At 43.8% G+C, this 57,500-nt stretch overlaps 2 protein-coding genes across 2 annotated transcripts; both read left to right on the top strand.

Annotated features, from left to right (window-relative positions):
- Positions 1-22,134: 22,134 nt before the first annotated feature.
- Positions 22,135-50,973, top strand: LOC121866565 (the record flags this gene model as incomplete). The annotated part of the gene is made up of 5 exons (XM_042366332.1): positions 22,135-22,609; positions 42,273-42,418; positions 43,706-43,917; positions 45,137-45,272; positions 50,957-50,973. Coding segments are annotated over exons 2-5 (492 nt in total), but the record flags the coding sequence as incomplete, so codon positions are not given.
- A 3,131-nt stretch (positions 50,974-54,104) lies between these two features.
- LOC121866564 (proline-rich receptor-like protein kinase PERK14) lies at positions 54,105-56,037 on the top strand (the record flags this gene model as incomplete). Its single annotated transcript, XM_042366331.1, is given in 3 exon segments — positions 54,105-54,123; positions 54,126-54,163; positions 55,990-56,037. Coding segments are annotated over 3 exon segments (105 nt in total), but the record flags the coding sequence as incomplete, so codon positions are not given.
- Between the last annotated feature and the right edge of the window lie 1,463 nt (positions 56,038-57,500).

Raw genomic sequence — 57,500 nt, 5'->3', positions numbered from 1 at the left:
CACAAACATTAAGACATCCACATACCACACCAAGACACCCACAGTACCACACCAAGAACCCACAGTACCACACCAAGACACTCACAGCACACCAAGACACCCACAGTACCACACCAAGACACCACAGTACCACACCAAGACACCCACAGATGCTAAGACACCAAGAGACCACACCAAGAAAATACACAAAGACACCCACAGTACCACACTCAAGACACCCACAGACACGAAGACATCCACAGTACCACACCAAGACACCCAGTAGTACATACTAAGACATCACAGTACCACAAAGACACCCACAGTACCACACTAGACACCCACGTACCACACCAAGACACCCACAGTACCATACTAAGACACCCAAGACACCAAATAGTAATACACCAAGACATCCATACAACTACTAAGACATCCACAGTAACACCAAGACACCCACAGTACCATACTAAGACACCCACAGTACCACACCAAGACACCACAGTACAGACACACACCACAGTACACACCACATACCACAGTACCAACAACACAGTAACACCAAGACAAAGTACACACCAAGACACCGTACCAAACCAAGACACCCACAGTACCACACCAAGACACTCACAGAACACCAACAACCAAGCAACAACCCAAGACACTACAGTACACCAAGACACACAGTACCACACCAAGACACCCACAGTACCACACCAAGACACCCACAGTACCACACCAAGACACCCACAGTACCACACCAAGACACTCACAGTACCACACCAAGACACCCTACAGTACCACACCAAGACACCCACAGTACCACACCAAGACACCTCACAGTACCACACCAAGACACCCACAGTACCACACCAAGACACCCACAGTACCACACCAAGACACCCACAGTACCACCAAGACACCCACAGTACCACACCAAGACACTCACAGTACCACACCAAGACACCCACAGTACCACACAAAGACACCCACAGTACCACACCAAGACACCCACAGTACCACACCAAGACACCCACAGTACCACACCAAGACACCCACAGTACCACACCAAGACACCCACAGTACCACACCAAGACACTCACAGTACCACACCAAGACACCCACAGTACCACACCAAGACACCCACAGTACCACACCAAGACACCCACAGTACCACACCAAGACACCCACAGTACCACACCAAGACACCCACAGTACCCAGCAGCCGCGCAAGACAACCCTTGAAAGGTAGATTATTTCAGTTGGTATCATGGACCAACATCGGGCCGCCAAGTTCCCGTGAAATTAGTTACAGAACTTTGAGTGTTTCCTCGTGGGAATTAATGGCGCCAATTACATAACTTCGTCGTAATACAAAAATTTATGGTGTTTAGGTCTAATGCAATTATTCCATTATATGTATTTGAACCACATGATCGTTTATGGGCAGTCAGAGGTTAGCTTAGGTTAGGTTAGATAGGTTGGGTTGGATTGGGTTAGGTTAGGTTAGGTTAGGTTAGGTTAGGCTAGGGTTGGGTTGGATTAGAAGTTAGGTTGGGTTAGGCTAGGTTGCTGATTGGTAGGTTAGGTTAAAAGAATATAAATACATAGAGGTTTTCGCTAATCAGTAAGTGTCCTTATTTAGTGTGTGTTGTTATCTAGATTAAGTGACAACAGTAACGCTTCTCAACATGTGACCGAAAGATAAGACAAACAACTTTTATGAGACACGATCAAAGGGAAGAGATAATTAAGAGAAATGAGAAAAGGGAAGAATACCAGTAGATGGAGGAGAAGGAGGATACTGGGAGATAAGGAAAGGGCGAGATGATGATTTTTTTAGAAAGGAGGAAGAGAAGGAGGGGATGGAGAGAGAGAGAGAGAGAGAGATAAGAGCAGAGATCTAACAGGTATGCAAACAGACAAACAGAGAGATTAATTTCTAACATATAACCTGGGACTGTTCTCAGGCTGTCTCGCGGGGCTGTCCCTCAGGCTATCTCGCGGGCTGTCCTCATGGGGCTGTCCTCGCGGGCTGTCCTCACGGGGCTATCCTTGCGGGGCTGTCCCCGCGGGGCTGTCCTCAGGCTGTCCTCATGGGGCTGTCCTCATGGGGCTGTCCTCACGGGGCTGTCCTCACGGGGCTATCCACGGGCTGTCCTCACGGGGCTGTCTCACGGGGCTGTCCTCGCGGGGTCCTCACGGGCTGTCTCGCGGGCTGTCCTCGCGGGGCTGTCCTCGGGGCTGTCCTCACGGGGCTATCCTCATCGTCAATATGCCACTACAACCACAACATTGTTCTCCCGTGAACGTTCTTCCTCAGTCTCTTTAGTTTCCACTTTTCTGTTCAGTAGCAAATTGGGGGGGGGTTAGTTCTGGATGGTTCTGGGTAGTTTTGGATGGTTGTGGACTGTTCTCGATGGTTCTGGGTAGTTCTGGATGGTTGTAGACTGTTCTGGATGGTTCTGGGTAGTTCTGGATGGTTGTAGACTGTTCTGGATGGTTCTGGATGGTTGTGGATAGATCGGGGTAGTTCTGGATGGTTTACTATTGCCTCTGTTCTCTTAACTATTGCTCTACCAATGACGAAGGGCCTTAGGACTATATAATTGGACTAACTATCTTATCACACACTAATGATCTTTCAGTAACAAAAACCTTTCTTTATTCCCACTACAGATAACCCAACCAGTCATAGGTCTTCCCAATCGGTCCCTTACAGTTTTTTAAGGTAAAATCTTCACTATCAGACGTACGATCACCTGCACTAACGCACGAATGATCAATTAACCTAACCCAACAATACCTAACGCATGTATGATCAATTAACCTAACCCAACAATACCTAACGCACGAATGATCAATTAACCTAACCCAACAATACCTAACGCACGTATGATCAATTAACCTAACCCAACAATACCTAACGCACCTATGATCAATTAACTAACCCAACAATACCTAACGCACCTATGATCAATTAACCTAACCCAACAATACCTAACGCATGTATGATCAATAATCAACCCAACAATACCTAACGCACGTATGATCAATTAACCTAACCCAACAATACCTAACGCACGTATGATCAATTAACCTAACCCAACAATACCTAACGCACCTATGATCAATTAACCTAACCCAACAATACCTAACGCACCTATGATCAATTAACCTAACCCAACAATACCTAACGCACCTATGATCAATTAACCACCCAACAATACCTAACGCATGTAGATCAATTAACCTAACCCAACAATACCTAACGCACGTATGATCAATTAACCTAACCCAACAATACCTAACGCACTTATGATCAATTAACTTAACCAACAATACCTAATGCACGTATGATCAATTAACCTAACCCAACAATACCTAACGCACGTATGATCAATTAACCTAACCCAACAATACCTAACGCACCTATGATCAATTAACCTAACCCAACAATACCTAACGCACGTATGATCAATTAACCTAACCCAACAATACCTAACGCACCTTGATCAATTAACCTAACCCAATACCTAACGCACCTATGATCAATTAACCTAACCCAACAATACCTAACGCACGAATGATCAATTAACCTAACCCAACAATACCTAACGCATGTATGATCATTTTCAACTAACCTTATATTAAGAGGAATGACTGAAATAGTGTCTCAGAGATTTCCAGATATTCTTACATATCAAGACGCTAAACTGGGAAGGAGGCAGTGGTTGTTGGGTAATGAGACGCCCCCTGGCACGTTGTAGGTTCATTATTTACGGTACATAGTTAAATTATCACGGTACATTGTTAATTTGTCACGGTACATTGTTAATTTGTCACGGTACATTGTTAATTCATCACGGTACATAACTAATCATTGGCCTCGTCTAATAATAAGGCCCCACAAAGTCTAGTTGAATCCTGTAAAGTCCTATAAAGTTCCTGTGAAATCCTTGTAAAGTCCTATAACGTCCTATAAAGTTCCTATAAAGCTCCTGTAAAGTCCAATAAAGTTCCTGTAAAGTCATATAAAGTTCTGTAAAGTCCTATAGTTTCTGTAAAGTCCAATAAAGTTCCTGTAAAGTCCATAAAGTTCCGTAAAGTCCTATAGTTTCTGTAAAGTCTATAAAGTTCCTGTAAAGACCTATAAAGTCCCTTATCTACTACACGTTCTTAAGACACTCCCTCCTCCCCTTGACGACATTAAATGTATAGTCCTTTCTCACGGATACGTCCTGAGCATAGCCAATCCTCTCTTGAAGTCCTAAGTATTTTTTGTCGTTTTGCACATTACCTGCATCTTAAAGTATATTCTGCACGTTTCCTCTTTAAAACCAAAACACGATGGCCTTCTTCCCCAGACAGCTACAAATTCAGGCGATAATTCTTACAAGTTCGTGGGCTGAAAACTCCCATAAACGTGTCAAAGGAGCGTTTTATACCCGGACCATTATACCGAGGAACCATTCACATTTCCTCACTCTCGGTGTTCACATTTTCACACTTTGGGTCCTTTAGCGGCTTCAACGCACCGTCACTTTCCTGATGGGACCAATTCTTCATTGGCAGGAGATTTATAGCCACCAAAAAGGTTTATACAGTACAGAAGGCTCCAAGGAGGCCACGAGGATATTTTGTTGACGAGCTGTGGAAAAACGAGTAAATTATAATCGAGTGTTGGGCGATACATTAAAAGGAAGTTAGCCACATAAACGTTCCTTATAAGACGTGTTGAGCGTCTTGGTCATTACTAGTGGCGTCATTATGTATTTGGGTTATGTGGCTTACGTATATGTAGACAGGTGTTTGGTCTGTGTATGTCTGAGTATCTGTCATTCTGCATGTTTGTCATTATATATGTCTATCTATCATTCTGTCTGTCTGCTTATCTGTCTATCTGTCTGTCTGTCTGTTTGTCTTTTCCTTTCTCCCTCCATGAGTAGTAAGTTTCATCTCTCTCAAAACTCACACACCTGCCAGGTTCATCCATGTTCCTGGTCTATCTAAGTTAGCTTCCATTTCCTCTGATTGAACGGCACCATTCCTACCTGAACCACACACACACACACACACACACACACACACACACACACACACACACACACACACACACACACACAAATGTAAGTCTGTATATTTTCAGCCACCGGCTGCAACTCTATTAATAAACCGTTTATTATTATTATTATTATTATTATTATTATTATTATTATTATTATTATTATTATTATTATTATTACACCTGACGTCAATTCTAATGAGCTATTATCATTGTTCAGGTGTTTTATTGGTGTGTCTGTTTCACACCACACCTGTTGGCTATATATATATATATATATATATATATATATATATATATATATATATATATATATATATATATATATATAATGACGTAGTGTCTTGTGTGTCATCTGAGAGGTTCAATAGTTTGTGTTAACTGTCCGTAACAATGAATCGAGTGTGATTTGTTGTTGTTAGTAATGATTATTATTATTATTATTATTATTATTATTATTATTTATTATTATTAGTCCATTCTTAATGGCTGCCAGGCTACCCTTTCCATCACCATCACCCACCACCCCACCACCATCGTCAGACCTCATCATTCACCACCACCCCCACCACCATCGTCAGACCTCATCATTCACCACCACCCACACCATCACCCCTACCATCGTCAGACCTCATCATTCACCACCACCCACATCGTCAGACCTCTCATTCACCACACCCCACCACCCCACCACCATCGTCAGACCTCATCATTCACCACACCATCACCCACCACCATCGTCAGACCTCATCATTCACCAACCCATCACCACCACGTCAGACCTCATCATTCACCACCACCCCCACCATCACACCATCGTCAGACCTCATCATTCCACCACCACACATCACCCACCACCATCGTCAGACCTCATCATTCACCACCACCCCACCACCCACCATCGTCAGACCTCATCATTCACCACCACCCACCACCACCACCACCATCGTCAGACCTCATCATTCACCACCACCCACACACCCATCGTCAGACCTCATCATTCACCACCACCCACACCACCATCACCCCACCACCATCGTCAGACCTCATCATTCACCACCACACCACCATCGTCAGACCTCATCATTCACCACCACCCCCACCACCCCCACCACCATCGTCAGACCTCATCATTCACCACCATCACCCCACCACCATCATCAGACCTCATCATTCACCACCACCCCCACCACCTCGTCAGACCTCATCATTCACCACCACCACCCATCACCCCACCATCGTCAGACCTCATCATTCCCACCACACCATCACCCACCACCATCGTCAGACCTCATCATTCACCACCACCATCACCCACCACCATCGTCAGACCTCATCATTCACCACCACCCCACCATCACCCACCATCGTCAGACCTCATCATTCACCACCACCCCCACCATCACCCCATCGTCACCACCATCACCACCACCATCGTCAGACCTCATCATTCAACCACCCCCATCACCCACCACCATCGTCAGACCTCATCATTCACCACCACCCCCACCATCACCCACCACCATCGTCAGACCTCATCATTCACCACCACCCCACCATCACCATCGTCAGACCTCATCATTCACCACCCCCACCATCACCCACCACCATCGTCAGACCTCATCATTCACCACCCCACCATCACCCACCACCATTCAGACCTCATCATTCACCACCACCCCACCATCACCCACCACCATCGTCAGACCTCATCATTCACCACCACCCCCACCATCACCCACCACCATCGTCGCCATCATTCCCACCCCCCCACCATCGTCCAGACCTCATCATTCACCACCCACACCATCACCAAAACCATCGTCAGACCTCATCATTCACCACCACCCACACCTTCATCCACCACCATCGTCAGACCTCATCATTCACCATCACCCACACCACCATCATCACCACCATCGTCAGACCTCATCATTCACCACCACCCACACCACCATCACCCAAAACCATCGTCAGACCTCATCATTCACCACCACCACACCACCATCATCCACCACCATCGTCAGACCTCATCTTCACCACCACCCACACCACCATCATCACCACCATCGTCAGACCTCATCATTCACCATCACCCCCAACACCATCGTCGAACCTCATCATTCACCACCACCACCACCATCATCCACCTCGTCAGACCTCATCATTCACCACCACCCACCACCATCATCCACCACCATCGTCCAGACCTCATCATTCACCATCACCCACCACCATCGTCAGACCTCATCATTCCCACCCACACACCACCATCATCCACCACCATCGTCAGACCTCATCATTCACCACCCCTTATCGTCAGACCTCATCATTCACCACACACCACCATCGTCAGCTCATCATTCACCACCACCCACACCACCATCACCCCACCATCGTCAGACCTCTCATTCACCACCACCCACCACCACCATCGTCAGACCTCATCATTCACCACCCCCCACCACCATCGTCAGACCTCATCATTCACCACCATCCCACCACCATCGTCAGACCTCATCATTCACCAACCCACACCACCATCACCCACCATCGTCAGACCTCATCATTCACCAACCCACACCACCATCGTCAGACATCATCACCACCACCCACACCACACCATCGTCAGACCTCATCATTCACCATCACCCAACACCATCGTCAGACCTCATCATTCACCACCCCCCACCACCATCGTCAGACCTCATCTCACCACCACTTCACACATCGATCATCATTCACCACCACCCACCACCCATCGTCAGACCTCATCATTCACCACCACCCACCACCATCGTCAGACCTCATCATTCTACCACCACACCACCATCGTCAGACTCATCATTCACCATCACCCCCAACACCATCGCAGACTCATCATTCACCACCACCCACACCATCATCACCACCATCGTCCAGACCTCATCATTCACCACCCACCACCATCATCCACCACCATCGTCAGACCTCATCATTCACCCCCACCATCACCCCCACCACCATCGTCAGACCTCATCATTCACCACCACCCCACCACCATCGTCAGACCTCATCATTCACCACCCACCACCATCGTCCAGACCTCATCATTCACCACCACCCCACCACCCAACCACCATCATCAGACCTCATCATTCACCACCACCCCCCACCACCATCGTCAGACCTCATCATTCACCACCACCCACCATCGTCAGACCTCATCATTCACCACCACCCCCACCACCATCGTCAGACCTCATCATTCACCACCACCACACCACCATCGTCAGACCTCATCATTCACCCACCACCATCACCCACCACCATCGTCAGACCTCATCATTCACCACCACCCACACCACCATCGTCAGACCTCATCATTCACCACCACCCACACACCACCATCGTCAGACCTCATCATTCACCATCACCCCCCAACACCATCGTCAGACCTCATCATTCACACCACCCAACACCATCACCCACCATCATCTATAACCTCATCATTCACCCACCACCCCCAACACCATCACCCACCACCATCGTCAGACCTCATCATTCACCACCACCCACACCACCATCGTCAGACCTCATCATTCACCACCACCCACACCACCATCGTCAGACCTCATCATTCACCACCACCCACACCACCATCGTCAGACCTCATCATTCACCACCACCCACACCACCATCGTCAGACCTCATCATTCACCACCACCCCAACACCATCACCCACCATCATCACCATAACCTCACACTGACCCCCTACGTCACCATCACCCGTCGCTCCAACAAGACTCCCAGTTCCCAATTTTTATACTGGACGTTCGGGAGGTGTTACTGGGAGCCAATTGGTCCTTTTAGAGGTGACAAAGCCCCGTAAGAGCTCAGGGGGGAGACCTCGGGAATACCAAGCGGTCTCCAGATATCGTTCACTTCTGCCTCTTGTTCTTGTTCTTCTACTTGTTGTTATTGTTATTGTTGTTCTTCGTTAGTCTCCAGTCATTCCCCCGTTTGTTGTGTTTGGCCGTTCTAATCCACTTTCTTTTGTCAATCCTACATTATTCTCTCTCTCTCTCTCTCTCTCTCTCTCTCTCTCTCTCTCTCACACCGCCTCTAATAGCTACTAATGGTCATTGGTCGTAAGTGTAAGCATAAGGAGAGCCACTTTCCTCCCTGAGTGATCATAACTCTTAGATAATCCAGTAAGGCGGTGATAAAGACGCTGGCAGCTGCATACTTCACCACAACCTGTCTCTTGACGTACATCTTGCTTACACATTTATTAATATTATTATTATTTTATTATTATTATTTATCATTATTTTGGTTATTGTTGATATTTATTATTATTATGGTTATTTTCGTTATTATTATTATTATTATTTGTATTTTTTGTTATTATTATCTATTATTATTTTGATTATTATTATCACTGTTATTGTTATTACTTCTGATCTTATTACCTTTATCATGAACTTTATCTTGCTTGAAATAACGTGACTCAGGTAGCGTCGTCACCTTGGCTATCCCAACATCACGCTTCGAGAACCAATAGGATGAGCTAAAATCAACTCCACATACACACACACACACACACACACACTGTACACCAGCTGACATTCCTTCGCCACCCAGGACAGACACAGAGACTCTATCCATCGTAAAGCATTTACTGTGTGTCTTCTGTCAACACTTGGTTAATAGAGAGTCCTGAGTCCATATTACTGCTTCTCCGCCAGCATGATCCGCTCTGGGGGAGGTGGGTCCTTCATCTGTGTGTCGTGTTGTGGGTTGTAGTTTGTTTCCCAGCGGCGGGGACATTCAGATTCCGCTGCACCGAGTGGCATTGAAAGCTAAGATGCTGTTATTACAGAGAAGAAGGATGTGTGGTTTAACAATTCGAGTGTTATGTGTTGTTCAGTGCAGCTCAACATCCGACTGATTCTTAACTTCAGTACTGGAATACATGTCCTTCGTCACCTCTAATGATGTCATCTGTTGTCCCTGTATGAAGTGTTTCAGTGACACCATCTAGGGTCTTGTTTGATATCAGGATATTCGACCCCATGGTCGCATGTCACCGTGACTTGTCTCTCGAGGCTGCACACAGTAGGAACGAAAATACAGAATATGGATTAAGGTAACTTCATTTCTTTGGTGTTCACAACATCTGGCGGGGTGGGACCTATGTACAAGATGCTTCTACGCCAGACTGGCTGAGGTGTTATTTGAGCAGAAGCAGCAGCCCAGAAGCTACGTTGCAGCCTGGTTGAGATGTCGCCTGTCCTTCTCTCTACTTAAGTCTGCATTGTTTTGCCTCAGAAGACCGAGATCATCGGCCCCTAAGCTAGCAACAGTCGCAGACATTGACTATGAGACAACAGTCACTGAAAGTCGCATAGATCTGCGGTTAACTAACTCAGCGAGGGTAGATCCTTTTGTATTCGCATAGTTAGGTGATAAAATGGTGGAGAACGTGTGGCTATAAGGGGAGATTGTAGTAGTAGTAGTAGTATCGTTGGTAAAATCAACACTATTCATATTACTTTCGATAACAAGACCACGAACGCCACAGCCTCAGAGTGGAGTCCGTCTGTTTTTAATCAGACTAACAAACATACCCCTCAAGCTGGGCAAACACGGCGGGTCGCATCCGAGTCAACTGAAGTAGATATAAGATGAAGTTAATAGCCCAAGGGATGAGGGTATTCTGGGAGAGGGATTCGAACCCCCATTTTAAGAAGAAGAACATTGGCAACACAACCACACCTGAGACTCTCGTTCATCGTCAGAAAAATTGTCGTTTCATGGGATGTGTCACCTTGTTGACCACGATGAAGAGGGTTTATGTAGACACGTGAATAATAGAACTGGAATGTGTGTACCTGGTGTTAAAGTGATATCTCTTGGTGGTTTCCTATCCTCCCCGCCCCCTCCTGCCCCTCCCCCGCCCCTCCCCGCCTCCCCCCCGTCCCCCTCCCCCCCCCTCCCCCTCCCCCCTCCCGTCCCCCCCCCCTCCCCGTCCCCTCCCGCCCCTCCCCGTCCCCTCCCTGCCCCTTTCTTCACCTTTCTGTTTTCCTTTGATTCACAACCCATACAAGGAGGAGAGGGTTATAGCAGTGTAGTGTTTATGCTTTCTCTCTCTCTCTCTCTCTCTTTGTCTACCCACTCGTGAGAACATGGAAGACCCCCACCTCCCAAATTATGTGAGTGAGCTCCATTATATTACCCGCTGAATTTGGGTATTAGGCAGGAGAGAGAGGCCTTATGTCTCCTCCTCCGCTTGTTGGAATGCAAATCTAGGCATAAATTTGCATTAGTTACCCATAAATCTTCTGAACTTAGAACCTATCTGAATTGGCGCCTTATAGATGCAATTGAAGGGAATTATCACCTAAGGGTATAATAGGTTTAGCTTTCTGACTCTCTCTCTCTCTTGGTAATTCATACACAGTGTAGTACTTGGTCATATCTGAAGTAGTTACTCCGTCAAAAGATAAGTTCTCAGGTTGTAGAACACGGATATTACAGCAGCCTTGGTTTTATCCTAATTATAATCACTCAGTATTCGTCATTTGAGAGGTTGATGGGTAAAATTTTATGTAATGCTTAATAAATCGTAGTAATTTATACGCATTGTATTGTCTTAATAAATAAAATTACAACACATGTCATTTGCCATCTCATGTTTGAAAGAGTTTCCCCTAATATCCACTTTCTTTCAAGTCATAGAAAAACGAAAAATAAGCTCTGGATCTTATTATTCTCGTTTCTTATTTACAGAAATAATAAGAGTCGTCCGTATTGCAGGAATCTTTCATCTTCTACTTCGGTATTTTGCTTTAGTTAAGTAATGAAGAAATAGTGACGCTACAGTTCTTCATATACGAATTATTATAGACTTTTTTACCAGACGAAATTACCATGTAAATTATTCATCCATCTCTCACTGACACATTCTATCTCTCAAGGCGAGCCTCTGGAAGCTAACAAAAACTACGATCTGATAAAACTATCGTGAAATACAATTCTTGAATTTACTTATCTTACCAAATGATTTATCCAGAGTGACTTTATGTTGACTATGAGTGTAGAGAGTTGCCATAATACACAGTTGTCATAGTATAGAGTTGCTTTAGTATAGAGTTGCCATAGTACACAGTTGTCATAGTATAGAGTTGCCTTAGTATAGAGTTGCCATAGTACACAGTTGTCATAGTATAGAGTTGCCTTAGTATAGAGTTGCCATAATACACAGTTGCCTTAGTATAGAGTTGCCATAGTACACAGTTTTCATAGTATAGGGTTACCATAGTAAAGACTTTCCATAGTTAATAGTTGCCATAGTAATTAGTTGCCATAGTATAGGGCTGCAATAGTAGACTTGCCATATTATATAGGATGAGCTACACACATACACTCAGACAAAATTATCAAGGACATAACAAACGGGACACTGAAGGCTGCTCCACGATTTCTCTCTCCTGTCAGAACCACAATTCATGAGGTCTTTTGGGAGTCTCCTCTCTCTCACATTATGAAAATCGTATGCAAATTGGCCTGATGGGCTTTGTGTCATGCGTTTAGGAACATAAAGTAAGCGGTAGATGATTAGGGGAAAAAAGTGTTTATACACCTCCCCATGACATACATTAAACAAATTATTAGTAAAAAAGTAAAATTATAAACTTTGTTCACACATCACTTGGTCATTATTGTGACCAAATTTCAGATTCATAACTCATAAATTCATAACTCAATATGTGCCTGAGATATCACCCGACCAGACAGGAAACTTAAGAAAGAAAAGAAAACGGAGTAACCACTACCTCTCTGAAGTCTTTTTGTAGGGGCAAGTGTCATAACCCGTGGCAGAGTAAAGGCATCTCACAAAGTAAAGCTGATTGGTACAGTACCGTCCCTAAAACATTGCACAAGGTAGCCCAAACCTGGTCCATGACGGCCCTAGTCTAACTCACTCGCTCACGTACATAGCTAATGACTAGTGCAAAATATTAATCCCCATAATACTCCTAGCGATTAACTTCATGTAGCTTGGTAATCCTTAGTAATGTAATCCTTTTCATACTCTGTACCTCAGCCAGAAATCCCCGCTTGTAGTGATTATATCGCCTCGTTGAAATTCCGATGGTGATCATTTGTGTTTGTTGTGTGCTGCTGCTGCTGCTGTTAATGAGTTACGTTAGTAGTTACAGCAGCTGTACGTCTGTTGAGTCAGGGTGATAAAGTGGATAGCACCACCACCAGAACAGCAGTACAGTAACTCAACACCACCACAAGAACAGCATCACCAACTTTTATTAACTCAACCACAAGTTAAAAAGTAATAAAACCGTGGCCTCCAAGGTCTTGCTGAGTCAGGACCCCTTTCCTTCAGATGAATTAAGTACAGTACATAGAGCAGACCATAGAGCTTGGACAGAGCTGCCCCACGACACTGCTGACTTAGGACCGTACACGCGCTCCAAAAAATATCTTTATAATATTTTGTGAGACAATATAACACAACGGACGAAGAATTTTGAGTATCCTACCGAGACAAGTGGAGTCGTGGTGTTCAATTTGAAATTCATCGCAGCCCTCCGTAAAGATACTTTTTTGTTGCGAGTGTACACCTTAGTGCTGTGGGAAGGGCTGGCTGATCCATCTTCCCCCTCCCTCCCCCCTCCAACCCTGCTGAGTCAGTTTTTGCTGTAAGTTAATGTAAATGGTGGAGGTGGAAGGGAGATCACTATCGTTTCTTACTGCATATTGAAGTTTACACTCGGCTAGCGCGAGGTAGTAAAGTTTCGATTTGGGGGTTATGCAAATAAGGTAGGTGGAATTACGCAAACTTAACTCACAACATCCTCGTATTTCTCACTCTCTCTCTCTTTCTCTCTCTTGTAAACCTTTATTTTTTCTACTCTCTCGCTTTCTCTTGGATCTGTAATATCCCCCTCGCTCTCTCTTCGCCCTCTTTCTCTCTCTCTCTTTCTGGGAATCTGATATTCGTGCAAAGTATCGTAAGGTTTGTGATATTCGTGTAAAGTTTCGTAAGGTTGGTGGTATTCGTGCAAAGTTTCGTAAGGTTGGTGATATTCGTGCAAAGTATCGTAAGGTTGGTGGTATTCGTGCAAAATTTCGTAAGGTTGATGGTATTCGTGCAAAGTTTCGTAAGGTTGGTGGTAACCCTGTACACTTTCGTGAGGTTGGTATTCCTGTCTCAGCGTTGCATCCAATAGGAGGTGTTCCCAGCTGACCTTGGGCATGGTGGGGAAAGAAATGAAAGCGTGACGAGAGAGAAACTGAACTTGAATTATTATCACACTTAAAACTGCGTCTTTAGTGAAGTGGGGTTATTTTAGGGGTAGGTTAGGTTAGTTCAGGTTTGAGGTAGGATATATTGAGTTAGAATTAGGTCAGGTTAGGTGTAAATGATAACAAAGATAAGGTTAATAAATAATAAAATAATAAAATAAAATATGTTACTACTACGAATAATAATAATAATAATAATAATAATAATAATAATAATAATAATAATAATAATAATAATAATAATAATAATAATAATAATAATAATAATAATAATAATAATAATAATAATAATAATAATAATAATAATAATAATAATTGGCCAGCATCAGTAAGTAGGAGATTTTCAGTGACAAAATTACCCAGGACAGAGAAAACAAATTTGCCTCTTTTGTTTTTTCTCTTTACTCACAATTTTCAACAACAAGAGTTTAGGAAGGGCGATGCTCCTGTCAGCGTTATTAACAGCTGGGTGGACCAGATGTGTAAGGGATGATGGTAATAAAGAGTTAAACCCCATGTGAGCGTAGAGTCGAAATTTCCAGGGAATTAAGCTCGTACTGGTCGACCTTATTGTATAAAGAAGGATTATGACGTTATTCGCTGAGAGTTTTTCTAATTCAACCTCCAGTGTTTCCCTGTCACAGCATCAGCTGATCTCAGTGTGTCATACTAATAGGTGGGGGGAGAAGGAGAGGGAGGGTAGGAAGGGGGGATGGTAGGAGGAGAGGGAAGGTAGGAAGGGGGGATGGTAGGAGGAGAGGGAAGGTGTTCATAGCAACATAAAAGGTTAAAGTCAGGAGGATTACCGTCAAGCCTGAGCCATTAGTGACCTCCCCGCAACCCAGTACCTCACCTCTCACTCCCTCGCTCCCTCCCACTTTTTTTGTTGAGAAAGGAGGGTGAAATAAGATTAGAGGTGGGGGAAGGAGGTTATAGTTCGGAAATTGAAGAAATTTAGGAGGAGGTAAGAGAGGGCGTGCTGACCGCCTAGCTAAGCTAATAGTGTGTTAGGGTTGTGTCATGGGTTAGTTATTGTCTGTCGGTACAGGCACTAGACATCCTACCCTGTCCCATATATGGGTGTTTTAAGGGCCTTGTTTCATATTCCGCCGACCCTACTAGCGGATGCTGGTCTCGGGAGGTTGTCTATTGGCTCGCCGTATAGATCAGGGGGGGGGGTAGTGGACCTTTTGAGATTTGGTAACCTTTTGGGAACCATGTATGGTTGTTGTCGTTATCTGGTGGGAGTCTTTGAAGGAGTTCTTGCTCTGATCGTTCTATCCTTCCTCTTTCCTTCCCAGCATCTCCCCCCTCTCTCCCTCCCTACCACTCTCTCCTTATACCCTCCCCATGCCCTCCTCCTTCTCGCCCTTCCTCTTTCCTTCCCAGCATCTCCCCCTTCTCTCTCCCTCTCTCCTTATACCCTCCCCCCGTACCCTCCACTCTTCTCGCCCTTCCTCTTTCCTTCCCAGCATCTCCCCCTCTCTCCCTCCCTACCACTCTCTCCTTATACCCTCCCCCCGTACCCTCCACTCCTTCTCGCCCTTTCTCTTTCCTTCCCAGCATCTCACTCCTTTCTCCATCGCTTCCACCCTACCCTCTCTTCCTCCCAGTACCTCACCTCTTACTCCCTCCCTCCACGAAGGCAGTCAAAACATAATCCTTGATGACTTTGCCAGTTTTTTCCTCACTGATAAAATCCCCACCACTAAGCATTCTCTTATATGAAGCACTTATAATGTTTTAATTTCATTCACCGTACACTGTAATAGAGTATTTTAGGCAATTTGCTTTATTAGAATGATTTAATCTCCACCTGAGCAGACAGGTACTTAGGGTCTATACAGACAGACAGACAGACAGACAGAGGCAACCTGTAAAAAGAAATTAGTATAATGGGTTTTGGCAGTCAACTTTCATTAATGTACAGAAACTTATTAAAGTATTATAGTTTCGATGTTCTCTGAGACTCTTGAATTATTGTGTGCACAAGATTGACGAAAATATGTAAAGAAACTTAGTGATACAGAACCGCTCCAGGAGTGAGGTACAGTACATAACATTCGCTCCAACAAAATATCTTTACGATTTTGCGTTAGACAATATGACAAAGGACGAAGGATTTTGACAACTGAGACAACAGGAGTAGCGGTGTTCATTTTGAAATTCATTGATTCCTTCCGCGAGGAATCTTTTTTTGCAGCGAGTGTACAGTAAATTATTAAGGCGCAGGTCTTGGTAGTGTGACCTGCTGTAGTGTGGACTTAGCAGAGATTACTGTTAGGTCTTGTTCTTAGCTACAGATATGGGATTAATAGGCTTAGTTTGTACCTTCACACATGAAACAATATTTTACAGTTTTACAGTTTACTTTTCTTCCTATCTACCGTATAAATATTTTCTATGCATTATATAACTCTTCTTTATAACATGGTTGGGTGCAAACTTGTGCTTCTTTATCCAGGGCTCGAGAGATTTTGTCAGCTTTGTCAAGTATTATGTGCACCAACCATAGTTTTGTCATGGCGTGGATATTGTAAATACACAGCTGTACTCTTCTTAATGTCACTGTATATTTTGTTGAACTATTGTAAGCAACTGTAGTCCTGCTTCACGACTTAATGGTCACCAAGTATGGAGGGTTGACTATATAGCCTCTTTGTTGTTGCCTGGTGTCGTCCCCTTCAGTATGTTTTTTATGGGGTGATCCTTTTATCTTATTAAACACCTTTGATTCTCTGACCTTTGGTTGTGTACTGTGAGTGGCCCCCCTGGTGGTGTAACCTTCATATTGGTAGTCCTTCCTGTCCTGGTCCTTCCTGACCTGGTCCTTCCTGACCTGGTCCTTCCTGTCCTGGTCCTTCCTGTCCTGGTCATTCCTGACCTGGTCTTTCCTGTCCTGGTCCTTCCTGACCTGGTCCTTCCTGTCCTGGTCCTTCCTGTCCTGGTCTTTCCTGTCCTGGTCCTTCCTGTCCTGGTCCTTCCTGTCCTGGTCCTTCTTGTCCTGGTCCTTCCTGTCCTGGTCCTTCCTGTCCTGGTCCTTCCTGTCCTGGTCCTTCCTGTCCTGGTCCTTCCCACCTGGTCCTTCCTGTCCTGGTCATTCCTGACCTGGTCCTTCCTGTCCTGATCCTTCCTGTCTGGTCCTTCCTGACCTGGTCCTTCCTGTCCTGCCCTGACCTGGTCCTTCCTGACCTGGTCCTTCCTGTCCTGGTCCTTCAGTCCTCCTTCGGTCCTTCCTTCCTTCCCTGTCCTTCCTGTCCTGGTCCTTCCCCTGTCCTGATCCTTCCTGTCCTTCCCTGTCCTGGTCCTTCCTGTCCTGTCCCCCCTTCCTGTCCTGGTCCTTCCTGACCTGGTCCTTCCTGTCCTGATCCTTCCTGTCCTGGTCCTTCCTGTCCTGGTCCTTCCTGTCCTGGTCCTTCCTGACCTGGTCCTTCCTGACCTGGTCCTTCCTGTGTCCTGGTCCTTCTTCATCCTGGTCCTTCCTCCTGTCCTGTCCTGGTCCTGGTCCTTCCCTGGTCCTTCCTGTCCTGGTCATTCCTGTCCTGGGCCTTCCTCCCTGGTCCTTCCCGTCCTGGTCCTTCCTCCCTGGTCCTTCCTGACCTGGTCCTTCCTGTCCTGGGCCTTCCTCCTGTCCTTCCTGTCCTGGTCCTTCCTGTCCTGGTCCTTCCTCCCTGGGCCTTCCTCCTGGTCCTTCCTGTCTGTCCTCCCCTGGTCCTGGCCTGTCCTCCTTCCTGTCCTGCCTCCTCCCTGGTCCTGTCCTGGGCCTCCTGGTCCTTCCCTGTCCTGGTCCTTCCTGTCCTGGTCCTTCCTGTCCTGGGCCCTTCCTCCCTGGTCCTTCCTGTCCTGGTCCTTCCTGACCTGGCCTTCCTGTCCTGGGCCTTCCTCCCTGGTCCTTGGTCCTTCCTGTCCTGGGCCTTCCTCCCTGGTCCTTCCTGTCCTGGTCCTTCCTGTCCTGGTCCTTCCTGACCTGGTCCTTCCTGTCCTGGGCCTTCCTCCCTGGATTCGCCTCTATTGGTATATCCAACATTGTTGGACAATTGACGCTTCTACCAAGTTACATGATCTCGTGCTGGTGAAAGACTTGTTCCTACTTCTGATTGATGAACTTGGATCACTTTCGTCTTTTAGTAGAGTTTAACCCCGTGGTGACTGATTCTTTCTTTAAGTTTTCCTGACACACTTGTCAAAAAATCGTCGACGAGTCCACGTATATAAAAAGCTTCGATATTGTTATTCTTCTCGTCTCTCGATAGAGTCCAGACTAGAACAAAAGAGCGAACAGTTTGCCGCTGCTTGTGTCGGGTGTAGCTGTCAGTTTCCCAGCAGTATAGTGTGTGATGGGGTTTGGTAAATGTTGCTATGGGGTTGGGATTTGAGGTGCGTAGAAGGTGTGGTCAACATGGAGCTGTGTGCTGCACGTGTTGAAGTGTGGTGGCACGTGTTGAGGTGTGTGGCAGGTGTTGAGGTGTGTGGCAGGTGTGAGGTATGTGGCACTATTTTTTTGTGTGCTTTCTAAACATACATCACATAAATAATGATATTCTGTTCAACGGTTCATCGCATTCTGCCATATGACGAGTAGGGAGAGGTGGACAGAGAGATACGGGGAGGATTTGCTTTTGGCTATGAATCAGAGGAAGGAGAAAGATATGTAGAGAGACAGAGAGACAGATAAACAGACAGAGAGGGGGAGGGGGGAAGAAAGAAAGAAAAGTAAAACGTGATCTTGAAGAAAATATAAACGCTGCCTCAACGAATTTTTTCAGCATTTTTTCCGGATTTTTTGTATAATACTGAAGTAAACATTCCAAACCCGAGGAAAAAATTTACAGGTTCCTGGCGAAATCATAAAAGCCCGGAGCAGGTCCTCTTCAAACGGGCTCATAAAGTTGGCTTGATGAGAAATCCCGTTTATGGTCGCGTGACGGCTGACAGGGCTCCCAGCGGCAGTCGCCAACCTGCAGGTTTTAGGTCACGGTTCGCATTGACACCTAAACGTAGGAACAAGACGAACCTTCAGCTAGACACAGAAACAAGACTAGGTCCCCCCCCCCCCCCCCATTATTAAGATATGAAGGGCATCTTGACGCCCCTCTCTCCTCCCCTACACTGTCGGCATGAGAATGATAGGGGGAGGGGGAGGGGGGGGGGGAGTGGGTGTGGGTGTAGGGGGTGACTACAGGAAATTGTATTCTTATTTATCAGCTAAGATGACACCACTTTTTCTCTCGACTTGTTATCATGGATGGCGGTGAGTGCGCGTGGTCACTAAACATGGCTGACACTGTTTCATTTCCGGTCAGGTTATGAAGGGTGGTGGTGGTGGGCGTCTGTTGGTTAGGTTAGGTTATGAAGGGAAGCATCCTTTACCTACACACACACCGCCCCCTTTCCCCCACCAAGAGTAAGAGTGAGGAGAGAAAAAGGAGAGATAAAGAGAGAGATGGAGATAATAAAATATAAACGGATTGATAGACAAAATGGGATACATACATACATACATACATACATACATACATACACAGAAAGAAAAAGAGAGAGAGAGAGAGCTCACTGCTTATTGGCTGACATTCAGGAAATTAAAGTTTGATAAGATTTGGTTAATAGGCAAGGGAGAGAAACATTACCTGCCTAAGATAATTAAGCTGGGATAAGACTGAAACTTGTGTTAATTAGTGTGTGTGTGTGTGTGTGTGTGTGTGTGTGTGTGTGTGTGTGTGTGTGTGTGTGCTACTGGATATCCTTAAGAAATTTTACACAGAAATATACTTTTCTCTCTGAATTGGAATTTAAGGTTTTTTAGCTAATTAAACACTTCCATAATAACACAAAAACACCAAAATCACACCTGGGAAACCCATAGTTAGCGAATAATATCATTGAATAGATAAAATCTTCCGTGTGTCATTACGGCCACGAATTACCCAGCAACTGAATCTTGGCCCAAAATATGAAATAAAGTAAATGATGTATAGAAAAAGGACAAAGACAGAAACACAGACAGGCAAAGAGACAGAAAAACATACAGCCAGATAGACAGACAAACAGACAAAAACAAACACAGACAAACACACAGACAAAGAGATAGAAAAACATAAAAATAGACAGACAGACAGACAGGCAGACAGACACAGACAAAGAGACATAAAAACAAACATACAAATAGACAGAAAACCACAGACAGACAGACACTAACGGACAGAGAAAGATAGATAGTTGGCAACAAAGATGGTATCGAGACTCCAGACTCGTCCTGATAATAATTCACAGACATCAATCAACGCATTTCACGCCTCCTTACTCTGAGATCTGCACCTATGAGAGAGAGGCGATAAATAGCAGAACAAAGAGTGAATGAATATGTCATATACCAATATGTAAATATAAATAGCAACATGACTTGGTAACTTATCATCATCGTCACAAACATAATACTAATGAGACGAAGATACAAACACCACGGGACGAGGACACAAACACTACGAGACGAGGACACAAACTTCTAAGACGAGGGACACAAACACACGAGACGAGGACACCGAACTTTCCACAGGACAGGGACACAAACACCACAAGACGAGCCTGAAACACCACGAGACGAGGACACAAACCGCCACAGACGAGGACACAAACACCACAGAGACAGGACACAGCACCACGAGACAGGGACACAAACCTCTGAGACAGGGACACAAACACCACGAGACGAGGGACACAAACTGCCACGAGACGAGGGACACAAACACCACAAGACAGGGACACAAACACCACGAGACGAGGGACCTGAAGCCACCACACAGGACGAGGGACACAAACACCACGGGACGAGGGACCTGGAGCACCACGGGGACGGGGATACAAACCTGCAGGGGACAGGGACCTAGCACCACAAGACGGGGACCTAGAGCACCACAGAGGACGAGGGACACAGAGCACACCACAGGACGAGGGACACAAACACCACGAGACGAGGACACACGAGACGAGGACACAAACACCACGAGACGAGGACACAAACACCACGAGACCATGATGAAGATAGTCAAGGTAAATTTCATAACCGGTAAAGACGAGAGCATTCTAAACCGGTTATAAAGACAAGCAGACCTTTAGTCACACGCGGCTGCTGCTAGGAAGGTACAGAGATAACGTGTGTGTACAAGTGAGTGAGCGCTGGACCCAGTTTCTGCCGCCAGAGGAGATCGGTTGAGAACTGTTACGGGTCAAACTATTAAGCTTTGGGGCCTTAGTTGGGGTGGGGGGGGGTATCTGTCTCTTTACCAGAAGGTCCATCTACCTGTGACTGTGGGGAGGGAGTGGCGGTGATGGAAGGAGTGGCGATGAGGGAGGGAGTGGCGGTGAGGGAGGGAGTAGGGGTTGAGGGATGGAATGGGAGTGAGGGAGGGAGTGACGGTGAAGGAGGGTGGTGATGAGGGAGGGGGTGGCAGTGAGGGAGGAGTAGGGGTTGAGGATGGAATGAAGGTGGGGGGAGGGGAGTGACGGTGAAGGAGGGAGTGGCGACAGGGAGGGTGGCGGTGAGGGAGGGAGTGGCGGTGAGGAGGTGGTGGTTAGGAGGAATGGCGGTGAGGAGGAGTAGGGGTTGAGGGATGGAGTGACAGTGGGAGAGTGGCGAGGGGAGAGTGGCGGTGAAGGAGGGAGTGGCGATGAGGGAGGGACTGGCGGTGAGGGAGGGAATATCGGTGAGGGAGGGTTGGCGGTGAGGGAGGGAATGGCGGTAAGGGAGGAAGAAGGAGAGCAGTCAGGGAGGGAGGGAGTCAGTGTTGGTGGTGACGTCCGAGGTGTGGGTCAGGCCGCGTGCCGCTCCAGCTTCAGCTAGACCATGTGACTCCCTCCACCACCACAACAACGCGGCTGCCAGACCTCACTTACGCATCACAACGGGGGACACATTCCTAAACACCCTCTCAACATCGACTAATAACGAATAAAGTGTAATTAAAGAAGACAATAAACCCCCCCCCCCCAAAAAAAAAGAACATGTGAATTTAGTAACAGGAACCCATTAATCGTCTTGGTAACGCAATGTAACGTCTTGTAACAGAGCCATGACGGACACTACTTAGATAAATGTTATACTTCAGTGTGTGTTGATTTGACCCAAGTGATGAACTCAGGAACTTTTGGGAAGTGATATTTTTTTTTTCGATTTTACAAGATTATGTCAAGTTCGTCAGCCGTCAGGGAGGTCAGCAGCCGTTCAGCCAGTGTCTTAACTGACGTGACGGGGTTCAGGTAAATATCTGTGTGTCAGTAGTGTGTCATCAGGGAGAAATCTGATTATTTCCCGGTCATATTGTTAACTTTTAGGGGTTATAAGTCAACGTTTAGTCTTAATTATTTGCAGTTATATGTTACAAGAATAATAACGTCAGGTTAGATTAGGATAAGCTAGGTTAAGTTAGGCTAGGTAAGCTAGGTTAGGTCAAGTTAGGCTAGGTAAGCTAGGTTAGGTCAAGTTAGGCTAGGTAAGCTAGGTTAGGTCAAGTTAGGCTAGGTAAGCTAGGTTAGGTTAAGTTAATTTAGATTAAGTTATCGTTACGTTATCCTCTGCCAACACGGAAATTCAACAACAGTGAAGAGACGTGTAGTGAACCCAGTTGATGGATCGCGTGCTGTCAGAGGTCTTATTTTGCTCTGTAAACAACCCGGAGATAAGGTAGTGTGTCTCAGGTCTCGTATTATTCGAAATTTGGGCAAAGAATTTAAACTGAGAAGCCATTATCAAGTGGCCAATTTATCGATATATTAGAAATTTGGGTAATGGGATTAAAGCCAGATAGTTTATTAAGATATACAGGTGTAAAGCTTAATTAAGTATAGAGTACAGGTAGGGTGATGACCGTTCATGTGTTGCCTTAAGGTAGATATGAAGATGAATATATCCCATTATTATATAACTAAATCATTTGACGTCACTTAATTAAAAGATTAATTATATATAAAATTATATAACGTTGGTATATCAACTCAGATATAGATGGTGATATACTGTATGTCCAAGAATTACATAATTACTGTACACCCAAAAAACCAAAATGAATTGGTAAAGACAGTACAGGTAAAATAATTATCCGTACCTTAACCTAAACAGATCCAAAACAACTACTTTAATCAAACCTAACCTAACCTAATCAAACCTCACCTAACCTAACCAGAAGAAGATCAATACCAACACAACTTGTAACACCAATGACTGCACACACACACTGTCATTCACGTTGTCATTAAATGTTTGTCACGCTGCCTGGGTCCCGTTGTCATGTCACTATTCTGCTAAATGAGTCACACTTACCCATAATCCCCTCCATTTATAACCCGTATTTTTATTTTGTAAGTGACCTTGTATTTTCGCGACACGGAATTAGTCCTGTCGCCTCTATGCTCTAACATGGGTTGGGTTAGCTTAGATTAGGTTAAATAAGGTTAGATTAAGCTAGGTTTGAATAAGTTAGACTCGGGTTAGGTTGGGTTAGGTTAGATTAGATTACGTTAGGTTACGTTAGTTTTGGCTAGGTTTTAGATTAAATTAGGTTAAGTTGGGTTAGGTGAGGTATTCTTGCAGCTGATATCATTCCGGTATCGTTACGTTATCCCCTGACATGTGGAAGTGGTTACTGTCAGCCTGATGGTCAGTGAGAGGCGGCGTGGATACAGCACACTGAAAATTAGACCATTAGTACCATTTCACAGCTGGGTTGACAAGGGGTATACCAGACGTGAACCAGTGAACGTAGATGAGAAGGGCGACATCTGTACCCACTCATCCGCCACACCACACCACCTACACGAGATGGTTAGTGTATCGAAATGGGAATATTATCGAACTAGTGGTTAAAGTTAGATTAGGTTAGGTTAAGATAGGTACGTTAATGTTACTGTGATGTGGCGTTAATCACCTCATCTCCTAAGCCATTGTATAGTTTTGATGCCGCTAACAACCTCTGCACACACACACACACACACACACACACACACACACACACACACACACAAACAGTATCGTCCCATCCCCCGACCTTAATTCAACCCTGAAGTAATAACAAGATAAGTGTTGTAAATCTCGAGGTACGTGAGGGGAGATAAAATAGATGAAATATTTAGCAATAAGCAAAACCAGAGAGAGAGAGAGAGAGAATATTGATAATGGAATCATATAGACAGACAGACAGACAGACAGACAGACTACAATTTACCAGCAAAACCAATAACTAATCCAAATATTGAATTTCTCATCACAACAGTATTCACAAGGGGTCAGAATTGCTCGCCTTTCCTACACATATTGTCGTCTTATTTATTCAGTTTTTATTATTGTTTTTGCATTTAATATTCAGACCGTATGTTGTGGTACGGAATTTTTAGTGGGAAACTTATCTTGGCCAATATTCCTGTCAGTTATAGAGGTTGTTAGTGAGTTATAGAGGTTGTTAGTGAGTTATAGAGGTTGTTAGTGAGTTATGGAGGTTGTTAGTGAGTTATAGAGGTTGTTAGTGAGTTATAGAGGTTGTTAGTGAGTTATAGAGGTTGTAGTGAGTTATAGAGGTTGTTAGTGAGTTATAGAGGTTGTTAGTGAGTTATAGAGGTTGTTAGTGAGTTATAGAGGTTGTTGAAGTGAGTTATAGGGGGTTATTCGTGTGTTATAGAGGTTGTTGGTGAGTTATAGAGGTCGTTAGTGAGTTATGGAGTTGTTAGTGAGTTATAGGAGTTGTTAGTGAGTTATAGAGGTTGGTGAGTTATGGAGGTTGTTAGTGAGTTATAGGGGTTGTTGGTGAGTTATGGGGTTCTTGGCGAGTTATAGAGGTTGTTGGCTGAGTTATAAAGGTTGTTGGTAGATTCTATGGAGTTTGTTGGTGAGTTTATGAAGGTTGTTGGTGAGTTATGGGAGACATTGAGTGTGTTATGGAGGTTGTTGTGAGTTACCTGGGGAGTTTGTTAGTGAGTTATAGAGGTTGTTGGTGATGAGTTATGGAGGTTATTAGCGAGTTATAGAGGTTGTTAGTAGGTTATAAAGGTTGTTAGAGTTGAGGTTGATAGTGAGTTATAGGGTTGTTAGTAAGATTATGGAGGTTATTAGAGTTAGGGTTGTTAGTGAGTTATGGAGGTTGCTAGTGAGTTATAGAGGTTATTAGAGAGTTATAGAGGTTACTAGAGAATTATAGAGGTTGTTAGTGAGTTATAGAGGCTGTTAGTGAGTTATAGAGGTTGTTAGATAGTTATAGAGGTTGTTAGTGAGTTATAGAGGTTGTTAGTGAGTTATAGAGGTTGTTAGTGAGTTATGGAGGTTGTTAGTGAGTTATAGAGGTTGTTAGTGAGTTATAGAGGTTGTTAGTGAGTTATAGAGGTTGTTAGTGAGTTATAGAGGTTGTTACTGAGTTATAGAGGTTGTTAGTGAGTTATAGAGGTTGTTAGTGAGTTATGGAGGTTGTTAGTGAGTTATAGAGGTTGTTAGTGAGTTATGGAGGTTGTTAGTGAGTTATAGAGTTTGTTAGTGAGTTATAGAGGTTGTTAGTGAGTTATAGAGGTTGTTAGTGAGTTATAGAGGTTGTTAGTGAGTTATAGAGGTTGTTAGTGAGTTATGGAGGTTGTTAGTGAGTTATGGAGGTTGTTAGTGAGTTATGGAGGTTGTTAGTGAGTTATGGAGGTTGTTAGTGAGTTATAGAGGTTGTTAGTGAGTTATAGAGGTTGTTAGTGAGTTATAGAGGTTGTTAGATAGTTATAGAGGTTGTTAGTGAGTTATAGAGGTTGTTAGTGAGTTATAGAGGTTGTTAGTGAGTTATAGAGGTTGTTAGTGAGTTATAGAGGTTGTTAGTGAGTTATAGAGGTTGTTAGTGAGTTATAGAGGTTTTATTGAGTTATAGAGGTTGTTAGTGAGTTAAATTAATTTTCATTGAGTATTGTTCACGAGTGTTTAAAATAATCCTACAAAATAGCTTAAATAAACGAAAAGAAAATGATGACACGGATAAATTTGATAAACTCTATAAAAATGGGAAGTAAAATTACAACAACAATAATACAACTACAACAATACAACAACAACAACAACATTTGCGTTAGCTACCTGTACTATAGGTTGAGCTAAATGTTGCATGTATAGTAAATAAATTCTCTTATAATATAGGACAGTGTAAAGCGAATAATATTTTGGTGTTAATGAATTAATTTGGAGAGTTAGATTAGTGTTAGGTTAGGTGAGATCACATGAACAATGGCGACGCATAAAGAGCAAGGTTTAATTTCCTTCCCAACTTTTATACTCTTGTTATAATGAGATATTTTTTACTGACCAAAATATGTAGACACAGACAGACAGACAGACAGACAGACAGACAGACAGACAGACAGACAGACAGACAGACAGACAGACAGACATTGACACATTACTACTGTCACACAAGACAGACACACACACACACACACACACACACGCTATATATGTCAACTAATCAACAAAAGCCACAGTTATATAATTATATAATTTGCTCCACTAGGGGGCTAGTTTATTGGGCACACTCTTGCATCCTGAGCAAGGAGTGACACAAAAATAGTTTACAGCACCGTGGAAAACCTCTCTTCCTGACCGTGACCTCTGACCGTGACCTTCGACGTTACAGCTGGTCGACAAGTTGGACGAGGTCAGCATGAAGAGGTCTATTTTAACTCTGAATATTGACCTAACTTCCTATAACGGGTTAACAGGGTCATTATCAAGGTCAACAGATTAATATATTAACAGATTAAAACTCACGAAACAATACTTGTGTCTGACGGATCTTCTCTGTGGACTGACTGACTGACTGACTGACTGACTGACTGACTGACTGACTGACTGAATGAATATTTGACTGAATGAATGAAAGTTTTGTATGAAATTCACCCCTCTCCCCCATCCAACATAAGAGAGAGAGAGAGAGAGAGAGAGAGAGAGAGAGAGAGAGAGAGAGAGAGAGAGAGAGAGAGGTCGTATTATATCCAAGGTGTTGAAATATACACCAGGTGACACAGAGGTTGAGGTACATTGTTCTACAGCCAAATGGGGAGTTATGAATACAATATTTACATCAGGTTGAGTACAGTATGTAGCCGATGACACTGCCGCCTTTCCTGACCTAATGATGTATGTTTTAATCACCTGGAGGGGATGTTTTATCGGGTGGGATTTTATATAAACTAATGAACGATTCTTGAGCCATTCTTGATCGAACTAAAGACGCGTGAACAATACCTATAATTATTAACTTAAATTATTCTCTAGTAGGTGCTACAGTACAGGTACGGTAATTAACATAGGTAATATTGGGTTAAGCAGACGCGTATATTACATTAACCTGACCATCAACACCTGGTATAAAGTAATTATCAGGTGATCTTGATAACCTAACTAATAACACTTAGAGAACCTTGGCCTAGTTAGACAATTAGTGTATGTTATGGTAATTAGTGTGAGTTAGACTGTTAGTGTATGTTATGGTAATTAGTGTGAGTTAGACTGTTAGTGTATGTTATGGTAATTAGTGTGAGTTACACTGTTAGTGTATGTTATGGTAATTAGTGTGAGTTAGACTGTTAGTGTATGTTATGGTAATATGTTATGGTAATTAGTGTGAGTTAGACTGTTAGTGTATGTTATGGTAATTGTGTGAGTTAGACTGTTAGTGTATGTTATGGTAATTAGTGTGAGTTAGACTGTTAGCGTATGTTATGGTAATTAGTGTGAGTTAGACTGTTAGTGTATGTTATGGTAATTAGTGTGAGTTAGACTGTTAGTGTATGTTATGGTAATTAGTGTGAGTTAGACTGTTAGCGTATGTTATGGTAATTAGTGTGAGTTAGACTGTTAGCGTATGTTATGGTAATTAGTGTGAGTTAGACTGTTAGCGTATGTTATGGTAATTAGTGTGAGTTAGACTGTTAGCGTATGTTATGGTAATTAGTGTGAGTTAGACTGTTAGCGTATGTTATGGTAATTAGTGTGAGTTAGACTGTTAGCGTATGTTATGGTAATTAGTGTGAGTTAGACTGTTAGCGTATGTTATGGTAATTAGTGTGAGTTAGACTGTTAGCGTATGTTATGGTAATTAGTGTGAGTTAGACTGTTAGCGTATGTTATGGTAATTAGTGTGAGTTAGACTGTTAGCGTATGTTATGGTAATTAGTGTGAGTTAGACTGTTAGCGTATGTTATGGTAATTAGTGTGAGTTAGAGTTATAGCGTGTGTTAGCGTATGTTATGGTAATTAGTGTGAGTTAGACTGTTAGCGTATGTTATGGTAATTAGTGTGAGTTAGACTGTTAGCGTATGTTATGGTAATTAGTGAGTTAGAGTGTTATGGTAATTAGTGTGAGTTAGACTGTTAGTGTATGTTATGGTAATTAGTGTGAGTTAGACTGTTAGTGTATGTTATGGTAATTAGTGTGAGTTAGACTGTTAGCGTATGTTATGGTAATTAGTGTGAGTTAGACTGTTAGCGTATGTTATGGTAATTAGTGTGAGTTACATAGAGTTAAGGCGGTATGGTAATGTATTTATTAGAAAGTTTCTTTTATTTTGCAAAAATTCCGTTCGCGTTTAGGGTTTAATCGGAAAAGTTCAGCTATTACCAGAGTCTTATTTGTGTGTGTGTGTGTGTGTGTGTGTGTGTGTGTGTGTGTGTGTGTGTGTGTGTGTGTGTGTGTGTGTGTGTGTGTGTGTGTGTGTGTGTGTGTGTGTGTGTGTGTGTGTGTGTGTGTGTGTGTGTGTGTGTGTGTGTGTGTGTCCACCAACACAAACACACATACATATATATATATATATATATATATATATATATATATATATATATATATATATATATATATATATATATATATATATATATATATATATATATATATATATATATATATACACATTTTATCTAAAAATAATCACAAATATGCAATTTTAAACCTTGTAATCACATTTCCGGTCATTAATCCTTCATCCACGGTAATTCTTTCTGGGGTAAAATCGTAAATTAAGATATAAACCCAAATCCGTCCATCAGTGTGAGCGAGTGTTGAGGTGTGAGGAGGGCCGCTTCTGTAACCCGCCAGCTGGTCCCGTGTGGAGGGTAATATAAGTATAAGTAAAGTATAGGTATAAGTATAAGTAAAGTATAGGTATAAGTATAAGTAAAGTATAGGTATAAGTATAAGTAAAGTATAGGTATAAGTATAAGTAAAGTATAGGTATAAGTATAAGTGAAGTATTAGTATAAGTATAAGTAAAGTATAGGTATAAGTATAAGTAAAGTATAGGTATAAGTATAAGTAATGACACAGATACAGATACAAGAAAAGTCTCCAAAACCTCCAGAAGGTGAGCTTAATATCACATCATTTCACCTTCACTATAAGTCATTATCGTGTTGTGTTTACCATGAAGGTGAGGCTATAACCTTTGAATCAACGTGTCCACAACACTACACAACCTAATCAATTTACAACCCAGAATAATAAACAACCTACTTCATGATCAACAAAGTAAAGCTCTCTCTCTCTCTCTCTCTCTCTCCCTGGACTCGTTATTATAAAATTTACATCTCGTCCGTTGCGTCCGTGATCTGTCCTTATGTACAGTACGTGAATGATATCTCCCAAAGCATCAGTTTACTAAGGGAGGAAGGTAGTAGTAGTAGTAGTAGTAGTAGTACGTGGCGTGGAGAGGGTGTAGTACAAGGAGGGGACGAGGAGGGAAGAAGAGGAGGAGGAAGGAAGAGGAGGAGGAAGGAAGAAACAGTAAGAGAGGAGGGAACTTTGGATGTTATTTATTTCTTTTTCCACAATTCTTCACTTCTCTTTCTGTTCTCCCAACTTTATTCCTCTATCTATCTATACAAGAATTTGGAATAACTTACAGAACAAAACTACATAACCAGAATGCATCATCTCTTAATGTGGTAAAATTGTGACGTTAGAACCAGTCCCTTCGTCACTGTCTCGTCAGCCTTCAGCCTTTACGAGAAGGTTTTAGTCTTTGGTCATTACGTTAAGAGGAGAAAAAGTCTTAGGTCTTGAGGGTGTGTCGTGTCGTGTCGTGTCAGGGTGTGTCGTGTCGTGTCGTGTCAGGGTGTGTCGTGTCGTGTCGTGTCGTGTCGTGTCGTGTCCCGAGCGGCTTGTAGAGAAAATGATAAGCTGGGTATTGTCTCAGTGACCCCAACTTACCTTAGTGGTGAGCCAGCCAGTTAAGTGTTCACACAGTCAGCCAGTCTGTTAGATGTCCACACAGTCAGCCAGTCTGTTAGATGTCAACACAGTCAGTCAGCCAGTTAAACAGAGTTAGACATCCATATAGCCAGCCAGTTAGACATCTACACATTTAGCCAGTCATACACACAGCTAGACAGGCAGATAACCAGACAGGTGAACAGACAGATAGACAGATATCTGATGGAACTTTAAGGAAAAGGGAAGAAAGGGTAAATTTAGGGATTATTAAAGTAGAGGGAAGTAGGAATAGATGAAGGGATTTTAAGGTAAGAGGGAAGAATTAATCCACACAGTACTTTAAACCACCATTGAGATTTTAAAAGACACGAGTTAAATATGAGGTATAATGTAGTCACTCACCTCTGAACGAAATATTATGAAACACCAAATTTAGTGGTGTGTCACGCCGCCCTAACGACAAGAAACTATGATATATGTCTTAAGATTAATGTTGTTGTCTTATTGCTGCGTGTGTTTCTCAATACTAAGTTATGTATAGTAGCTTCCATTATTATATCCTGTGTGTATGTCTCTACTCAGTAATATACATACATACATACATACATACATACATACACCACACATGCTCAAAACATAAACACACACACATACACACACACACCTGACATATAAACCTACACACACCACACATACACACACACACTACACATACACACACTACACACACACACACTACACATACACACACTACACATACACACACCACACATACACACACTCACCACACAAACACAAACACTCTATTGTCAATATCTAATTAGATCAGCGTCAAAAATAACACACCAAAATAAATACTAGTTATAGCGTCGCTGACATAAAACTCTTTCACATTTTATATAAATTAATTTTTCCACAAGTCTTGTGTTTTCACGGCAGCTTTTAAAATCATTATGAATAAAAGTTTCCAGAATTAATAAATCACTGTGTTACAAAATGACTTTTATAACTGTAGTAAATATTTTGGACTGTATTTTACGACCGTGTACTGTAGGTATTTTGGTTCACACGTAAGCTCATGTGATCTACTTTACCATCATGTAAACGCATTTAAAACCCATTGGTGAATTGTTATGATATGGAAGTACACACACACACACACACACACACCGAGGTTAGGATATAGTCCGTGTGTGTGTGTCTATTTTATTTACTAACTATCCTAATACAAAAGTTAGTTACCCAGCAGATCTGCACGACATTCAGTGACTGTACATGGTCCCATCCCGCCAGATGTTGTCAACCACCACCACTACTACCTCTCAGTTTAATATTCTAGACGAGAATTTTTCACCACCTAAAAATCAGAGAAATAGCGCCATGGTGAGCTGCGTTGTGTGTAGGCTCCTGTGACCTCCTGACCTCTCGACCTCGCAACTTTCTGACCTCTCGAGCTTATGCTCCCGGTCTCGCAACCTCCTGACATCACTATCTTAATTCTTATGGTCCTGGCCTCTGTATCTCACGCACCTCACGTTGTAGAGGTCAGGAACATGCGGTACAATAGAGAGGCCACGAACATACATACATACAGACATGCATACATACATACATACATACATACATACATACATACATACACATACAGACATACATACATACATACATACATACATACATACACATACACACACATACATACATACATACACATACATACATACATACATACATACACATACATACATACATACATACATACATACATCTCGGTGTGTATAGGTTTAAAGATATTTAAAAACCTGCAGAATGAGTGTAATAACAAAATAATCATACTAATAATTATAACATTAATCATTCTTATATCATTGACCTCAAGAGACCATACAAAGAAAACATCAGAATTAACTAGTATAGAAAATAATAGTAATTTGTGGTTAAATATTGACAACGCCTCAATACCATTACACTTGAAAAAAAAAAATCATGTACAGTATTTTAACAACCACCAGACAAAGACCATCCTGGGAAAAAAAAATAGAACCACTGTGTTTACTAGCTCATAATAATGGATAAATATTCCAAATAAAAGCTCTTAATTAGATCTCAATTATGAAAAATGAAACCCAGACAATGAGTTCGGTTTTCTTTTTTTTTGTGGGGGGGGGGATATTTTTTTTAGGGCAATGTAATTATGGTAAAAATATTTGATCATTAAAATGCTTAATAATACGCTCATTACATATGGGATTTAAATGTAATAATGTGTTTGTCTTGTTGGTTAATAGGACGTGTGTGTGTGTGTGTGTGTGTGTGTGTGTGTGTGTTAGTTAAGGAAGGTGAAAAGTTGCAGTTCTCATGTCTAGGCAAATACAGACACAGACAAATGCACACACTCACCATACCACACTACAATATCCCCCCACACACCATACCACACTACACCCACCACACCACACTTTTCCCCCCACACACCCACTACCATACCACACATCACTACACCACCTCCACTACACTACACTACACACACACACACACTACACACACACACACACACACACACACCACAAACACAACAGTGAATACTAATTTAATAATGCACCACCAGGGGTCCTCCACATTCTTTTAATAATAGCGAATATAATTTTTAAATCCTCCCTTATTACAGCATAAAACAAGTAACATTCTTTATTCTACACACCAGCCTTCGTTTTATACATTCATATATACAGACACGTGTACTGTATGGCGTCTGTTAGAGTTTATTATTATTATTATTGTTGTTATTGTTGTTGTTGTTAATAGTAGTTTAGCCTCGCCATATAGGTATAAAGGCCATTAATGGTACTGTAGAAACCCACTTAATCCCTCACGCTATAGAAATTCTGCGACGAGGCGAAATATATGTTGTTAAGAGATTTGTAAACATGTGGGGTAGATTAGGGTATGAGTAGGTTAGGTTAAGTTAAATGAGGTTATATTAGGGGTAAGTTAGGTTAGATTTGGTAATGGTGGAAGTAGGTCAGATAAGATTTAAATTTGGTTTCATTCCTGGTCCAGGGGCTGGTAACTCCCCATCTCACACAACCTAAGTGGTACATTATATCTAGCACTCTCAACCACACTAGCCGATCCTCATGCACTCTCGCCAGACCCTGGAGCACTTGCATCTTCTCTTGTAACCATTTTTTTTTTTAAAGAGCACCCGGACGGACTGTGATGCTCGGGGCGATGCTGTCCAAATGCTTGCCAGTCGACAAAGCCTTCTAGGACCCCTTCCCAAATCCTTGGCAGATGGGGGACCTCTGATAAGGGTACAATCGCCTCTCTGGCCATCTTTTCCCTTTCTCCCCTCCCCCCCCTTCCCCCTTCCACTCCCTCCTTCCCACACCCCCACCCCCTCCAACCACTAAGAAAGTGAAGTTTGAAAGCCAGGTTGGGTCAGTCTGTACTCCTCACGGAAATATACCTGCCTCCCTGCCCCTTTTAAGAGGAATTATCTCCCGCGTTTCTACTCTTTGTAAACACAATATTGTTGCCCTCGTCCTGTTAGTTGACTCTCTCAGCTGTTTAGGGGATGAGGCGGCTTTGTGTTCGTGTTTGTAAAGAGATCAACAGCGTCATCGTTGTAGAAGTCTGAGCCTGTGTTGTAATTATCATTATTAAAGATATTATTAACATTATAATCCTCCCATTTTATGCCTTTAACAGTGACTCTGAGACTCATAATTAAAGCCTTACTTCAGTTCCTACCCAGTACTGACTTACTGAGTTTTCTTCAGTAGATCAAAGTTGTCATAGTCTGAGTTAATATTTGTATGTTTAGTCATGCATTATTTACAGGGAATGCAGTGCAACAACTATGTAATCTGACAAGGTTAATGAACGATCACTCTATCTGACACACTGATGCATATTATATTATCGATAGTAATAAATTTTCGCACCACTGAAAACATGGCGAGTGGATTCATATTTCATGCATGATTGTGTTCAGCCATTTTTTATAATATTTGCCGTTATTTTTGTTGTTATTATTACCTGGCGTAACCATTAATGAAATTATATTTAGGTCTTCGTGAAATAGAGTTACTGGTGGTATATGTGGACTGGTTCTTTCTCGCCCTTCTGGATTTTAAAATGTAATGAATCATATGAGGCCGTGAGATGAACCAGAAAGCACTGAACTAAGTTGGATGAATATATAAGTCAAATCGACACTAATCTTAGCTAAGTGAAGCCCTGAGCCAGAATAGATAAATCATTAAGTCAATTTGAAGCTGACTTTTGCTACATGAAGCGTTAAGCTAAAGTAGATTGATCAGTAAATCAAGTAAAAACTGAACTGGATGTAGCTGATGATTGATGAAACCTCGAGCTCAACTATTTAAATCAATGACTCAAAATGAAGCTTGATGGAAGAGCTTAGAGTCCATGTAACCTCCAAGCTGAACCTATGTAGCCACTAAGCTGAACTCCGAAGAAGCTTGGACCTGGCTGGATATAAATCTTAGCTGGACTTATGGAAGTTTTGGAACAACAACATTTTCAGAAGACTTTAATACTCCAACATTGATTATAAACTTTATGTGACGGAGTGGCGGTGGATATGAACTGTGACCACAACATACAGTTTACTCCGGGGTGTGAGGAAGACTGTTGTCAGGCTCTCTCTCTCTCTCTCTCTCAAATGTTTCTTTTCTCTCCTGTTTCTTCTATTCATCTATACAGCGGCATTCTTTCATCAGACCATAATAATAATAATAATAATAATAATAATAATAATAATAATAATAATAATAATAATAATAATAATAATAATAGCCTTACCTTTTATTTATGCTATTTGTATTCACAGTTTACACCTCAGTCCAATATAACTCCACAAGTCATAACAATAGCATACAAACTCGCCTCTCACATACAATGACCAAGGTTCGATCCCAGTTTACATATATCTAATACAAAGTAGTTTACATATCCATACACACAAACACCAGGTTATATTAAATTTAGTTAATAATATCTTTGTGTGGATTATATAATATATTTACGATTTATTATTATTATTTTTACTCGATTTTGTTTTATTTTTTTTAGGCTGGTGGGCGAACCTTTTGTCTCATATATATAAATCCAAATTGATATACAAATAACCGCAACAAAAGAGAGAGAGAGAGAGTGATATATCTATGTTGTAACTCAACCTGTGTGTGTGTGTGTGATATAGCCAGATCTGCATGACTCATATTGTGTGTGTTTGCTCATAAATGTTCGGTTTTATGAGTTCACATTGAAGCCATGAACCACACAGTACTCCAGGGTGGAAGAAAAAAATATTGATACGCTCACTGGACACGATCAGATGAAAGGGATTAAAAAATGCTTTGTTTTCGCTGTTATTTTTTCTTGTTTCTTTGGGGGTATTTTATGCTAGCAGTATCTGGGCGTCTTGGATATTACGTTTATTAATATTTTGGGGATATTTATGGCCAATATTGTTTGGTTGTTTGTGGAGCTAAGTCTGGTGGTATTATTATTATTATTATCATTATTATTATTATTATTATTATTATTATTATTATTATTATTCCGTATTCCAGGGAGCTATTCTCAAAAGTTATTTAAACCTTAATCAGTGTTGCAATACAAATAGTACATAAAATAATAATAATAATAATAATAATAATAATAATAATAATAATAATAAGTCTTAAGATAGCACGTGTTCCCTCTTGATATCATTAAGATTTAACTAAAACCAATCATAAAGACTTTCTTAAGTAGACATTTAATTATAATGTTAACTAAGTCTTTTAGGCATTATTATGGTGATAAAAAAACTAAAATAATAATACATGAATTTACAACCGCAGGAATATAACACGTGAGAAAAAAAAAAGTAATTTTGTTTTGGTGATAAAATATTAGAGTAAAACTATTGCCGCCATAAACATCATTGGGACCCACAAGCAAGACGTAAATTTTGAAAATTGCGTCAGGAAGTCTGGGAGCAGCATAAGTTATTCCTGAGTAAATTAGGGACATATTTCAGTTTTAACAGATACATCTTCATAAGGCCTTAGTGTGATATTACGAGACCAAGCGTGAGTGATGGTGGGTACTGGTCTTGTATGGGTGATGTGAGGGAGGGGTGTTGTTGTGTTGGTGGTGTTGTTGTGTTGGTGGTGTTGTTGTGTTGGTGGTGATGTTGTGTTGGTGGTGTTGTTGTGTTGTTGGTGATGTTGTGTTGGTGGTGTTGTTGTGTTGGTGGTGATGTTGTGTTGGTGGTGTTGTTGTGTTGTTTGGTGTTGTTTGTGTTGGTGGTGTTGTTGTGTTGGTGGTGATGTGTTGGTGGTGTTGGTGAATGTTAGTGGTGTTGGTGGTGTTGTTGTGTTGGTGGTGTTGTTGTGTTGGTGGTGTTGTTGTTGTGTTGGTGGGTGTTGTTGTGTTGGTGGTGTTGTTGTTGGTGGTGTTGTTTAGTATTTGGTGGTGTTGTTGTGTTGGTGGGTGTTGTTGTGTTGGTGGTGATGTTGTGTTGGTGGTGATGTTGTGTTGGTGCTGGTGTTTATTTGTGTTGGTGGTGATGTTGTGTGTTGGTGGTGTTGTTGTGTTGTTGGTGGTCATTTGTTGTGTTGGTGGTGATGTTGTGTTGGTGGTGATGTTGTGTTGGTGGTGATGTGTTGTTGGTGGTGTTTGTTGTTGGTGGGTAGTGTTTATGTTGCGGTGGTGTTGTTGTGTTGGTGGTGTTGTTGTGTTGGTGGTGTTGTTGTGTTGGTGGTGTTGTTGTGTTGGTGGTGTTGTTGTGTTGGTGAAGGTGTTGTTGTGTTGGTGGTGTTGTTGTGTTGGTGGTGATGTTGTGTTGTTGGTGGTGATGTTGTGTTGGTGGTGTTGTTGTGTTGGTGGTGATGTTGTGTTGGTGGTGTTTGTTTGTGTTGGTGGTGTTGTTGTGTGGTGGTGATGTTGTGTTGGTGGTGTTGTTGTGTTGAGTGGAGTGTTGTTGTGTTGGCGTTGTTGTTGTGTTGGTGGTGATGTTGTGTTGGTGGTGTGGTGATGTGTTGGTGGTGTTGTTGTTGTGTTGGTGGTGATGTTGTGTTGGTGGTGATGTGTTGGTGGTGTTGTTGTGTTGGTGGTGTTGTTGTGTTGGTGGTGATGTTGTGTTGGTGGTGTTGTTGTGTTGGTGGTGATGTTGTGTTGGTGGTGTTGTTGTGTTGTTGGTGTTGTTGTTGTGTTGGTGGTGATGTTGTGTTGGTGGTGTTGTTGTGTTGGTGGTGATGTGTTGGTGGGGTTGTTGTGTTGTTGGTGTTGTTGTGTTGGTGGTGTTGTTGTGTTGGTGGTGATGTTGTGTTGGTGGTGTTGACATGTTGGTGGTGATGTTGTGTTGGTGGTGATGTGTTGGTGGTGTTGTTGTGTTGGTGGTGATGTTGTGTTGGTGGTGTTGTTGTGTTGGTGGTGTTGTTGTTGTGTTGGTGGTGATGTTGTGTTGGTGGTGTTGTGGTGTTGGTGGTGTATTTGTGTTGGTGGTGTTGTTGTGTTGGTGGTGTTGTTGTGTTGGTGGTGTTGTTGTGTTGGTGGTGATGTGTTGGTGGTGGTGGTGTTGGTGTGTTGATGGTGTTGGTGTGTTGGTGGTGTTGTTGTGTTGGTGGTGTTGTTGTGTTGGTGAGTGTTGTTGTGTTGGTGGTGTTGTTGTGTGTTCGTGGTGATGTGTTGGTGTGGTGTTGGTGGTGTTGGTGTGTTGATGGTGTTGGTGTGTTGGTGGTGTTGTTGTTGTGTTGGTGGTGTTGTTGTGTGTTGGTGGTGTTGTTGTGTTGGGTGGTGTTGTTTGTGTTGGTGGTGGTGTTGTGTTGGTGGTGTTGTGTTGGTGGTGTTGTTGTGTTGGTGGTGTTGTTGTGTTGGTGGTGATGTGTTGGGTGGTGTTGTTGTGTTGGTGGTGTTGTTGTGTTGGTGGTGTTGTTGTGTTGGTGGTGTTGTTGTGTTGTTGCTTGGTGGTGTTGTTGTGTTGGTGGTGTTGTTGTGTTGGTGAATTGTTGTTGTGTTGGTAGTGGTGTTGGTGTTGGTGGTGTTGGTGTGTTGGTGGTGTTGTTGTGTTGGCGGTGTTGTTTATTGTTGGTGGTGGTGTTGTATTGGTGGTGTTGTTGTGTTGGTGGTGTTGTTGTGTTGGTGGCGTTGTTGTGTTGGTGGTGTTGTTGAGTTGGTGGTGTTGTTGTGTTGTTGTTGTGTTGGTGGTGGTGTTGTTTTGGTGGTGGTGTTGTGTTGGTGGTGATGTTGTGTTGGTGAATTGTTGTTGTGTTGGTGGTGTTGTTGTGTTGGTGGTGTTGTTGTGTTGGTGGTGTATTTGTGTTGGTGGTGTTGTGTTGGTGGTGTTGTTGTGTTGTGGTGTTGTTGTGTTGGTGGTGTTGTTGTGTTGGTGGTGTTGTTGTGTTGAATTGGTGATGTTGTGTTGGTGGTGTTGTTGTGGTGGTGGTGTTATGTTGGTGGTGTTGTTGTGTTGGTGGTGTTGTTGTGTTGGCGGTGTTATTTGTGTTGGCGGTGTTGTTGTGTTGGCGGTGTTGTTGTTGTGTTGGCGGTGTTGTTGTGTTGAGCAATTGTTGATGTGTTGGTGGTGATGTGTTGGTGGTGTTGGTGTGTTGGTAGTGTTGGTGTGTTGGTGGTGTTGTTGTTTGTGTTGGTGGTGTTGTTGTGGTGGTGGTGTTGTTTATGGTGGGTGGTGTTGTTGTGTTGGTGGTGTTGTTGTGTTGGTGGTGTTGTTGTGTTGGTTGTGTTGTTGTGTGTTGGTGGTGGTGTTTTGTTTGGTAGTGCTGGTGATATTTGGTGGTGTTGTTGTGTTGGTGGTGTTGTTGGCACTTGGTGGTGGTGTGTTGTATTGGTGGCGTTGTTGTGTTGGTAGCGTTGTTGTGTTGGTGGCGTTGTTGTGTTGGGTGGCGTTGTTGCTGGTGTGGCGTTGTTGTGTTGGTGGTGGTGTTGTGTTGGTGGTGTTTATTTGTGTTGGTGTGGTGTTGTTGTGTTGGTGGTGTTGTTGTGTTGGTGGTGGTTGTTGTGTTGGTGGTGATGTTGTGTTGGTGGTGATGTTGTGTTGGGTGGTGTTGTTGTGTTGGCGGTGTTGTTGTGTTGGCGGTGTTGTTGTGTTGGCGTTGTTGTTTGTGTTGGCGGTGTTGTTGTGTTGGCGGTGTTGTTGTGTTGGCGGTGTTGTTGTGTTGGCGGTGTTGTTGTGTTGGCGGTGTTGTTGTGTTGGCGGTGTTGTTGTGTTGGCGGTGTTGTTGTGTTGGTGGTGTTGTTGTGTTGGTGGTGTTGTTGTGTTGGGTGGTGTTGTGTTGTGGTGGTGTTGTTGTGTTGTTGGGTGTTGTTGTGTTGGTGGTGTTGTTGTGGTGGTGTTGTGTTGGTTGGTGTTGTTTTGTTGGCGGTGTTGTTTATGTTGGCGGTGTTGTTGTGTTAGCGGTGTTGTTGTGTTGGTGGTGTTATTTGTGTTGGTGGTGTTGTTGTGTTGGTGGTGTTGTTTGTGTTGGTGGTGTTGTATTTGGTGGTGTTGTGTTGGTGGTGTTGTTGTGTTGGTGGTGTTGTTGTGTTGGTGGTGTTGTTGTGTTGGTGGTGTTGTTGTGTTGGTGGTGTTGTTGTGTTGGTGGTGTTGTTGTTGGTGGTGTTGTTGTGTTGGTGGTGAGTTGTGTTGGTGGTGTTGTGTGTTGGTGGTGTTGTTGTGTTGGTGGTGTTGTTGTGTTGGGGGTGTTGTTGTGTTAAGGTATGTGGTGGTGGTGTTGTGTTACGTATGTGTTGATGGTGTTGTGTTACGTATGTGTTGATGGTGTTGTGTTACGGATGTGTTGATGGTGTTGTGTTACGTATGTGTTGATGATGTTGTGTTACGGATGTGTTAATGGTGTTGTGTTACGGATGTGTTAATGGTGTTATTGTTGTGATACGTATGTGTTAAAGGTGTTGTTGTGATGAGTTGTATTGTGTATGTGTTGGTGGTGTTGTGAGTGGGGCTACGTATGTGTTGCTGAGCTATTGCTGTATACAGGTTTGTGTTGTGTGTAAGAGTGTATAGTAATCTTCACCTCACTTTATCACTATTTTACCTATGTTTCCTATATCTAACACATTATATAGGACATCAGGGTGTATAGAAATATATTATAGTCGTCTACAAACAATTATCTTATTCAAACTATATTATAAACGTGGTTTGAGTATAATATATGACGCCTTGGTAAAGTTAGCTCTAAGTTAAGAAAAACAAACAAGATGGCCACCAGACTCGATAGTAAATAGCAAAACACGTCAGCAGTATGTTACAGGCAGAGGCGGTGAAGCATTACCTTGGTGTAGCTGTAAAATATGTCGATGTGAATTTACATATTTCGCTCGACTCATTAATACACTTTTACATACAAACGACAAATCTCATTAGCGATTATCATCCCCCAAAAATTTTTTCACCCTGATGAAGCACCCTGGTGGAGCTGAGACGAGGTGAAACTTGTAAAAAAAACAAAACAAGAGTAAGATTCATGTGTCGTGAGTAATTGATTTTTTTTCCCAGGCCATGAATTAAGAGTACGTACTTAATTCGCCTATCAAAAAAAACTAAAATGAAACCGCTTTAGTAATTAAGAATACGATATATATTACCCTTGGGGTCATTAAACTTCGCGACCTTAGACATATCATTAAGCATTTTCCTCTTAATGACTGTGCTCTGGTGTCCTGCCCCTTCACTACACGGACGCCACTTTTAATATTTTATTTGGTTAACGTCAGATGATTTTATTCAGGACAGAGCCCCCCCCCACGTACACAAGGGGGTTACAGGTTAATGAGGTAAACAGGTACAGCTATTAGGTTTAAGATAAGGAGATGTACAATATATATACCTTGAATATTCTCAGCGCCATTTGGGTGTCATGGTGAACTTGTCTGACCTACTATGTGAGGGAGACAAAGGCATCATACATCAAGGTTACAAGATGGATTTTATCATATTAGGAACCTTTATAAATCAATTTAGGTGATGTAGATTAAATGAGTTACAGGTGTTTTTTCTCCATAAATTTACGGTAAAAGATTATCGTAACGTACCTTTAAGAATCCGTTTATGTTTTTGTAACTTAAATGAGATATTTAGATGAGTTTTCGTATCTCAAATTCCTTGAGAATCTATCTTTGTATCATAGCTTAATTGAGGTAATTATGATACGTGTTTATGCCTCAAATATATCGTCCGAACCTTTGAGAATCCAACTTTGTATCGTAAGTCAATCGGGTTATTTTTTACGTCATAGATTTATCGTAAGAACCTTTGAGATTCCGGGTCCCAAGGTATCACGTGCCTTAATGACCTCCACACATTAATTAAGGTAAACCCTCAGGAAATTAACCCGTCAGTGCTCAGTAAGGACCCCCCCCCCCCTCACCACCTTCACCACTGGATTAATCTAAGGCGGCTCGCTAATGAATTGAAGCGACGATTAGCGTATCTTTGTCTCCTTCCTTCACAATGGTAAGACGTGATATTTTACCTTGTGATTCATTCTTCTTCTTCTTCCTCTTCTTCTTCTTTTATGGCAGCAACAAAACGAGATAAAGATGAGAGAGAGAGAGAGAGAGAGAGAGAGAGAGAGAGAGAGAGAGAGAGAGAGAGCCTACATATAGGTTCACACACTAACACCACTTCTAATTCCCCCACCCCCTTCTTCTCCGACTCTCTCCTGCAGGTGGTGAGGACGAGGCTTGATGGGCAACCAGCGGGGGCGTGGGCGAGGGTCGAGAGGGAGTTGCCCTGCCTCCTACAGGATGGTGGTTGATCACTGGTCGGTCGTGGCCCTCAGAGTCCTCCTGTTCTTGGGTCTCGCTAACAAGGGTAAGTGTTGCTCCTCGTCACCCTGCTTCTGGAGTATTTTATTCACCGTAAGGTAGAAGCATAGGGTCATGTTGAAGACATTACCTCTTAGGAAGCTTGTGTCTCATCAGTTTTATTGTCTGCATCTGTTTGTATCACATGCGGGTTTTTGTGTGTATAAATATTTCCTCGCGGCGTAAAACTCTGTGTGTGTGTGTGTGTGTGTGTGTTAGCAGTGAGCTGGCGGGGCGCCAGCACAAGAGCTGGTGACGAGATAGACCGCTGGGTCCAGGTCTTGTAAACACTCGTCCATGAAGATTATAAATCAATTTGCATCATAAAACTATGTGTGTAAAATCGAATCATTTTTAGTTAAAAAAAAAGAGAATTTGCATATATGTCCAGCACGTACGGGCGCGTTTGTGTAGCCTACATGTATATGTATTTCTATATATTGTGTGTGTGTATTTGTGTTTCATACATATACAAAATTTGTAAGGATATTAGAGTAACAACAGTGCATTTGGTGGTGTGACAGCCGGGCCAGTAATCCATCCACCCAATACATATTACCACACAGTGAGCGAGACAGCCATATACGTACAGTAGCTTCCCGCCTCCGAGCTAACGTGTCAAAAATCAATATAAACCTACCTATCATCGGATCCAATTCAAGATACGTGGAAATGAAAATGAGGTTAAATTTTGCTTTAGAGTTCGGTATTAATATTAAGCCTCAGTTATATAAATGGTTATTAAGATTCCTAGTTAAGTTAGAGTCTTAGTAAAATATTAGTTATATTTTTGGATGTAATTTTGTTATATGAGTGAAGCAATTAAGTGTTTTGTTATGAGTCTTTGTGAATCTGGCTGTTAAGTGAGGATTCATTAGGCGAGTATATATGAATCCGACAATTATGTATACGAATCTCAGTGAATCGGATCTTACGAGGAATATCTATTATGAATCCAGCCACTATGAGAAGTATTCATCTTACGAGCCTTTGTGAATCCTGTACCAGAATGATAGCGAACCAATATCGTGTATTTAACCACTTGTTGTATAGTTCATGGTCACATGGGTAATATTTGCCCAGCACGACCTTATGATTTTATTCTTTTGGTATGATGACGCTTCGCTAATATCATCTTTTTATTTATATTGTTTTTATTTATGACACACTACGGTGTCCGGGGGTGTTAAGTGACACTTGCGGAAGTCACTATCTCTCACCATCTCTCACTCACCATCTCTCACTATCTCTCACCATCTCTCACTCACCATCTCTCACCATCTCTCACCCGCAGGTTGTACACTAAGGGTGTCAGGAGTGTTAGTACCGCCTGTAGTAGTGTCGGGAACAACGGTTGAGTTAGAGTGTAATTATCACCACAGCCTCGACAGACCCGACCCGCTCTACTCGGTCAAGTGGTACCGGGACGTGAACCAGTTTTACGAGTACATCCCCAAGAGGAAGCCTCCCATAAGGGTGTTCCCGGTACCTCACATTAATGTTGACGTGAGTATTGTGTGTACCGTGTATTGTGTGTACCGTGTATTTTGTGTACCATGTATTGTGTGTACCATGTATTGTGTGTACCATATATTGTGTGTACCATATATTGTGTGTACCATGTTTTGTGTACAGGCAGTGAAAGGTGTTTCTATACCCCGTGTGATTTGTCCTTTTACGAGAGCCTTTAATGACACGTCCGTCGTGTTTCACATACAGTCTTCCACTGACCTGAACACTAGTCACTTTAGACTTATAATGCGGGGAAAACATCTGAAGGTCATTTGATGCGTGACAGATGATGACCATTACTACAGTGTCCATTATCTAATTAAGTCGGGTGATGTAAATTATACGATATGAATATGTATTTAGCCCACATTTATATAATTGTTAGTGTCAGTATATTGACAGAGGCTAATACAAGGGGGGTGGGGCTAATGTCTCGTGGAGAGAGAGAGAGCACAAACACCACCATAAACACACTCCTTATGGAACACTTAAGGATAAAGGCACCACTTCAGGATTGTTAAAGTCATCGCCAAGTTTCAAGAGTATCACCCTAACAGGCAAAGGTTTTGTGACAATTTTTTGGAGACGATGGTTGTCAGGTCACCCAAAACGAGGGAACCATTTGCATTTATACATTTACAGCCGTCGTATATGTGTGTGTGTGTGTGTGTGTGTGTGTGTGTGTGTGTGTGTGTGTGTGTGTGTGTGTGTGGCCCGGGTAAGGCTGTAAACGTTCCAGGGAAAATCATTAGTTTCAAACCCCTTGATGAACTGGTAAATGGAAAATAGAAAAATGCCTGCAGATATTTCCCCGTTTCAAAAGGCTTATTAAAACCCCCTCTCACTTCCCCAGCTCCCTCTCCTCCCCCTCAAACAAAAAAAAAACTACCAATAATTCCCTGTTCCAAAACGCTAAATTATTCTGCAATGTACAAATCAGTTTAATGTGTCCAGACGCTTGATGTTTGTGTTAAAATATATCGTCTCTTCCAAATATTCATCAGACACTTTGATCATTTTCCGCTATGACTAGCTAGTGGACGTCAATTTATGTTGTGTTATTATCAACTAGGATTGCTGTCAACTGTCATGGAAGTAGTTAGCCAAATTAACTAGAGCACCGAGGAAATAAACTCCTATTGGTTCCCGCAGGTAACTAAAATATTGTTCATGAATGCCGCAGGGAATTAATAAGCTAATTTATCTGCCGCAGGAGAGCCACAGCACGCGGGAGAAGGTGCGGCTGACGGGGGTGACGAGGGAGACCTCTGGCAGCTTCAGGTGTGAGGTGATGGGCGACAAACCTTTCTTCGAGACGGACGACCATACTGTAAACATGACGGTGGTGGGTAAGTTGACGGTGAGGGAGAGAGAGAGAGAGAGAGAGAGAGAGAGAGAGAGAGAGAGAGCGAGAGAGAGAGAGAGAGCTGATACACGTAGTATAATAATAATGTAAACAAGTAAATAAAATAAATAAAATAAATCAAGTGACAACCGTGGTAAGAGTTACTACTACCAAGCTACGCTCAGGCTCTCAACTGGCTCAGCCATGTTAATATTGTTAGTATTATCCACTGTATCTGTATTTTTCTGGGTAAATGAACTGTTTCAATATCAATATTACTACTACTACTATACTACTACTACTACTACTACTACTATTACTACTACTACTACTACTAAGCTTCTTGCATCTTATGTAGTAATTAAGATACACACAAACAAAAATCAGATACAAGTTCTCCACAATACCTCCTCCTCTTACCAACACACACACACACACACACACACACACACACACACACACACCTGTCTACTTGTTCCCTTATAAAAGAAGTACACAAACTACTGATCTACACTCATGTTGGTAAGGCCAAGGACCAGGCTGTGTTAAGTCCCTTTAAACACCCTTAATGCTCGCGATCCAGTGTTGTGTACGTCCAAACTGTCCCCAACACAGAAGAGCTGGTGTGTGTGTGTGTGTGTGTGTGTGTGTGTGTGTGTGTGTGTGTGTGTGTGTGTGTGTGTGTGTGTGTGTGTGTGTGTGTGTGTGTGTGTGTGTGTGTGTGTGTGTGTGTGTGTGTGTCTGTGTGTGTGTGTGTGTGTGTGTCTGTGTGTGTGTGTGTGTGTGTGTGTGTGTGTGTGTGTGTGTATGCGCGTGCGTGTGTGTGTGTGTGTGTGTCGTACAGTCCACACAATACACACACTCACTGAGGTGCCAAAAGTAATTACGTCCCAAGTTCTTTTTACATAACCGGCACATCCCGTCAGCCGTGTCAGCTTAATTATGTAAAATAATGGAATGTGTTATCGGCCAATGATTAAGACATACATTCACTACAACACTGCAGACATCTTGTGAATCAATGACTAATAACACTTATGTCTAATAAATATACAAATAATACGACAAAACAAGATAGATGGGATAACAGATAAAGAATGAACATATAACAGACTAAATAACTTCTTTAACTTACAATGATAGACCCTAAACCCTGTAACGCTTAAACACCTTAATTGTTATAGAGGCAGTAATAACAACGTAACACCTTAATTGTTATAGAGACAGTAATAACAACATAACACCTTAATTGTTATAGAGGCAATAATAACATAACACCTTAATTGTTATAGAGGCAGTAATAACAACATAACACCTTAATTGTTATAGAGACAGTAATAACAACATAACACCTTAATTGTTATAGAGGCAGTAATAACACCATAACACCTTAATTGTTATAGAGGCAGTAATAACAACATAACACCTTAATTGTTATAGAGGCAGTAATAACAACATAACACCTTAATTGTTATAGAGGCAGTAATAACAACATAACACCTTAATTGTTATAGATGCAGTAATAATAACAGTAATAACAACATAACACCTTAATTGTTATAGAGGCAGTAATAACAACATAACACCTTAATTGTTATACACGCAGTAATAACACCATAACACCTTAATTGTTATAGAGGCAGTAATAACAACATAACACTTTAATTGTTATAGACGCAGTAATAACACCATAACACCTTAATTGTTATAGATGCAGTAATAATAACAGTAATAACAACATAACACCTTAATTGTTATAGAAGCAGTAATAACAACATAACACTTTAATTGTTATAGAAGCAGTAATAACAACATAACACTTTAATTGTTATAGAGGCAGTAATAACAACATAACACCTTAATTGTTATAGAGGCAGTAATAACAACATAACACCTTAATTGTTATAGAGGCAGTAATAACACCATAACACCTTAATTGTTATAGAGGCAGTAATAACAACATAACACCTTAATTGTTATAGAGGCAGTAATAACAGCATAACACCTTAATTGTTATAGACACAGTAATAACAACATAACACCATAATTGTTATAGAGGCAGTAATAACAACATAACACCTTAATTGTTATAGAGGCAGTAATAACAACATAACACCTTAATTGTTATAGATGCAGTAATAACAACATAACACCTTAATTGTTATAGATGCAGTAATAACACCATAACACCTTAATTGTTATAGAGGCAGTAATAACAAAATAACACCTTAATTGTTATAGAGGCAGTAATAACAACATAACACCTTAATTGTTATAGAGACAGTAATAACAACATAACTTAATTGTTATAGACACAGTAATAACAACATAACACCTTAATTGTTATAGAGGCAGTAATAACAACATAAACACCTTAATTGTTATAGAGACAGTAATAACAACATAACACCTTAATTGTTATAGAGACAGTAATAACAACATAACACCTTAATTGTTATAGAGACAGTAATAACAACATAACACCTTAATTGTTATAGAGGCAGTAATAACAACATAACACCTTAATTGTTATAGAGACAGTAATAACAACATAACACCTTAATTGTTATAGAGGCAGAATAACAACATAACACCTTAATTGTTATAGAGACAGTAATAACAACATAACACCTTAATTGTTATAGACACAGTAATAACAACATAACACCTTAATTGTTATAGAGACAGTAATAACAACATAACACCTTAATTGTTATAGAGGCAGTAATAACAACATAACACCTTAATTGTTATAGAGACAGTAATAACAACATAACACCTTAATTGTTATAGAGACAGTAATAACAACAAAACACCTTAATTGTTATAGAGACAGTAATAACAACATAACACCTTAATTGTTATAGACACAGTAATAACAACATAACACCTTAATTGTTATAGAGACAGTAATAACAACATAACACCTTAATTGTTATAGACACAGTAATAACAACATAACACCTTAATTGTTATAGAGGCAGTAATAACAACATAACACCTTAATTGTTATAGAGACAATAATAACAACATAACACCTTAATTGTTATAGAGGCAGTAATAACAACATAACACCTTAATTGTTATAGAGGCATTAATAACAACATAACACCTTAATTGTTATAGAGACAGTAAATAACAACATAACACCTTAATTGTTATAGAGGCAGTAATAACAACATAACACCTTAATTATAGAGGCAGTAATAACAACAAAACACCTTAATTGTTATAGAGACAGTATTAATAACAACACAACACCTTAATTGTTATAGAGACAGTAATAACAACATAACACCTTAATTGTTATAGAGACAGTAATAACAACATAACACCTTAATTGTTATAGATGCAGTAATAACAACATAACACCTTAATTGTTATAGAGGCAGTAATAACAACATAACACCTTAATTGTTATAGAGGCAGTAATAACAACATAACACCATAATTGTTATAGAGGCAGTAATAACAACATAACACCTTAATTGTTATAGAGACACTAATAACAACATAACACCATAATTGTTATAGAGGCAGTAATAACAACATAACACCATAATTGTTATAGAGGCAGTAATAACAACATAACACCTTAATTGTTATAGAGGCAGTAATAACAACATAACACCTTAATTGTTATAGAGACAGTAATAACACCATAACACCTTAATTGTTATAGAGACAGTAATAACAACATAACACCTTAATTGTTATAGACACAGTAATAACAACATAACACCTTAATTGTTATAGAGGCAGTAATAACAACATAACACCTTAATTGTTATAGAGGCAGTAATAACAACATAACACCTTAATTGTTATAGAGGCAGTAATATCAACATAACACCTTAATTGTTATAGAGGCAGTAATAACAACATAACACCTTAATTGTTATAGAAACAGTAATAACAACATAACACCTTAATTGTTATAGAGGCAGTAATAACAACATAACACCTTAATTGTTATAGAGGCAGTAATAACAACATAACACCTTAATTGTTATAGATGCAGTAATAACAACATAACACCTTAATTGTTATAGAGACAGTAATAACAACATAACACCTTAATTGTTATAGAGGCAGTAATAACAACATAACACCTTAATTGTTATAGAGGCAGTAATAACAACATAACACCTTAATTGTTATAGAGACAGTAATAACAACATAACACCTTAATTGTTATAGAGGCAGTAATAACAACATAACACCTTAATTGTGATAGAGGCAGTAATAACAACATAACACCTTAATTGTTATAGAGGCAGTAATAACAACATAATACCTTAATTGTGATAGAGGCAGTAATAACAACATAACGCCTTAATTGTTATAGAGACAGTAATAACAACGTAACACCTTCATTGTTATAGAGGCAGTAATAACAACATAACACCTTAATTGTTATAGAGGCAGTAATAACAACATAACACCTTAATTGTTATAGAGACAGTAATAACAACATAACACCTTAATTGTTATAGAGACAGTAATAACAACATAACACCTTAATTGTTATAGAGGCAATAATAACAACATAACACCTTAATTGTTATAGATGCAGTAATAACAACATAACACCTTAATTGTTATAGAGGCAGTAATAACAACATAACACCTTAATTGTTATAGAGACAGTAATAACAACATAACACCTTAATTGTTATAGAGCAGTAATAACAACATAACACCTTAATTGTTATGAGGCCAGTAATAACAACATAACACCTTAATTGTTATAGAGGCAGTAATAACAACATAACACCTTAATTGTTATAGAGGCAGTAACATGTATAACACCTTAATTGTTATAGAGGCAAGTAATAACAACCATAACACCTTAATTGTTATAGAGGCAGTAACAACATAACACCTTAATTGTTATAGAGGCAGTAACCAACAACATAACACCTTAATTGTTATGAGGCATTAATAACAACATAACACCTTAATTGTTATAGAGACAGTAATAACAACATAACACCTTAATTGTTATAGAGACAGTAATAACAACATAACACCTTAATTGTTATAGAGGCAGTAATAACAACATAACACCTTAATTGTTATTGTTATTTTCCACTCTCATGTTTTTCTGGCTAAGTAATCTGTTTCAATCTCTCTCTCTCCAAAGCTCTATAACCAGTCATCGTTTTTCTCTATATAATCAAGAATATTTTACTGGCCTATTACCTGTTATTAGAGGTAACAAAAAAAATTTACTCCCTACTTACACAATACGTCTGCACCTAACACGACCATCCTACACTCTATCACGTTAACTGCTCTCTGGGGTCGTCTCCTCTCTAATTTATGGGTCACCTGTTTTTTTTTTGGACGTAATACTCTTAGTGTTTTATGTACTGAGTATTACATATAATGTATATTTTAGGGGAATTATGATTTTGAGGTATATATTTAATTAGTGCGCTTATTATTATATTATAATTGTTGTTGTTGTTGTTGATATTACTAATATTAATAGTCTTTCACCATTCTCTTTTTCTTCCTTCCTACTTGCCGTTCTCTTCCTCCTTTCCTCCCCTCCCCTTCTTTACCTCCTTCCCCTCCCTATCCTTCTTTTCTTCCTCATACCCTCCTTCCCCTCCCTTCCTTCCTCCCTTTCCCTTCCCTCTCTCCTCCCTCTTCCTCCCATCCTCCTCACCCTTCCTCCAGACGTGCCGTTGGACCAGAGGTGTGGCCCAGGGAGACAAGGTCCGGCCCGGGGAACATCTGGTGGCCCGCTGTCAGGTTGGTGACTCTGACCCCCGGCGGAGATCAGCTGGACCGTCAACTCAGAGGCGGCGCCCACCTTCGCCCACCTGCCTCGCTCCCTCGGGCGGGACCAGCGAGGACGACCACTACAAGTCTCCGTAAGTCATGTTCGTCGTCTCTGTTAAGTCAATAAGTCATCCAAGTCTCTCTATAAGTCATGACTGATTGGGGTCTCTAAGTCATAAGTTCTCCATGTCTCTTTTAAGTCATAATTTATGTTGGTTTCCTTCAGTCACGTATCATATTTCTTCCTTATCTCTTTCTAATCACAATATTAAGTCTGATTAATTTTTCGCTATGCTATTATTACTTACTCTAATCACATTCTCTATTTTAATCACTGCCTCTGTTTTATCTCACATTATTTTCATTGCTTTTTCTATTTAACGTTATGTTATGTTGTTATGTTATGTTATGTTATGTTAAGCTGTATGTGACGGTGACGGGAGGTGGACTATGTTACTCACCTCCTTCCCGTCACAGGAGCTGCGGGTGACAGTGACGGAGGAGTGGCTGGCTGAGGGCCGTGACGCTGGGCTGTCAGGTGACGGTGTCCTCAGTCTACCACAAGTCAGTCAACGTGACGCTCTTCGACGCTGACTGCCACAACCAGCTGAGTTTGGCTGGTTCTCCTCAGGTGAGTCAACCTTCTGCTCACCTCGAACTCACCTGTGTGTGTGTGTGTGTGTGTGTGGGTGGGTGTGTGGTGTGTGTGTGTGTGTGTGTGTGTGTGATAAAAAAAAATCTTAGAATGAAAACTAAAATAAAAAAACACACAAGTTGGAAATTTTGAGTCTAGGGTTTTTATTTACATTTATTAATCAATAAACTAAAAAAATATGATGTTTTTATTTTCCAATCAGTAACTCAAAGTTTTTTTTTTTGCAACTTAACAAAAATTCATTCTTTCGGGTCGTGTGGTATATTGGGTCCACTTCTCGTATGAATATTACAAAGGGAAAGATAAAGTGAAGTATAACCCACAATATCTTGTTCATAAATGCTGAAAATAGCTTTCCCTGTCCTGCCTGTTACTGATGAAAAAAACCCTCTCTCTTTATTGAACTGAATGTCTCTTATCTGCCTGTCTGACTGTCTCTTGTCTGTCTGTTTATCTTTCCGTCTGTCTGGTTGCTTGTGTAAACCTTAACTCCGGTAATGTCACCAGCTTAATAATTCTCATACCTGTAAGACAACATCATCTTCCTCCCGACCTATATATATATATATCACCTGTAGCTTCTTCTCACCTTTCCTCCCACCCTCCTTCACCTCCCCACCACCTCCTACCTCCCGTCCTCCTCTACCTCCCGCCCTCCTCTACCTCCCCACCTCCCCTCCTCCGCCCTCCTCTACCTCCCGTCCTCCTCCACCTCCCACCCTCTCTACCTCCCGTCCTCCTCTACCTCCCGCCCTCCTCTACCTCCACCCATCTCTACCTCCCGTCCTCCCTCCACCTCCCTCCCTCCTCTACCTCCCTCCATCTCTACCTCCCGTCCTCCTCTACCTCCCCGCCCTCCTCTACCTACCACTCCATCTCTACCTCCCGTCCTCTCCACCTCCCGCCTCCCTCTACCTCCCGCCCATCTCTACCTCCTCCTCCTCCACCTCCCGCCCTCCTCTACCTCCCTCGTCTCTACCTCCCGCCTCTCTACCTCCCGTCCTCTCCTCTACCTCCCGCCCTCCTCTACCTCCCGCCATCTCTACCTCCCGTCCTCCTCTACCTCCCACCCTCCTCCACCTCCCGCCCTCCTCTACCTCCTCCCATCTCTACCTCCGCCCATCTCTACCTCCGCCCATCTCTACCTCCCGTCCTCCTCACCTCCCCGCCTTCTACCTCCCGTCTCCTCTACCTCCCGCCGCCCTCCTCTACCTCCCGCCATCTCTACCTCCCGTCCTCCTCCACCTCCACCCCTCCCTCTACCTCCCGCCCTTCTCCACCTCCCGCCCTCTCTACCTCCCGTCTCCTCTACCTCCCGCCCTCCTCTACCTCCCTCCCTCCTCTACCTCCCACCCATCTCTACCTCCGTCTCTCCACCCTTCCACATCTCTACCTCCCGTCCTCCTCCCACCTCCCACCATCTCTACCTCCCCCGTCTCCTCTACCTCCCGCCCTCCTCTACCTCCCGCCCATCTCTACCTCCCGTCCTCCTCTACCTCCTCCTCCTCCACCTCCGCCCTCCTCTACCTCCCGCCCTCTCTACCTCCGCCCATCTCTACCTCCCGTCCTCCTCCACCTCCGCCCATCTCTACCTCCCGTCCTCCTCTACCTCCCGCCCTCCTCTACCTCCCGCCCATCTCTACCTCCGTCCTCCTCCACCTCCCACCCTCCTCTACCTCCCCCCTCTCTACCTCCCGTCCTCCTCCTACCTCCCGCCCTCCTCTACCTCCCACCCATCTCTACCTCCCGTCCTCCTCCACCTCCCCTCATCTCTACCTCCCGTCCTCCCCTCCCCTCACCCTCCTCTACCTCCCGCCCATCTCTACCTCCGCCTCCTCTACCTCCCGTCCTCCTCTACCTCCCGCCCCTCCTCTACCTCCCGCCCATCTCTGCCTCCCGTCCTCCTCTACCTCCCACGCCCTCCCTCCACCTCCCGCCCTCCTACCTCCCACCCATCTCTACCTCCCGCCCATCTCTACCTCCCACCCATCTCTACTCCGTCCTCCTCCACCTCCCTGCCCATCTCTACCTCCCGTCCTCCTCTACCTCCCCTTCCTCCTCCCTCCCGCCATCTCTACCTCCCGTCCTCCTCCACCTCCCCGCCCTCCTCTGCCTCCACTTCCATCTCTACCTCCCCCCTCTACCTCCCGTCCTCCTCCACCTCCCGCCCTCCCTCTACCTCCCGCCCTCTCTACCTCCCGCCCATCTCTGCCTCCCGTCCTCCCTCTACCTCCCGCCCTCCTCTACCTCCCGCCCTCCTCTACCTCCCCTCATCTCTACCTCCCGTCTCCTCCACCTCCCTCCCTCCTCTCTCCCCTCATCTCCTGCCTCCCGCCCTCCTCTACCTCCCGTCCTCCTCTACTCCCCTCCTCTGCCCCTCCCGCCCTCCTCTACCTCCCGCCCTCCTCTACCTCCCGCCCATCTCTACCTCCCGTCCTCCTCTACCTCCCTCCCTCCTCCACCTCCCGCCCTCCTCTACCTCCCGCCCCATCTTACCTCCCGCCCATCTCTACCTCCCGCCCATCTCTACCTCCCGTCCTCCTCCTCCTCCCCTCCCATCTCTACCTCCCGTCCTCCTCTACCTCCCCCCCTCCTCACCTCCCGCCCTCTCTCTACCTCCCGTCCTCCTCTACCTCCGCCATCTCTACCTCCCGTCCCTCCTCCACCTCCCGCCCTCCCTCTGCCTCCCGCCCTCTCTCCTCCGCCTCCTCTACCTCCCGTCCTCCTCTACCTCCCGTCCTCCTCCACCTCCCGCCCTCCTCTACCTCCCGCCCTCTCCTCCGTCCTCTCACCTCCCGCCTCTCTACCTCCCGCCCATCTCTCCCACCTCCCGTCTCCTCCACCTCCCACCCTCCTCTACCTCCCGTCCTCCTCTACCTCCACCCTCCTCTACCCCCATCTCTACCTCCCGTCCTCCTCTACCTCCCTCGTCTCTACCTCCCGCCCATCTCTACCTCCGTCTCCTCTACCTCCCGTCTCCTCCACCTCCCGTCCCTCCTCCCCCTCCCGCCCTCCTCTACCCCTCCCATCTCTACCCGTCCTCCTCTACCTCCCGCCCATCTCTACCTCCCCGCCCATCTCTACCTCCCGTCCTCCTCTACCTCCCGTCCTCCTCTACCTCCCGCCCATCTCTCTCCTCCCGTCCTCCTCTACCTCCCCCCTCCTCTACCTCCCGCCCATCTCTCTACCTCCCGCCCTCCTCTACCTCCGTCCTCCTCCACCTTCGTCCCTCCTCCACCTCCCGCCCTCCTCCTACCTCCCGCCCATCTCTACCTCCCGTCCCTCCTCCCACCTCCCGCCCTCCTCTACCTCCCGCCCTCTCTACCTCCCGTCTCCTCTACCTCCCGCCCTCCTCTACCTCCGTCCTCCTCTACCTCCCGTCCTCCTCCACCTCCCCACCATCTCCCCTCCCGTCCTCCTCTACCTCCCGCCCCTCTCCTCCCCTCTCCTCTACCTCCCCACCTCTACCTCCCGTCCTCCTCTACCTCCCGTCCTCCTCCACCCCCCCTCCCACCTCTCTACCTCCTCTACCTCCCCGCCCCACCTCTACCTCCCGTCTCCCCTCTACCTCCCACCCACCCCTCTACCTCCCGCCTCCCTCTGCCTCCCGCCCTCCCCTCACCTCCCACCTCCTCCCACCTCCCACCCTCCTCCCTCCACCCTCCTCTACCTCCCGTCCCTCCTCCACCTCCCCCATCTCTACCTCCCGCCCTCCTCTACCTCCCACCCTCCTCCACCTCCCGCCCTCACCTCCTCCGCCTCCTCTACCTCCACCCTCCTCCCCCATCTCTACCTCCGCCCTCCTCTACCTCCCGTCCTCCTCCACCCCCACCCACCTCTACCTCCCGTCCTCCTCCACCTCCCGCCATCTCTACCTCCCGCCCTCCTCCACCTCCGCCCATCTCTACCTCCTCCTCCTCTACCTCCCACCCTCCTCCACCTCCCCACCCCTCCTCCACCTCCCGTCCTCCTCCCCTCCCACCCATTTCTACCTCCCACCTCCACCTCCCGCCCTCCTCTACCTCCCATCCTCTCTACCTCCCACCCTCTACCTCCCGCCCTCCTCTACTCCCTCCTCCCCGTCCTCCCTCCCCCTCCTCCTCTACCTCCCGTCTCCTCCACCTCCCCACCCACCTCCCCACCTCACCCTCCTCCTCCCCACCCCTCTCTACCTCCCCCTCCCACCTCCTCCCACCTCCCGTCCTCCTCTATCCCTCCTCCTCCCCCCTCCCCTCCTCTACCTCACCCTCCTCTACCTCCCGCCCTCCTCCTCCCACCCATCTCTACCTCCCTCCCTCCCTCCTCCCGTCCTCCTCTGCCTCCACACCTCTACCTCCACCCTCCTCTACCTCCCGCCTCCTCTACCTCCCGTCCTCCTCTTACCTCCGTCCTCCTCCTCCCACCCCTCTACCTCCCGCCCTCCTCTTCCTCCCACCCTCTCCTCCCACCTCCCCCTCCCTTCCCTCCTCCCTCCACCCTCTCCCCTCCACCCACCTCTACCTCCCTCCTCTACCTCCCTCCTCCTCTGCCTCCCCTCTCCTCCCACCCCTCTCTCCCCCCCACCTCTACCTCCACCCCTCTACCTCCCGCCCTCCTCTACCTCCCTCCTCCTCCCCCCTCTCTGCCTCCCACCCCTCTACCTCCCTTACCTCCACTCCACCTCTACCTCCTCCTCTACCTCCCGTCCTCCTCTCCTCCCGTCCTCTTCCCACCCCTCTACCTCCCTCCTCTGCCTCCTCCTCCACCTCCCCCCCTTCCTCTCACTCCGTCTCCTCCACCCACCTCCTCCGCCTCCTCCTCCCGTCCTCCTCTCCTCCCTCCTCTCCTCCCACCTCTACCTCCCGCCCTCCTCCTCCCACCCTCCTCCCCTCCCCTCCTCTCCCACCTCTCTACCTCCCGTCCTCCTCTACCTCCCACCTCCTCCTCCCCTCCCTCTCCATCCTCCTCCACCTCCCCCACCTCCCCTCCCACCCCTCCCTCCTCCCATCCTCCTCTACCTCCCGTCCTCCCTCCCTCCCACCCTCTACCTCCCGCCTCCTCTACCTCCCATCTCTCTGCCTCCCGTCTCCTCTACCTCCCATCCTCCTCCTCCCCCACCTCTACCTCCCCCCCCTCCTCTACCTCCACCCTCCTCTACCTCCCGTCCTCCTCCCCTCCCACCCTTTCTACCTCCCACCCCCTCTACCTCCCTCCTCTCCTCCTCCCCTCCTCCTCCTCCACCTCCCCACCCCTCCCACCTCCTCCTCTACCTCCCCACCTCCTCCCCTCCCACCCTCCTCCCTCCCTCTCCACCTCCTCTACCTCGTCCTCCTCCACCTCCCCATCTCTACCTCCACCCACCTCTACCTCCCGCCTCCTCTACCTCCCGTCCTCCTCTACCTCCCGTCCTCCTCCACTCCCCTCCTCCTCTCCCCCTCCTCCCTCCCTCTCCTCCTCCTCCCTCCCCTATCTCTACCTCCCGCCCTCCTCTACCTCCCACCTCCCCCACCTCCCACCCCTCTACCTCCCATCCTCTCCTACCTCCCCACCTCCTCCCTCCCACCTCCTCCACCTCCCACCCCTCCTCTACCCCCTCCCCTCCCTCCTCTCCCCCACCCCTCCTCCACCTCCCATCCTCCTCCCCTCCCCCCATCTCCCCTCCCTCCTCTACCTCCCCTTCCTCCTACCTCCCACCCTCCTCCACCTCCCACCCCTCTACCTCCCGTCCTCCTCCACCTCCCCACCCCCCTCCCCTCCCACCCCTCCTCCTCCCCACCTCCTCCCACCTCCCCACCCCTCCCACCC

This window comes from Homarus americanus, unplaced genomic scaffold, assembly GCF_018991925.1.
Source record: "Homarus americanus isolate GMGI-L3 unplaced genomic scaffold, GMGI_Hamer_2.0 scaffold16430, whole genome shotgun sequence".
Taxonomy (NCBI): Eukaryota; Metazoa; Arthropoda; class Malacostraca; order Decapoda; family Nephropidae; genus Homarus; species Homarus americanus.
The sequence above is the reverse complement of the archived record's forward strand: the minus strand, read 5'-3'. Positions and strand labels throughout refer to the sequence as shown.